We start from the raw sequence: 72,089 nt of genomic DNA on the forward strand, positions 1-72,089 counted from the left end.
AATATTTATATTCATAAAAACAAACCAAATGTATTTCAGGCAAAATGAGGAACTGATTCCTATTTAGTTAAAATTTAAAATTATATCTGATTCATTTTGATTTTAACTAAATTATTTGATTTTTTATAGGTATTGGTTTAATTATCCAAAGTTGTAAGTTAAGAATTTAAATCACATCTGATTCAATTTTTTATAGGTATTGATTAAATTATCCTAGATTTTAAAATATTTATGACTTCAACTTATAATAATATTTATATTCATAAAAACAAACCAAATAAAAAATTTTAATTTATGTTAACAAATATTTAATTTTTTTTAAAATTAGATTCCACCACTGATACTACCAAATCCTTACAATTCAAACAAATCTTAATTTACCCAAATCACTAAAAACTAACCAAGTTAACATTTTAATTTATGTTAAATTAGATTCCATGACTGATACTACCAAAACATATCATTCAGACAAATCTTAATCTGCCAAAATCAATAAAAACAAACCAAGTTAAAAATTTTAATTTATGTTAACAAATATTTTAATTTTTTTAAAATTAGATTCCACAACTGATACTTCCAAAACCTACCATTCAGACAAATCTTAATCTAACCAAATCAATAAAAACATATCAGGTTTTTTAATTTATGTTAACAATTCTCATTTCATTATAATTTTGCCGGTCAAAATGATATATATAATTAGTAAGTGCTACAGAATCGTAATTGCCGAGTAGGAATATTTAAAAAAATATATTATAGTCCTGGCATATGTTTATAACATAGCCGTCCGTGACTATAGGTCTCTAAGCTGTTTTAATTATAAAAATATTCAATTATAAGTATAATTTTTAGCAGGCCTCAGATTTATTTTATTTACATAAGTACTAAATTATTATTACAATTTATATTATATATTTTAGATAGATATTCCTTCACAACAATCATTAGTACAAGAACATTAATGTGGCTTGCTCAACACTAAGTGCGAATATTGTGATTCTCTAAAAAAAAAATTTGAAAAACCCTCCGATGGCAGATTCAAGAATTGCTGTCATAAGGGTAAAGTAAGATACCATCAATTAGATATATTCCTTTTTTACAAGACCATTTATCAATTCCTAACAATGAATTTCATTCAAACTTTATGAAACATATTCATTCTATAATAGTTCTCTTGCGTTTGCATCGATGGTGCGGAGATTTCTAATAGTTTGAACCAGGGCCCATATTGTTTTAGAGTTCATGGGCAAATTTATCACAGGGCATCTCATTTATGTCCTCCCATTGGGATGTCTCCCAAGTTTGCACGATATGTCCTTGAGACTACACAGGCTGTTAATATCAGATTACATATGAAAGAAAATTCAGGATGCAATGAGGATCTCTTGAAAAGATTATTTTAGTAAAACAGAACAACGCATTTTCTATTAGTTTTAAAACTTTGGGAGAAATTGAGAAAGAAGAAAATAATAGAGCCTTTTGAGAAAATCGTCCTATTCAAAAAATCAATATGATCTTTCGTGCAGATCGCTCAAGTGACAAGCGAAGATACAACATCCCTAATATAGTTGAAGTTGCTATTGTTTTTACTAATGATGATGGTGAACCCCATTTAAACGGGATATCAAAGTCTATCCTCGATTTGATGGTAGTGATCTCATAAATATAAATATATTAAGTCCTAATCTTGATCCAATGGTATATTGTTTATTATTTTCTGTGACCCTGTTGGAAACGAGATTTGAAGGGTGAAGGTACAGTTCGTACAAGGGAAAATATCTCACTATTATAATTTAAAATATTTAGATTAGCAAATCGTGAAAATGAATTCAACCCAATCCTTTTTGTTGGGAAATTATCACAACAATATATTGTTGATACTTATTTACGAGTAGAGGCAAATAATTTAAATTTTAATAGACAAAATCATCCAAAATTACGAGTAGATGAATATTCTGGATTAATGGACTACTTAGAAACAACAAATAATATAATTCCCGGTAAAGCAGTAATACTACCATCATCTTTTCAAGGTTCTCAAAGAAATATGCGAGAACGATATCACGATACAATGGTTATTGCGCTCAAATTTGGTAAACCTGATTTGCGCAAAATTGAGGAAAATCTATTTCCTGGGCAAAGTCCTTCATATAGACCAAATTTAATAGCTCGTGTTTTTAAATATAAATTAAATGAATTATTGTTTGATATAAAGAAAAAAATATATATTTGGTAAATCCATGGCTTTTATATATACAATCGAGTTCCAAAAAAGAGGATTGCCTCATGCCCATATTCTTATTATTTTAAACGAGGATAGTAAAATTGAAACATCTCAAGCTATAGTAAATTTGTTTGTGCCAAAATGCCAGATAAAATTCTCGAACCTAAACTTTTTCAGATTGTTACCCATTTTATGATACACGGTCCTTGCGGGATATTTAACCCCAAATTGCCTTGCATAGAAAATGGCATATTTATAAAAAAAATTTCCTAAGGATTTTCAATTAGAAACAAGACCAAATATTGATGGGTATCCATATTATAAAAGGTGAGATAATGGTATTACAATTCTTTCTGGTAAACCTACGGGTAATCGCTATGTTATTTCAATCGATATCTAATGTTAAAATTTAATGCTCATATTAACGTAGAAATTTGTACGTCTATTAAATCAGTAAAATATATCTTAAAGTATATTTATTAGGGCTATGACTGTACTAATGTTGATATTAATATTGCTTCAAATATAAATATTCATGACGAAATTAAATCACATTTAAATGCGCGATATGTGAGTGCATGCGAATCAATGTGGAGATTATTAGAAAATAATATGCATGATCGCTCGCACGCTGTTATTCGCTTAGGAATTCATTAACCTTTACAATAGCCAATATATTTCTCAGCTGAACATGAAAAAGTTGCTTTAGTGAGATCACAAAACAAACATATTACTTTAACGGCATGGTTTGAGTTAAATCAGACAGATCTAAATGCTAGACAATATCTTTAAGGGGAAATTCCTTATCATTATGTGTTTACAAATTACCGATGGAAATAAAGAAAAAAACTGATAAATGTCATTTCGAGAATGTATTCTGTTCATTCTAATTCTGGTGAACGATTTTTCCTTCGATTATCACTACTTCATGTTTGCGGTACGAGTTTTGTTAATTTAAACTATTAATGGAATTTTAATGAGTACTTCTAAGGAAGCAGCTATTAAAATAAATTTGTTATCAGATGATAAAGAGTGGGAATCATGCTTAGAAGAGGGATCAGTATATCAAATTTCGTCACAACTTCGTAGTACTTTTGCCTTTATCTGCCATTTTTGTCTGCCTGAAAATCCTGCTTATCTTTGGAATAAATTCAGATTTACAATGATTGAGTATTATTTGCATAATATTCAGAAGTAATTGCAATTAACATGGCTTTAATGGACATTGAAAACGTTTTTCTTGATCATGGTTTATGTTGTAAAAGTTGTGATTTTCCTTCACCTTCAAAAATTCCCCCAAAACAATATTATGATGTCCATGTTGAAGCTGCCGATTCAATCGAGCGTATATCGAAATTAAAACTATTACAAAAATATTCTTTTGACTTAATTATACAAGCGATTAAATTAAAAAATATTTCAGAAAGATATTTCTTCATGGATAACCCTGGGGGTTCAGGAAAAACCTATCTTTACAATACCTTAATGTGTTATATAAGAACAAATAATCAAATTGTATTGCCTTTTGCAACAACCTAAATATCCTCTATTCTTTTAAAGGGGGGGGGCATCTATATCGGATTTAAATTACCTGTGCCTATCTTTGAAACCTCTACATCCCATATGAATATACATAGTTCGCAACCACTAGATCTAAAAAATGAAAATTGATTATTATTGATGAGGCCATAATGATGACTAAACACGCTTTGCGATCATTTGGAGGAAAAGTTATTTTATTAGGTGGTGATTTTAGACAGACTTTACTAGTAGTGCCAAAAGGCGCCAAAGTCGCTATTATAGAGTCTTATATAAAAAGTTTAGATTTATGAAGTCATTTTAAAATAATACATTTGATTGATAATATGCGTATACCATCAGAGCAAGTTGATTACAATGCTTGGTTACTTAAAATTGGAGAAGGCCTTTCAAGCACTAATTCTGATCTTCCTACAAATAGTGTTGAATCCTACCTTATTTGCTTGAAAATGATTTATTAATAAAATGTGTATATGGTTTTTATCGAAATTGTTGATATAGAAGATCTTCCTACTAAAATAATATTAACCAGCAAAAATAAAATTACATTTATCCTCAACAATGACATCATTAATATAATTTCAGGCTCTATCAAACATTATTTTAGTGCTGATTCCATTGAAAGCGATAATCAGGATGATATAATGAATTTTTCTATAGAGGTTGGTGCAATTGTTATGCTTTTACGTAATTTGACCCCAAACAAAGGACTTAGTAATGGTACCCGCTTAATCATACATTTACATATTAATTTTATCGATGTTGAGGTATTGACAAGCACAGATCTAACTCTAAGTGTCTCTCAGTTGCCATTTACTTTAAAAAGACGCCAGTTTCCTATAATTCCAGCTTTTGTTATTATAATAAATAAAAGTCAAGGACAAACTTTTGAACATGTAGGCTTATTTCTCCCTGAGCCCGTCTTTGCCCATGGGCAATTATATGTAGCTCTTACTAGATGTAAATCTCAAAATAATATGAAAATCATGATTGCCATCAGAATTACAAGGGAATATTTTAAAAAATGATAAAACATTCACACAAAATATCGTATATAATGTAATCTTGAATTGATAATTTGTAAAATTTAAAATAGTCACCAATTGTTGTTATTTACAATCAAATCAACAACATTTGTTATTCAGCATCCATTCAACAACAGTAGATTCTATTTTATAATTTATATTTACACGCTTTATTTCAGGTTATTTACAAAAAGCTACGAGTAAGGAATCAAAAACGACACCACATAGAGCAAAGAAAGCTTCCTCACCCTTAAAGACACGACACCATCTTCATCATCAACAACAGAGTTTCTATTTTGTAATTTATATTTACACGCTTTATTTCAGGTTATTTAGAGCAACGAATCAAAAACGACGCCACATAGAGCAAAGAAAGCTTCTACACCCTCAAAGACACCACAATATTTTCATCATCAACAACAGTAGATTCTATTTTATAATTTATATTTACATGCATTATTTCAGGTTATTTACAGCAAACTACGAGCAAGGAATCAAAACGACACCACATAAAGTAAAGAAAGCTTCCTCACTCTCAAAGACACGACACCATCTTCATCATCAACAACAGTAAATTCTATTTTATAATTAATATTTACACGCTTTATTTTAGGTTATTTAGAGCAGTGAATCAAAAATGACACCACATAGAGCAAAGAAAGCTCACCCTCAAAGACACGACACTATCTTCATCATCAACAACAGTAGATTCTATTTTGTAATTTATATGAGCAAAGCAAAAAAAATTTAAAGGCAATATACGGTGATATACCCAATGCTTAAAAATCTTACCTCCCTCTCAACTTTGAAAAAAAATTTAAATCTCCTTTTTAAGTAAAATTTTAGATATTATAAATTTTATTGTATTATATTTTTTTATAAGGCGATAAATGCATATGTGCTGGAACACGATATTCGTCAGGTCTTGAAGTATAAGCAATTATTATATTTTCTTATAATTCATATCTTTATCTCTTTTTTCTATTTTTTCCTTCTTTTATTCATTTCTTTGCTCTCTTAAAATCCATCTCCTACTTTCACACGGTGGGGAGTAAACAGCAAACTAACAGGAGCTCTGGTGGATAATATTAGTATTTAGGGTGCTAATAAGTAACATTGTTTCCGTGTAAAAATCATCTTAACTATCATAAGATAGAAAATTTTTGATTCATCCATCAATGAAGGCAAAATTTATTATTCATCCATCATTGAGTATAGAAAAAAATTCTGATTTCCCGTCATTCTTGACGGGTTATGGGTTATTATCTAGTTATATATAAAATTAGAAATGTTATAGCAGTAAATTTGTAAAAAAATGGCAGCGGTATTCCCACCTATTACGAATTTTAAATTATAATTGTAATCCTTTAGTATATTTTACAAGTAATATCTTAAATTATCAATACTCTACTATAAACTACCAAAAAATTAAAAACCTGCTACCCATTTACGATAAATGTATCTTTTTTTTAAAATTGATCGTGTGCTATATTTTGACCTTGTTATATCTAACATTAAGCATTTATGTTGATGTGTTATATTATTTTTTAAATATATTTCTTTTTAGGTTAAAGTTTTTTAATTTTATATTATTTTTTAAATATACCTTTTAGAGATGATTTATTTTGATGTGTTATATTATTTTTTAAATATGAGATTTATCTTGATGTATATTATTTTTTAAATATATTTTTTTGAGATTTATTTTGATGTTCTATATTATTTTTAAATATATTTTTGAGATGATTTATTTTGTACTTTATATTATTTTTTAAATATATTACTTTGAAATGATTTATTTTAATGTGTTATATTATTTTTTAAATTTATTTTTTTGAGATATTATTTTATTGTGTTATAATATTTTAAATATATTTTTTAGAGATTATTTATTTTGGATGCGTTATATTGTTGTTTAAATTAATTTTTTAAGATGATTTTTATAAGACGATTTATTTTTTTTTTAAATATATCGCCGGGGTGGCCTAATGGGTAAGATGTAGGCTTGGAAACACGAGCATGAACAAGGACGCGGGTTCAATCCTGGTAAGAACCATAAAAACTTTCAAGTTTTTCTTCGATGACTGATGTGTACAGACATATGGTATGATGAATTTCGGAGCTTAGAGATGACACCCCGGTCACCGACAGGCCTGGACAGCCGGGTGCTAAGGATACCTGTCCAATAAACAAAATGAAGGACACAAATGAAAATATGAATATGAAAGCTAGGGCGTTCCCTCCATGCGACGCGCAGGGTGTAGACCTCCATCCTGTGAAAAGTAAATTAAAGGTTAAAGCAAAGAAAACAAGATTAGCAAGTTTGAATATTGGTGCACTTAAAGGTAAGACGAGAGAATTGGCATCAATGTTGAACAAGAGAAAAGTTGTTATAGCGTGCATACAAGAGACGAAATGGAAAGGACAGAAGACTTTGATGATTGGAGATGGGTATAAATTGTACTATAATGGACTTGTTAGCAATAGGAACGGTGTCGGCATCATCCTCAGTCAAGATCTAACCTCCTCAGTTGTAGAAGTCAACAGGATCTCTGATAGACTAATGAAGATAAAACTCTGCATTGGTCAATCAATACTACACATCCTATCAGTATATGCTCCTCAAACGGGTTGCAAGGAAGAAGAGAAAGATGACTTTAGAGCTATCCTTGATGAAGCCGTAATGGAAATCCCTAAGGATGACCTAGTCATAATTGGTGGTGACTTAAATGCGCATGTGGGGAAAGCAAGAGATAGCTACAAAAGGCATCATGGTGGTTTTGGATACGGAGAAAGAAATGATGAAGGAGAGCACGTACTGAAATTTGCGGAAGCCTTCGACCTTGCCTTAACCAACACAGTGGTACTAGGAAAACACAGATAGATACATGCTAATCTCTCGCAGAAGATTAAAAGATGTAATAGACTGCAAAGTCATCCCAGGAGAAGATATTGCCGCGCAACACAAGCTACTAATCATGGATTTACAAATCTCAAATAAATCCACTCAAAATAAGATAAAACTGGAACCATGCATCAAATGGGGCAAATTAAAAACAATGACAGATGCCTTTGCAATCAATGCAAACATTGAAACAATAAATTGCTCACAAGTCAGTGAAAAAATATGGACAGACCTTTCATCCAGATTAATAGACACTGCAAAATCGACGCTAGGCTTGACAAGAGGAGGCAACAAATCACACAAAGAACTATGGTGGTGGAATGAAGAGGTACAAACCACTATACAGGAGAAAAAAGCCCTTTATAAAATATGGTACAAATCCAAAAATAAATCCAAGAGATTAGCTACAAAGGCGGTGGCTAGGGTCAATCTATGGCATACGATGACATGTACGAAGATCTACATACCAAAGAAGGGCAAAATAAAATATACAGATTAGCCAAACAGCGAGAAAAGAACTCTAGGGATATAAACGGAGCTCCGAAAGTAATCAAAAATAAAGATGGGAAATTGATAATAAAGGAAAAAGAAATAATGAATAGATGGAAAGAATATTTTCAGGAGCTTCTCAACTTTAATTCCCACATATTGCATCTCGACGAACACTCCCCTTGTCAAAACCTTGTGCAACCTATAACAGAACAAGAAATAATCACATGCCTCAAGCATATGAAAAACAACAAAGCTAGGGGTCCAGACGATATTCCAATATAAAGCCTTAAAGCACTAGGAGATGATGGAATACATCTCCTCACAAATCTGTACAATAAAATACTTGGAAATGAAGAGGTCCCCCAAAAATGGAGGCAGAGCTATCTAGTTCCTATCTTCAAAAATAAAGGGGATCCACACAATTGTCAAAATTACAGGGGCATAAAACTAATGTCACACTGTCTAAAACTATACGAAAAAATAATAGAAAAAAGATTAAGAGATATAATAGAAATAGGAGAGACACAGTTTGGCTTTATGCCTGGAAGATCAACAACCGATGCTATCCATGCAATTAGGCAAATGAGTGAAAAATACAGGGAAAAGAACAAAAAGCTACACATGGTCTTTCTCGATCTAGAAAAGGCCTTTGATAGAATCCCAAGAAAACTTATCTGGTGGGCGCTACGCCACAAAAAAGTTCCCGAAAAATATATAAGAATAATAGAGGATATGTATGACATACAACAATGGTCCGTAAGCACAACAGGTACTTCAGCAGGCTTTACAATAGCCGAAGGAGTTCATCAAGGGTCGGCTCTCAGCCCACTTCTCTTCATTACAGTAATAGATTAGCACAGTCACCTCAAACAATCCCGTGGAATATGATATTTGCAGATGATATTGTGATACTTGCCGAATCCAAGGATGAAATGAAAGAAAGGTTAGTGAATTGGATAAATATCCTAGAAACGCACGGATTAAAAGTAAATAGAGAAAAGACGGAGTATATGGTGATAGGAGGAGATGAAACGGAGAGTATTGATATAAATGATTGGCAAGCTGCAAATATTTGGGCTCCACTATACAAACACGGCACAATAGAAAAAGAGATAAAGAATAAGATTAATCAATGGTTAAAGTGGAGATCTTTATCTGGAGTGCTATTTGACAAAAGAATCCCACACAAATTAAAGGGAAAAATTTACAGTTCCATAGTACAACCAACTATTCTATATAGTTCGGAAACATGGCCAACCAAAGAATCAGACGAGAGAAGTCTACAAACTATGGAGATGAGAATGCTGAGGATGATTGCTGGGGTAACAAGAAAGGATAAGGTGCGCAGTACAAGAATACTAAATAGTTTAAAGGTAGTGCCCATTAAGACTAAGTTAATGGTAAACAGACTTAGGTGGTATGGGCACACAATGAGAAGGCCTATGAACTACATAGGAAATAAAGTTGAAAGATTGGAAGTGATGGGCAAACGTAAAAGAGGAAGGCCAAAACTTCAATGGGGCCATAAAGTTAGAGCCAATATAAAGAAGTATAAAATAGATAAAAGAGATTGTACGAATAACATAAAGTGGAGAGAGATGTTGAAGGACCAGAAAAGGTGAAAGCTAAAGAGAAAAAAAAAAAAAAAAAAAAATATTTTTTTAAATATATTTTTTTGAGATGATTTGTTTTAATGCATCGAGATTCTGTTTTGAGAAAAATATCCCTGACCCATCAGCCCTAAATTTGCCCATTAAGGGAGAGATTGATCTATGAATAGACTTTTGATTAGCTATCAACTGATATCCTTTAAAAAATTGAATTCTTAAAGGGATCCCTTTAAATCCCGTGATGATCCCGGATAGTTCTAATGCTTTTGAAAATTACGACATATTATATACATCATAATTGTAATAAAATAATTTGATAAGGAAAAAATATTAATAAAAAAAATTTGATTGCAAAAGAGAAATAAATTAGGTGAAATTTAAAAAGAAAAATATAAGACGTAAAAAAATCATAAAAAATAAAAAGTTGTTAGGATGAAAAAACAAAATTGTTAAAAATAACATTAAAAAAGTGAAGTAAGAAAAATAACAGGGAAAATTAATATATTTTTAAAATGATAAAAAAATAGAATTTTCAAAAAGCGAAGATAAATAAATTGAGGAAAGGTAAGAAAAATAAAGATTAAAAATGACTAAAAGAGATTGCAAAAAGTTAGAAATAAAATAAGAAAAAGTAAAAATTTAAGAAAAATTGACAAGGAAAAGAATTGAAAATATTTTAACAAATAACGATTTTCCTTTTTTGATTGACACTTTTCCTTTTTTGATTAGGACTTTTCTTTTTTTGAATGGAAAATCCAGTATATAAATTTATTTTAATTAATTAATTGGGGAGACCAGAACTAGTCGGCGCAATTTTGATCACATCATAGGTCTTCTTATAATTCCTAATTATTGGTGATGATAACAATTTTGAAAATTGATAATAATAACAACGGAGGACAAGTAAGTTAACTAAATGAAATTACGATTTATGAAAACAACTTACGATAAGGATTACCAGCTAACGTTTTGGACAAACCAACGTACAAACTCAAATAAAGATTTGGATAAACCAGTATAAAATCAAATGCGATACAAGCTAACAACAATGAATCTGACTTATGCAATAACGAGAACAGCCAAAATGATAAACCATTTGGATTACAAGCTCATGATGATAGCTTATATGAAACTATGGGTAAAGCTTCTTAGAAGAGTGAGTATGTTAGATAAATAGAAATATTAAATTGATATTCAATTTACCTTATTTTAACTTATATTTTTATATTATAGTAAAGCATTCAAATCGTACAAGAGATTTTTATATATAAACCATAATTATTTTTAATTAGGAAGATATGTGAGTACATTTTTAAGAAATGAAATAAATAAAATTCTTTATATTAACCCTATTTATTATGAATTTATCAATATGATATATAAAAGTTTTTATAGTATCTCAAGCCACATACCACAAATTATATAATAAATATTTTATAAATAAATTTTAAATCAATTGCATGGTGTGTATTTGAAGCCATATTCTATATCTTCGATTGGAATTTTAATTTGGGCCACGTGATCTATTATTTATTTTTAATTTCGCATTTTATTAAACCCTATTTTTAAAAATGGCTATTTTTTTATAAAATTTTTCTTCTCAATTTTCTACACATCGTAAAAGGATAAATAATATATTTGACAAATTTCAAAACATTAAAATTAGATAAATAAAAGGTAAAAATTAATGTTTATGAAATTATTTTATATATATTTATTATTTTTGATAATTATATTTTGTAATAATCATACGTTGCTTTAAAGACACATTATGCAAATAAGGTATTTTATTTGAGTTTTATATTTTTAGAATTATGAATTGTGGTACCATACCTAATGATAGTGAAGATTCAAATTTAAGTGAATCGTCTGATGAGGAGTTTCTGTCAACCCAAAATAATGATTTAGGTATATTTAAAATGTATGCTCTTATATAATCTATAAATATCTAGATTTCAATGAGAGTGATGAATCGGAAGAGGATGAAAATATAAATAATGAAAAAGGAATCGTGAGAAAAATGATTTGGAAAAATTGCTTAACTAATTTACCATTAGTTATTCCAAAGTGGAAAGGAGAAAACCCAACGGTTGATAAAGTAAAAAAACCAATGGATTATTATAATACATATCTCAATGATTTATTACCTCTAATTGTTTACGAAACAAATTTATATGCAATTCAATGTAATTCCAACAAACCTTTGAATTTATCGATAGATGAATTAGAAAAATTTATAGGAATTATTTTTTACATGTCACTTATTAAACTTCCCAGAGCACGTCTCTACTGGGCCACCAATACAAGACAGGCCAAGGTGGCTGATGTCATGACCCTAAATCGCTGGGAACAAATCAAATCATTCATTCATATAAATGATAATGACAAATTTATTCCACTTGGAAGTGAGGGCCATGACCCACTTCATAAAATTAGACCCTTGATAACTATAACCAATAATATACTAAAATCTTTATCGATAGGGGAAAATATTTGCGTAGATGAGCAAATAATTCCATACAAAGGGATGAGCAGATTAAAGCAATATAACCCCCAAAAGCCCAAAAAATGGGGCTATAAAGTCTTTCTACTATGCGGAGATGATGGCCTTCTCCATAATTTTGAAGTATACTCTGGGAAAATACTACCAGCGGAAGGATTGCCTGATGTTGGAGCAAGTGGCAATGCTGTGCTACGTTTAATTTCTTATATACCACAGCAAATTAATTATAAATTATTTTTTGATAACTGGTTTTGTTCACCAAATTTGCAAGTCGTACTCGCTCAAAGAGGGATATTTTGCGCGGCCACGGTCAGAGGTAATCGACTACCAAATATCAACTTCCCAACAGATAAGGAGTTGAAAAAAAAGGACGAGGATTTTTTGTTTCAAAAAAAACAATAATAAACGGGGTTGAATTAAATTCAGTGAAGTGGCACGACAATCGTGCTGTGACCTTATTGAGCACTTTTGTAGGTGCACATCCTCTTATCGATTGCGAAAGATATGATAGAAAAAAAAGGATAAAATAATGATAAAATGTCCAAACATTGTTAAAGTTTATAATAAATCAATGGGAGGTGTAGATCTTATGGATTCTTTACTTTCATTATATAGAATTCATACCAAATCAAGAAAATGGTACCATCGAATTTTATTTCATGTATTCGACATGTTACTTATAAATTCTTGGTTGCTATACAAACGGGATTATAATAGTATATCAATAGCAGGCAAGGATCGATTAAGTTTGTACAATTTCAAAATTTCGGTGGCGGAAGTCCTTTGCAAATATGGCAAATGCACTTCAAACAATATTCCAAAACGAAAATCAGTTCAAACTGGTTATCGGGAAAAATGTAAAAAAGGACCAGCTCAATATTTACCACTTCAAGAGGTTAGGAAAGACCTCACGGCTCATTGGCCAAAATATAATGATAAGAAGGGTAGATGTAAAATGCCAGGATGCTTATTTATAACAAAAGTATCTTGCAAAAAATGTGGTGTATATTTATGTTTTACGCCCACAAATAATTGTTTTATAGATTTTCATGAAAATTAAAATGTTTAAACCTTTAATATTTGTTATATTTAAATAAAATTTTATATATTTATAGTTTAAAGTACAATAAAAATTATTGTGGAAATAATTGAAATTTGTATCCTTAATTGCATAATGTGTATTTAAATCCACATACCGTTCATCTTCTAAGAAATTTAGAATTTTTTTTAAAAAAGTGAGCCATGAGATTATCAATAGTATCTAGAGAAATAAAAAATCTAGTTTGCCAAAAAAAAATTATTCTAACATAGTACATGCAATACAGGGTTAAAAACTAATAAGAATATTTTCTATTATTTTAATCATGGCTAATAAATATATTGTGTTAAAAAATATATGGTATTAAATTATATTTTTTTTAAAAAAATAAGGTTTGAACGAACGTGAATTCGTTTGATTTTTGTCAATGAACGTTGAACGTGAATGCGTTCGTTTTTAGAAATGTTTACAGCACTAATAAATAATAATTTTGATCTAAGCATTTGATTATATTTATATTTTTTAAATAAATAATATATTATCATGCAAAAAACTTGTCTAGTTTATTATATTTAAAAAAATCTCAATTTTATAGAAACTATCATTAATTTTTCTTCTTTCAACAAATGTTAAGCACAATTATGTTTAATACCGCTATTAAATATAAAAGTATCAAAGCTACATCTATATAAAGCTTTATATTTTAAAAGATGATAATATTTTTTATAATGATAATAATAGTAAAACCTATTTAAGATATTTCGTTTATTTAATCTAGAATCTTCATTCTCTTGTTTAATGAGATTTAAATTACTTCTATATTTATTGAACTAACTGAAAAGAAAAATTAACATCTGTGAAGATCATAAAATCATAAGATTCAAAAATACTTGAATCGGGAAAAGAGAAACATTAATATATCCAAACCAAATTAATTTTTGATAATTTAAAATTAGACATGTAAGATTCAGCAAGTTATTTTTATTACGCTCATATCTGGTTTTTATTTATTGAAAAAACTTATCGATGAACTAGTAGGTATCAATAATACTAATTTTAGCGATTTTTTTAATTTTGCCAAAAAGTCTTTCCTAACTTTCCTAAACTATATCAAACGGGTTGAAGTAGTAAAGAAATATGAAATACGTATTAATTATTTACATAAATTTTCGAGATAATGCGTCCAGATGTTTGGCAAGACGTGATAGCATAGTTAGTTTTTAGTTCATACTTCGATTACTTTTTTAATGGCTGGCAAAATTGGCTAATGAATTTATAAGGCACTAAATACTAACGCACTATAACTTCTATATTCTACCTTCTGGCATATGCTAATTTTTACATTTTTTATTTTTCTACCATTTTTTCCCTCTATAAACCAACTACCAAAGAGAATTGGCCTACTTCACGCTTAAAGCGTGTCGTCATAGTTTTCATTATGTATATAACTCAGTTTCTTTTCGTGGTTCTCATATTTGAGTGAGGAATTGAAAATACTAGTCAGGCAATTAATATTAGCGTACACCAGATATATAGGTTTTATATTTTTCATTTTAGCACGATATCTATTTTGGCAATTTTCTATTTTCTTTAAACTATCTATAAAACGGATTAAATTATACTGAATAAATGCTTTCAGTCACTTTTTATTCTTAATGTTACGAATAATTTTTTCTTTTATACTAGTGAGGTGACTTTATGGGTAAAAGTCAAACGCTAATAAAGTTGAAAACATTGCCATATTTCTGAATTAGAGCTTGTCAGCCAACTTTAACGGAGATTAAATAAAGACTACAGAAAAATACCCAAGCGAATGCCGGGCATAACGGAATTTTTGAAAAATCCTGGCTACGCTACTGTGTACATCTATATTTTATGATATTTTTATTTTGGATTATTGTCATACTTTAGATTATTCCTTGCTTTAAATAAAAGCTTTAAATGGCTGTGTCAATTTCGATTTAAACTATGACTATTTATATTTAATTGCTCAATTCAATTCTTAGTTCGAGTTTCAACAAGGTTACTCTTTCAATCTGGACTATTTCTAAGTCAGGCGCAAGGCTCACCATATTTTAAACATCAATGATGCATGTTCAAAATCTCCATACTCGTAATGAAGTTTGAGGTCATTATTAAAAGCAGATAAATTAATCCTTAGCCTCATGTCTATGGCAGATTTCTCAAAAATACCGAGTAACCTTTTATCCGATTGCCAGACTCGAGAATAGACAGACTCCTCCTAAGATTTGCTGCATCTAGTAGGATTGTCAAATAAAAAACAGGCGTATGTTCATAAGCTTATTAACTTTTCTTTGTCCTTGATGATATCCCATGATGCAGCCATGAGCTTTAGAATTATTTAATTACACTCTTTTTTATATATTCTCGGACCTTAAGTAAACAAGTAATATTTGACATATCTAGTTATTATTTATTATTTAAGTCTATCAATAGATCCCAAATAATCTTCAATATGCATTTTGGTTTCATATAGTACCAAGAACTTTATACTTACATAAATTATATAATTCATAGCAAATACTACAAATAGTGTTATATCTATTCTATTCACCAGTTTTCAATCTAGGAAGACGTATATATTTTAATTCACATGATATATATATCTGTAATGTGTTTCAAAAGTAAGGTATATTGCAATATGTTGAGCGTTGACATATAATGACCATTTTATACCTAATGTAACAATAAATATTTAAGGAATATCATAACTTTATTTTTAATCTACTAATAATAATAATATTTAATAAAATTTTTGACCAATATTATTACAATGCAATTTTTATATTTCCATTATATATTGATTTGATTGACAAAAGACAAAAATAGAAATCAAAATTTCCTTTCCTGTCTTGAAAGACATCTTTATTTTACTTCACATGACATATTTACAACGTGTTCCACAATAGTAAAAATATGAAAAAATATATCAGTATTATAACCACTACAGAATTTCATAATACTAACTATATTTTTGATATACAATAATTATAGAAAAATTGATGAAATTCAATAGTATATTATCTGCATTTTATGGTCTGGGAGGGTCCAAATTCTGAAACCTTCTCTGTAGCAATTTACAAAATACATAATATATATTTACAGCTATTGCTATCGTTTAGCGAAGAATTACGCATCCTTATATTTCGTGCTTACTATAAATGAGGCCTATCTTTATAAGAATGCTTTCTATTATTATTCAATTATTCAGATTTCACTAAAATATTACAATTATTATGTTTCAACATCTTTTACTTTAGAAAAATATGAAATATAATTTATTATTTAATAAATAACAAATTCTTAATGAAAACAAAATACGAACAGAGGATTAATAAAATAATATTTTTTGATCAATCGAATTATGTTATATAATTTAAATTTTGCTATTATTATCTCAAAGTTTTTCTATTATTATCTCAAAACTTTTGCTATCTTATTCAAAATGGAAAATCTCCATAAAACATTTTTTTTATAACCAAAAGAGATTATTAAAACTGTCTTCGTAATCATCTTCCCTCCTTTCATCTCTTCCATCCATATCACGTAAGACTGAATTATCCACTATGTAGTCGATTGTGTCATCTCATTATAAATAAATGTGATTTATGAAAAATGAATATGATAATGTGATTTATGAAAAATGAATATGATAATGTGATTTATGAAAAATGAATATGATAATGTGATTTATGAAAATTGAATATGATTTCTATTTTTTCATCAATGTTAAATATCTCAAGATGAATTCTTCAATATAGATATTGATTACCATTTAAAAAATTGCCTTGCGATTCCCAAATCTCTTAATTAATTATAAAACTATTCTTTATGACCTTATGGTTTTAATTGCATATATTTATTATTAGTCAGATCGATTTTGATCGATACCATTCAATTATATATAGCCTAAAATCAAGTAACTTACCTTTTGAATTTCCATCATAACTATTAGAGTAAGGATATTCCTGTTTAAACTGCATTTTTTGCAAATTTTTACTAGCTTGAATTAGCACAGCTGACGATTTCCAATACCAATAAGGAGGTCCAGGACTGTAGCATTGTTTTTCTGAAATTCGTAGTTCTGCTTGTTTTGCGCCATCAAACATCTTTAATTTCATGTCCTTAGTGACGACATCGTAGTAGTACATCAAGTAAAAATTGCACATTTCATCCTGGTCAGTTGGTCTTTCCATAGGCATATATAGGAAAAATTCGAATGATATAATTAAATTTAATTATAAATACCCGATAAAAATTTCTTCCGATCTGGTATTATTCATAATACATTTGGCTGCCTACAATAAATTAAAAATATTTTTTTACTATAAATCAATTTTAATAAACAGAAAAAGTGTTTAATTTGCAGCGTCTACATAAGAAGGGAGTAGGAGTCATTTGCCTCCAACATTTTTGAGGAGGAGGGAGAGGTAATGCAAAAATCAGAGGGCTGTCGAGGTTAGATTTTTAGGCTAGCCCGGGTTTAAAGAATTTGTTATTTTCAAACCCGGCCCGTTATTTTTATGCAAAATATATTAACCCGACCCGAATTTTTATTTTTATCATTTTTGGCCCAGTTAGATATTTTTAAAATTTTATCTTGAATAATTTTCCTAGTATTTTGAAAATTTTTGAATGGGAATTGGGAAACTTTGGCTTTCAATTATTTTTTAAAATTATGCTTTTGACAAATTTTTCGGAATTGTCATATTTGTGGAAGCATAATAAATTAAGTACTATATGCCAGGAAAAGCAAACTGGTCAGATGCACTAGGGGGACCCTAGCCCCATTCATAATATTAGGATTCTCAAATAATCTAAATTGAGTCTTTTTGAGGTCGTAAGAATTTCTTTTAAATCGGAGGATTTGCTAATGTTATGAAATGAGAATGATTATTTAGATTAATAGTAAAATCTTATGTAATGACCTTATGAAAAATTTTAAATATAGATGAAATAACAAGCTATAATTTTTAGTTTATAAAATGATATATATTTTATGAATTCTCGATTACAAGTATATTTTTAGAAAACATTCTGAAGAGTTGAATAGCAATTTTTACTATTAATTTAAAGAATCTGATAAAAATTTTAAAGTTTTATTTTAGATTTTCCTTGTAATTATCCTCATAAGTGTGTAACCGCGCTATTTGATCCTCGAATAATATCTTAAAATATAAATATATTTATTTCTTTATTTTATATGCGCTAATAGCTAGTTAATGAGCATCCATCTTTGAACGCTTTCAGCGAGTCATAGAAGATCTAACAAATTGGGAAAAATATAAAGCTTTTTATTAACTTTTGCATTACCGTATTATTTCATATCAGATAAGTTAACTAAAAAGATAAAACCGTAGAATTTAATAGTATTTTTAAATTAGTCCATTAACCTATTTTGCCTCTTGTCTATTAAGACAGTAATTAATTGATACCTGAGTGTCTTCTGTTTTTTATAATATTAATCCAAATTTATCTATATCCCTAACTTTATTATACTATTTTCATATGTTCTCCTCAAGAAATATTAAATTAACATTCATTTAGAAATGATAAAGAATATTTAGAACCTACCAGGCTTATCCTTAAAAGATTTGCAGTGCTAATCGTTCGATTTTTCACCTATAGCAAATTGATTGTTCTTATCTGAGCCATAAAGACATATAGAACATTATACATCAAGGCAAAGTAGGGCAGGTCCTCTGGAAAAAGAATCTAAATACAGATACAGATTCTTTATGAAAAAATGAATCTTAGATACACATACTAGTATCTTTTTAAAATATCAAAAAGATATAAGATAAAAGATACCTGTATCTTTTGCTAAATTAGAGTATCTTAAATAAAAGATACTTTTAAATTGTCATTACAAATTAAATTAGAACAGTTTATAAAATACAGTTTTTATTATTCATTTGTGAAGAACATAACATGCTTATATAATAAGAATGAATATTTACAATAATTAATAAAATATTTAATGATGAGTTAATTATAATATAATCAGGCATTAATATTAGTATTAGCCCATTCTAAGCGTAGACAAGGAAAGGAGACTAGTATTTTTAATGGAGTTGAAAAATTAATTTGCAAAAGAGTATTTAAAATAGATTCATTATTTTGTAAGATAATCAAATTATTCAAATAATTTGTCATCAGACCTTTGTCTTTTTGGCGTACTTAACATTGTGCCAAAACTAAATAACCTTTCAATTGGAGCTGATGAAGGTATTACAGTACTATATTATTAAAAAATTTCCTTAATGGAAAGATAATATGTATTCGACTTTCTTTAATATAATTTAAAACCTCCAATTCAATGTTATTTTTACAACATTGGTTTCACCAAAAGAAAAATAATCATAATTCTTTGTTAGATGTTAAATCTATTGGTGTTATATTTTGAACTTTGTATCTATGGTATTACATTTACGGCTTCTTTTATTAATATATTTTGAAAGTATTTTTTTTATCATCCTACTCAATCCATATCAAAATATGGATGTGATATTGCCAAAACTCTTTATATTCAAATCATAGGAAAATATTTTCTTAAAATCTTTTGCCCATACCATCTTTGTCATCTTTTAATAAAGGTCCACAATATTGTAAACTTGATTTTTAAGATAACCTATGTCCTTTTTAACGACATATAAATAATAATTTGTGATGGATCTTTTATCATTTTTTTGTTTATAAAGGTTTTACATTCAGCCTCGACATCATCTTTTTTAACTTTTATTTTAAAAAAAATTTCCATCTAAAATTTTAATATTAAGATTTGATTCAGGGGTTTCCATAATTTAAATTTCACTACCTTCTACTTCACTACCATGAGTGTTAATAATCTTTCAAATTAATATTTCATAAAATTGGTAATAAAATTCTTTCGAGTTACATTTATTTTCGCTTTGGTGTTGTTATTTTTTATCTATCTATTTTAAAATTATTTGTAATTAATCCAGCTAATTTTGGTTGTCAATATATTTAAAATATGGCGGGAAAAAATAAGGAAATTTATACAAAATTCCCGAAGAAAATAAAATACATACTTGTGATATGTAAAATTTTAAACATGAGTATTAAAAAGATCTATATCTGTATCTTTTGTCAAGAAAATGAAAAACAAGATTCTTTTTAAAAAAGGATCTTAGATATAAATACTAGTATCTTATTATAAATGTCATCAAGATGTTGAGTACAAATTACAAAGGGATATTGTATCTTAGATAAAAGTCACGGTACTCCCCAACTCTGCATCAAGGCGAGATTTGATAGGAATTCACCGCTTTATAATATATGAACATCCCGTTAAATTTTGTACTGTTGCTAGAATTGGCTGATACAGGGCCTTATAATTATTCCAAATTGATTTAACAGTACGAAGACTGCTAGAAACCTATCGTGCATCTATTCAATTTTCAGCTACATGCCCAATTCATAGGCTATTTAGTCCAACGTCTTTTGAATTTTGTTAAACTGGCTAAATGAACTATATTTTATGTGAATTGAACATACTCTGATCATGATAATTATGTAGAGATATAAAAATAAATATATATATAAAAAATTATCTATATACTTTTTTCGTTTATCTTGGCCTTGTTTATTAAAATAATTTTTAAACCTTCATCTTTATATAGCACGTATACGGCTAATCACGATAAAAATTCCCCTATTTCTATTGGATACTCTCTTTTTAGGAATCAGTTAAAATAGGGAAGGGTTAGTTTGTAGAATTAAAAATGTACAAGCACGCCCCTCATTGCAGCCATGATTATTGGTTTATCATATTTTATATTAAATAATTAAATTTTAGGGGATAGCCGTATTTTCAACTTTCGATTTCAAAAGATAATATTGAAAAATTTTGCGTACCTATTCAATATATATTTCAGTATGCTAACTTATTGGATATAATGATTTTGACTTTTAAAAAAAGTGATAAAGGGAACTTTCAAAAATTCCGTTTAAGCCAGAAAAATAATTTTATGTCCCAGCTAGCACACCCATTAAACACGCTCATCGACAGTCTTACGGTGTAATATGCCGCTATCCTCAATTTTTTATCGGCGGACATTTTTAATAAACGATATAATTATAAAATAATTATACCACAATGTCATTCTTTTCGATAGTTACGTTATTTTCCACAGGGTAAAACATCTGAATAAATTAATTATGATCAAATATAAATTATGTATTTACTTGTTCTAATTGAGGGGACTTTTCACCTAATCTTATCCAGCCATTTCCGTTTTTGATAACGTAGCCTGACACCATTTTACCTGTAAAATAAAGTTCATTTTATGGTTTATCTTAGTATTTAAACCCTACCTAGCTTATGAGTATGAACGCGGTAGGCAAAGGGATGCAATTTGACACTCTCTTCTATTTTACAAGCCACTTCCATTGACTCTAAAGTATGAAATATTTAAATTCTACAACAAAGATTTTATTATATAGTACCTATAGATTTTGCAAGTATCGATCCACCTGTCATTAAAAGAAGAACTCCAGCTTGTCTTGGTAATCTATATAATTGTATTTGAAATTGAAGTAAAATATTATATTAATTTTAATTATAGGGTTTTTACACAATCGTAATAAAGGAAAAAGTCATAATTTACCCCCCCCCCTCCCCACAAAGTCATAATTTACCCCTCCCCCTTAAGTTGCCTAGACAATTTAATTTTAAAAGGTTCCTTTATTTTCTTTGAATTAACTTTCCATCCAATAATACTATATCTAGATATTCTTTAACATTCATTTATAAAGATGGAATCAAAAATTTTCTATCTTGCTCCTTCGCTTACTGAGATCTCTTTTTACTTAATATATACATAGGCGTATTCAGAATTTTTTGGGGTCAATCAACAATGTATTTTATTAATCAAAGAAAAGTATCTTTACAAAAATTTTTAATTGATTTTAATTATCCAATTTAGGATATGACAGAAGAAATGTGCATTGCCATCAATCACCCACGAGCTGCTATAAAAAGTTGAATTCCAGAAATATTGAAAATAAATTTAAATTCAGATTCATATCAATTTTTTTGAAGATATAACTCGATTCATAAATATATTAGATTATAGATATGAGGTAAATGTTACTTACATATCTATTAAATAAACTGAAAAGAATAAACAAATTGCATTTATATGGTTAAATTATAAACAAAAAAAGATACCTTAATGTATTTAGATGTAAATGATTTATTAATCTAAAAATTCTAAGTTACCGCAGATTTAGGGGTAATTTTTAGTGAAACATTTAAAATGATAATTCATGAAATCTATTTTTCTAACTAATTTTTCTGATAAAAACATTTATATGCTGTATTACGAGTAGGAAGGACCAATAAATGTAAATACGTGGAAAATTAATTATATATTTTTAAATAAAAATGCAAATGCAAATATTTATCCATAAAATAGCTGTAAAAATAAGTATTAAGGTGGTATCCTGGTTCGTTTTACTCTTATTTCTAAATAGCAGTCTATTTCAGCCATCTATATCGCTTCCTCTCAACCGCCTAAGAAGAAAGAGGCTATTTTGTTACAAATAAAAAAAAATACACTTCTAAGTTTAGTTTGTACCGAAAAAAAATATATATAATAAATACTCTTTATTTAATGTACAAACTTAAAACGAACCAAAATAGAGTATCCTAGTTCAAAATCTGTTTACCCTGGGCTAAGTAAGCAGAAATAAGTTTTAAAAATAAGACGAACCAGGACATCCTGGACCCTTTTTTTAAAGGGAAAGAGACGCTTAGAGAAAAAGTAAGTGTTTCAAAGAAACCAGAGTGAAGCCAGGAATTTGCTTTAAAGTGGGGGAGGGGGGATAATTTTTAATTCATTTTGAAGTTATTAATAATATATCTTAATATAATTTTTTGAGGAAAGTTCTCTTATAAATTATTAAATGTATATTATGGCTGAGATACTTTTCTCCTAAAACTTCGGTTTCACCGTTTTTGAAATTAGCTGAAACGGCAAAAAATGGAGCTATTATTATGAATCATATTTTAAAAAAATTTATACAAAAGAATTCTTTGAGCTAAAATGTATATAAATTTATAAATATTTATTTAAATCATCGTAATTTTTAAAATAAATATTTTTAAATCATCGTAATTTTTAAAATAAAAATTATATTTAATAAATTCAAATGCTGTAATATTCGTAAGAAATATTTCAACTAAACCTCCAAGGTATTTACAAATAAATACAGATCATCTCCTTGATTGAGTTAATTTTTAAATGATTTCATCAGTATTTGGAGATGTTGTTAAAACCTTAATTTAAACTTTTTAAATCTTTTATAAGGATTAAGACCAAATAAATATTACCTGGTCCTAGAAATTGCACTAAAACATCAAAGAAAGTTTGGCCCTCCTTATTTTCTCTTAATAAGAAAATGAGATAATGAAGCAAGTATTTTATCCGTATGTTTTTTTTATTTTTAAAAAATTAAATAATTAATAATTCTTATATTGTAGAGTTAGAAGTAATATATTCTTCAATTTATTCTTTTTCATTCCGTAAGATAGATTATTGAATTTCTAAAATTTAATTAATAAGCCAAATAATAGGCATAGATTTAAAATGATATTCTCATTAATTAAAAAATAATGACCTATCATTTTAATAAATTATATATATAATATACCTTTTTTCCAATTTTAAATGTGATTATTTAAAAAAATTTTATTTCATAAATTTTGTTATAATCTTTGATTCAGTGTCTGCAATATCATTTTATTGTGCAATACGTGATACTAATTATATTTTCAATTAGGGGAGAGTGGGGTTATTCTAACCGATTTTTACAAAATTGGCTATATCTCCTGGTCTTATTTAGATACTATAAAAAATAATATATGGTTAGATACCTAAAATTATACTCTATAAAGGTGTCTTAAAAAAAATCTTAAGAATTAAATCATTTTTTTTAAATCCTATTTTTTGTAAAAGTGAAAATTTTGTTCAACAAGCCCCAATTAAACGGGGTGAGGCAAACCACTTCAAGTTCAAGGGGCTTCTAAACCATTGGTTTTTTAGAAAAAATTTGAATGCATTTTTATTTATTAATAATGATACGAATAGAGTAATTTTATTGTTTTATTGTTCAAAATTTCATAAATCTTAATTAAAGCTAATTATATATAAAATTTGAAACTTAATTTTGGTTAATTTAAAAAATATTTTGGACATAAAAAAATATGAATTTTAAAGAGAGATTAATATTTCTTAGTATAAATCCTAAATACCAATCATAAACACCTATGAAATTGCCTTTTCAAGATTTTGAAATTTTTTTCATTATTGACTGCCAAAATTGACGTGTATGGTTTAGCAAACCCCGCTAGCTCTAAATTGACAAATCATGATTAAAATAATATCTAGATATGAATACTCATAAAACTTACCCAAATTATAGAAGAGTGTTTAAAATTGGCACTAAAATTTAATTTACATATATGATTATATATTTTAATAAAAATTATAATTCTGTCATGTAAAAATCTTTTGAAAATTTCATCAAAATTTTATTTTTTATATAAAATTTTTAATAATTAATTATTTTAAAATATATTTTGTCTATAGATGTAAACTAATGAAAACTATTTAGGATAAAATTTAAACCTTCTGGTGTATTTAATTTTAAAATAAGATTAAGTGGTTTGCCAAGCCCCGGAGTTTACCTAACCCCAGTCTCCCCTATATTATTACTTTTTAATGTGATATGCCTCTGCTGCAACAATAAATATATTTTTTATAATGTTTGTATTATTGCAGATAAAATTATATGATATTTACATAATTATTAGAATTTTAGAAAATGGCTAATAAAAATATTTTTTAAGTTTAAAAATTGATAAAAATCGACGTTCATCAAAATATTTATGGGCAAAAAATGTGGTCAAAGTATTTGTATTTAAATAGATTTGTGGGCATTTAGTATTTATATTTAAAATATATTTTTTAAACTTTTATTTATATTCAAATACTTTTTTTTAAAGTTTGTATTTATGCTCAAAACATTTTTTTAAAGCCCACCATGCCTAAAAGCCTGAAGATTCGGTAACAGTTGACAGAAGGATTTGGCACTCTTTTCGTAAATTCTAGAGAATTAAAATCGACTAAATTTAGGGTTTTAACAACACAAAAAAATGGGGATGGGATATAGAAAATTATTTTATAATATTCTTCTACTGCTCATACAATATTTGGAGATAGGCATGAGTACAAGTCAAGGTATGCGAATAACAAATTTATAAAGATCTGCTTTGACTTACAACTCATTAATCACATTTATGAAATTCATCATCAGCATTTAACCTAATTTCCTTGAGCTCCAATATAAAACTTTATGCTATTTTCATGATGAAAACTAAATCATATTTTTTTTGAAATGGCATAAAATACTTAGTAAAATTAAATCATTTTGAGATACATTTTAATGCAAAGAAAAGATTATAGAGTCTAAGGTCTTTCTCTTTTTTTCAGCCCATTCTACCATTTCACCAAGAGTAATTATAATATAAAATACGTGATTATGTGATAGTGAAAGACTCATTTTTCCTCGGTTCTTATTGATTTTTTGTCTAATAGATTTTAAAATTTTAGAAATAATGGAAAGAGATTCCCTAAAACACGGAAAATTAGGAGAATTAAGATAGAAGAATTTAGGAGAAATCTATATTGTTAGAACAATTGATTTCTTGGAGTAAGAGGTCAGAATTTTAATTAAGAAATGAGGTAATACATGACACATCCTTAACCCATCTTTTGCTGTCATGTCAAGACGTTAAAAACATCATGCCATCTGGATATTTGGCATTCTCATTTAAAACCCTATGGGATTCAAATTATTGATAAATCTTGCAAAAATTAAAGTTTTGCCGATTAACCTATCAAGCATATCAAGATTGTCTCTGCTTGCTACATGCAACAAAAGTGTCAATAGAAGGAATAAGACAACCTAGGAAATTATCAATAACGATTTAGAACTCGTCTGTCATCTACCCGAAATCGCGTCAGCCATTATGCACTCATTAATTATTTATGTGTTTCTAAGTAGTTGAAAATTAGTTAGATCAGGAAGAAAATGAGTTTTTCGAAACATTATGAAGTTATTTAAATGACTAGAAATGTAGGGGAGACCGGGGATAGTGTGTTCCCGGGGTAGGTATTTCCTTCTCAAATAATTTAAAAATTAATAAAGTTTAAGATTTGAAATTTAAGCCAAATATGTATTATAATAAGGTGCTTAAGTAGGTCCAAAATTGTTTCAGACAAAATTGCTCATGAAAAATTTTAAATGCAAATTTAAGTTTCAACATACCCAAAGTAACTTTTTTAAATTTTACATTTTCACGAATAACTTTTTTTATAAAAGTTGTTCAGACTTAATATAAATTCTAAATGATAAAAAAATCTCCATTTTATTATATATAAAAATATTGACAATCATTATATTAATTTAATATTCTAAATTTAATTTTTAAATGATCCTGTGGACCTGGGGAAGGTATTAGCGGGGTGCGTCTTTTCCTTTTACATACATTCATTAAAAAATTGGTTCTGATTTTGTAAAATGGTTCGAACATATATAAGAAAAACTAACAAAGAAAATAATGATAATCAAAAGGCAAGTATTCTTAAAATGCTGAAAGTTAAGATACCCTTGACAGTTATAACCATGAATACGAATTTAAGTTATGGGAGGTATATTTATATATTTAAATAGTATATATTTAAGAAACTAAGCATTAAGAGGTATAATAAATTGTTCAAAAGGAATGAAGATTTTCAAGAGCTATATCTTCACAGATCAGTATTTTCTCCTATTCAAGAAGCTAAATTAACAGATTATTTAATTAAAGGATCAAGATTATTTTCAGGATTATGCCCTAAACAAGTATTTTAATCCTTTGTTATATCATATATCTCTGTAAAATGAATTTTTTTATAATCTTTAAATTTATGCCATGGTATTTCTTTAGTTAAATAATAATAAACTTAAGAAAATTTTTTTAAATTATTTACATTATATGTTAATGAAACATCTTTATTATACTTTAAAGTAAGAATTTAACTTGTACATTAGAATGATATTTATTTAAGTGTGTATGATATATATGTAAATAAAATGATGCTGCCATTTATGTATAAAATGATGCTGCCATGTATATATATTAATTTTAAAATGATGCTGCCATGTATTAATATTAATTTTAAAATGATTTATTAATTTTAGCATTATATATATTATATCATGCATTAAATCATATCTTACCTATATATTAAAGATTTAATTATGTGTGTATGATATATATTTAAAATAAAATGATGCTGCCATGTATATTAATTTTAAAATGATTTATTCATTGATTTAGCATTAAATTATATCATGCATTAAAACATATTTTGGTTCTTACCTATACATTATAGGTTTAATTATGTATGATATATTTTATTATATTAATTATAAAATAAATTCAGAATAAAATTTAAGAATTAGGATTTTAATTAGATTGCCTTAATATATAAATAATTTAATGTCTTATGTTTAAATTTAGGTTAGAGTTTTAGCTTATCAAATGGCCAAGAGGTATAATTTACAAGTACCAAAATCATGGGAAATAACTCAATCAGCTGGTGAAGACTGGTTTGGAGCATTTATTAAAAGAAATCCAACTATTTCTTTGAGAACACCAGAGGCTACAAGTATAGCCACATTGGATAGAACTGTTTTTGGACCTCTAAAAAATATTACAACAGTGCCTTGGATGCTTGGATGAGAATGCATCCAGGGAAAAGTTTTACTATATATGATATCCCTAGAGTAGTAAAGGATGTCCTTCCAAAAGCCACCTCAGCTTCAAATATCCAAAAGGGTTTTGAATCCTCAGGTATATGGCCCCTAAATCCTTTAATTTTTAATGATGAAAATTCTAATCCTTTATATTATAATAATAATAACGATCCTTAATGAGAATTATCTGAAATTATTTTGCAACCATCTGTCAGTGATAGTCCTGTTCCATCATCTTCTCACGTGGAAAAAGATTTTGCTCCAGAAATTATTAGTCCCCATCCAACAATATTTAAAAAAACAACAAGTAATCAAATGACTTCAGCCATTTTAACCTCTTCACCTTACAGAAAAATAGCCAGATCTAGGGCTAATAATCTGGAAAAAAAATCAAACCAATAATAAAAAAAGTTTAAATATGAATGCTGGCAAAAAAGAATTTTGTTTAGTGTGCCACAAAAACTATCAAACTCACCACCATAATGAAGATTGTTTCCAATGCCGTAATTGTCATTTATGGGCACATGGATCATGTTGTGATTTTAATCCATTTTTTATATGTAATAAATGTGTTGTATGTTAATATTATATGTTTGTTATGATTTTTGTATGAAAAAAAATGAATAAAATGCTTAGAAAATGATAGTCTAAAACATGCCCCACAAAAGGATAATATGTCCCCCGTCTCTTTTTCATGACTCAAAAATTTTCATTTTTTTTAAATTTAAATTTAAAAAAATATATAATATTTTTTTATTAGATATTAATTTCTACCGTAGATAATTATATAAAGAATAAAATAACATCAAAATTATTTTGATAAATTATTTCTCCTCCTTTTCACAGCCTCTCAATTTTTTATAAACAATATAACCCCGGTCTCCCCTACTGGTCAGAACCTTAGAGAACTAAAGTGAGAGAAAAATATTTTATCACATTATTCATTCTATTTAAATTTATATGTTGAAATCAAATAGTTATGAAAATAAATGGAGATCTATTATATTTAGGTTAGTAAAGGTCATAACTACAAAATTGATTAATTCTCACTCTCCTTCATCATCTTAATAAAATTAGCAATATATTTTATTTTGCTAATTATGCCATCAATTTGGTTTTCAAGAGGACGTTGAGAGCCATACATATTCCTTCTTCATTCGAACCCTCTGGTCCTAGCCCTGACAATTGAACTATACTCGGTGGTATCATAATCCTTTCCTTTGGTGCCAAGCTATAACTCTTATTGCTTGAGATTATACTTGCTTAGACCGTTTTGTCAGATTCGTATTTACCAACTTAATTACGAGAACGGAAAACTTAAAAAACTAATAAATACAGAAAACTAAACAATCTACGGTTACTTCAAACAGTTATGATTAATTTGAACTTCAAGTCCTAAATTCAAAACAATAAAAAAAAGCTACATATAGTCACAAGTGATCCAAAGGGTTATGGCTGATTATATTTATTGAAATGCCGATTGTCTATATTTCTATACATGGTTCATTAAATCATACCAACTTAACTAAAATAGGTTTTATTTTTTGAAACATTGTTTCAAAATATATCTTATAGAGACAGTAATTCTTAAGATGCAAAAAAATTATTTATCGAGGATAAAAATTTTACAAATGTTGTCCATGATAACTTTTAATTTTAATTCTATCGAAGCATAATGATAAAACCAAATATGAAAAATTTCTTTATTTTTTTGTATTATATATGAAATGCTAAACAAATAACAGTGTGAGGTTTAAACCATCTAACCTCCCCCTTAGAAAAGCCTATGCCAATATATATTTTGTTTAAATCAGATCTACCGACTGACGATTTTATGGTATATTTTTATTAACAATTAACTGTTTTCTGTCTTTTAGATGAAAGCTCCATCGTATTGGAAAACAAAATTATTATTACGAAAAAATGTATCTATTGGATTGATAGAAGTAAAGGTTGTGATATTTTGAATTTATAAAATATGACCTTATAGATTAATTTTTTTTTGGAAATTTTATTCCCTGAAGACAATATGGACTATATTGCCAACAGTACTAAAATTAAAATTTAATTCATCGCTAAATCTGATATTATAACACTGTTCCGTTCTCAAATCAATATGATTATTGATCCAGTTTAATATTTTTCTTTTTGAAAAGTGATCAAACACGGCTTCCTTCTAGTGTAGCTAATGTATTAAAACAATGAAAATTTAAAAATCATAATATTTCCACTTTTATTCTAAAAATCAAATACTCACAAAAACGCAAAATCTCAATATTTCTTACATTCTTTCTTATCTGAAAGTCGTCAATTTTTAACGTCCAAGATTTTTAATTGCTATATTACTATTATTCTATTGTTCTGCAATTTAATCCCTGATATCTAAATCAATTCGCCTAAATATTCCTTTAATATAATGCTGGACAATAAGGAAATTAATTACTCATTAGAACTTTAATTATATTGAATTTAATTATGAATAATTATATGTAAACAATGTTGAGTGTAATATCAAGCTATAATTTTTTTTTTTTTTCAATTGAAGGCGATCAAGCATTTTTGAAGATAGAAGTGCAGTGATCAATCACTTTTGAAGCCTTTGTAAAATTTTAAAATAGTTATCTGGACCTTAAAATATTAAGTACTTTTGAGTTAGAAATTAATGAATGGTGAAAATATAAGGGTGACTGAACAATAATGATGTCGGGTCATATTTTAAGTTGAGTAAAAAAAATTGTCAGTTATTTTAAACCCATTTTTTAATAAAGCGTCACCCCTTTGTTGATTTAAGCCTAGTTCACTCGTTTCTCTTTATTATAAATATAATTTTTTGACAATAAACTTCCGGTTTTTTATTAAATTTTCATTTTCTGCTAATAAACTCTAATTTGATCTAATGTCTTAAATATATATATGATTTTGTGTTTTATTTTTTTTGTTAATATATTTCATATATTTTTAGTATCTATACAAAATAAGTTTTTTTTTTGGTTTCCCTTTATATTTGTAAATTTGTAAAAAAATATATAATTAATTATTCTGTTTTTCCATTTATAATCTACACAGATAATTGTTTTGATATTATTATTTTTTTGTTTTAATAATTAGTACATCCCCATCCAGGTTACCACGCGATATATTAATACAATCATATGAAGTGAATTATTATTTTTATATTGTTTATACAATTGCTTTTGCATAAATAGACGATGAATATAGACCATTATTTTCTTTTCTCATTGATGAAATATTGTTTTTCTTCTCAAAATTGTAAATCGAATGATAAATTTATCTTACGTAATTAACAAAACCCAAACGATTCACTATCTTGAGCCTACCTTATAAAATCCACCCTTTCAAGGTGGTGCGATCTTGTTCCATCCCCTAAAATTAATTTAATTGAAATACGCACTCATATACTGTGTTGGAAATCCATTCTTTCTTTTTAAAATTAAAGTTATATAGAATGGAGTACTCATACTGCGATGCAGAGAAATCAGATCCTTCTTTTACAAATTAATTTAGAATAAAATCCGCACTCATACTAAGGTGTGAGCCGTCACGTTCATAAAAAAATGACACATCGTTGCATAATAAAGAATTATGGTTCAATTAAAAATATTAGCTAAAGTACACAATCCACTCTTTCTTTTTATTTAAACAAACCGCTGCTGATCCTGGAATTTGACTATTGTCGTTTTTATAACCCATGGGGGAAGTTTTAGTGGTTTCTGTAGATTTTTACACATTGATCAAAATAACAGCGAAACCAGTCTCTCAGCCTACCCCTGAAAATCCGATAATCGAACTTTGTCTACCCCCCCCCCCCCCACATTCCGACGTTGGCACGGCCTTAAATCTAACAGATTTAAGTATTTATTTCTTAAAAAAATTAATAACAAAAGTTTATTATTCTATCTATGTTAGGTTTGGAGGATAAACCTTATTATTATGATATAGTAAAGTTTACATTAATGACTAAATTTTATATTCTATATTTTTTAAATATACATTTGATTGGTCATGGTTAGTTGAATTCCGGAATTATCTTTGTTCGGATCTATAAGCGAAATAAATATTAAAATTTTTTAATAAAATTACTTTTGTGGAGATAATGGATTTGCATGACTAAAAATTGAATGGAAGTTCCTTGGCCAATCTTAAATCCAGTTCCTTTAATTTACAAATCATTATAGTTAAATGATTAATCAAATTTATTTTATAGGGTACCGGAAGGCAACTCTAATGCCGTCGCATTATGAGCCCATGCATATAATATAATGAGTTTGGATTTACAGATTCGAAATTTTGGGTAATTACTATAATTCGCAGACTTTGCCATTTCCCCACAAGACCTAAATATAGAAAACATATTGAAAGTTAATTACAAATTTCTTACCAAACATCATTTGGATTTTCGAAATTTTTCCCCGGTTCTTCACACCCATATAATAATATATGATGAGCATTATGATTTTGATCTAAAGGTCCAAATTTTACTATTAGAAATTAAAAATGCGTTTAAAATCCCAATATTTTATTTTTACTTATATAAAACGATTTTGAAAGGTCAATTTGGTCACCATAACATAAATATAAATTATCCTATTGAAAAAAAATTAAATTTCCTAATTATTGTATTAAAAAAGGTATATGAATATTCAAAACCACTTACTTCCTCAGGTATAATATTAGGCATTTTTAAATCATATGTCCATGTTCTAAACCCCTGATCTTCCGAATCGACTAGAATGTTTGAAGTTGAGCAGTCAAGATTAACGTATAGTCTTAGAAATTGGAACCACCATATTATTATTGATACTTTGTTTATTTTATTTTCCAACATAAGTGAGATTTTAAATAGCTTTAATTCTTCTACCTTTTATTATCTGAATTAAAAATATTTTTTAATTTTGCAAAATGTATTAAATACATTAAATTAATTTTGAAATAATATGAAATGTGGATACAAATATTTTGAAAAGGAAGGAACGGAACATATTTTATAACGAAACCTTTTATCGAAAATCGATAATTAAAAAAGAAATAAATAGTCGATATTCTTTTTACAAATTTTTATTTGCATTTTTAATTCTGACCTGTTTATATTGAGGATAAAAGATTTGGACCAAAATCTTTGCACAATATATAATGATTCTTTAAAAAAAATATAATACCTACTAAATGTTTATTTCTACTAAAATAAATATAATATAATTATGTAATTTATTGCGAATGTGATAAGGGAAAAAATTCAAGCAAAGAACTGCCGAATAAAAAGAATAAAACTGCAGAAATAAATCTCAAGAAAAAAAATTAGGGGAAATATAGACTAAGGATTTAAAAAAACTGGAATAAACCTCAAGGGAAAATACGAATAAAAAACTATGAGGAAGATAATTTATAGAAATAAATTTCTTCGGAATATAAATCTGTTTACAATTAATTATAAAATGAAACTATAGTTAATATGTAAGGTTCACGTTTCTGCAATAATGCAAAATTCCTAATATATGAATCCGGGCTCTCATAATATTCGTGTTCGATAAACGATTGTTTATGGTAAATAAAGCATTGGCAAATTGCTAATTGTTTCAATTTGTATTTCAATTTGTAGAAATTTTTACAAAAAATAATCGAGGGAAATAATATTTTAACAAATTAAAAAAAATTTCTCGATATTTCGAAGTTGTTGCAAAAATATTGGTTATTGTGTCTAATATATTAATAGCGTTGGTGATTGTGTGCTCAAAGCTTATATCCAAATTACACAATCTTAGCTCTAACCTCTAAGATTATTTTTGATCTATCTTTAACTTTAAACTGCATTCAGAGGTTGCGGATAACGATATTACAAGGTATCCCATCCAAAAAAGATAAAGTCCCAACCAAGAGGAATGGTAGATCATAAAAGGAAAAAGTCCGATAAAAAATGAAAAGTGTAATACATAAAAGGGTCGATCAAAAAAGGAAAAGCGTCTAACAAAAAAGGAAAAGGTCTATTCAAAAAAAAGGATGTGTATCAAAGGAAAAGTTAGGAAAAAATCCGATGAAAATAGGAAAAATGTCAATAGGAAAACTCCCATTCAAAAAATGAAAATCGTTATTTTTTTAAAATGTTTTATTTTTTTGTTAATTTTTCTAAAATTAATTTGTGTATAAATTGTGTAACAATCCTTTAGACCATCAAATTGCGTGAAGCCAGGCAATAGCTGATTCTTACAACTTATTAAACTAATTTTAAGACGCCGATCACTACTACTAGAACTGTCTGATAAGGGTCTTCAGTTAAGGGCCGATTATAGAACCTAAAAACAGCCACCCTATAGCCAAAGGAAAACTGATATAAAATTGACTAAATTAAATCATAAGGTGGATACCATGATAAAATCAATGACTAAATTTGAATGGAAGACAAAGAGAGAGACGTCAAAACGCCCATGACAGCGCCAGGCCAAGATTCCAAAATGGAAGCCCTCTTCACAAATTTAGGAGCAAGCCTTAAAGTACCATAGCTGGTCAATTTGGGTGGAATCCACCAAATTTCTGCTCTCAGAGAATGAATTATGTTCCCTAAATGGTATGGCAGAATCGAACAAAGCTAAATTGATAAAGATAGCCAAACATTTCTTAAACGCCATATACTTAACCGAAAAAATACAACGGTTTAAACTTAAAGGAAGAAACGTAAACGAATTCCCTTCACTCAAAAGAGAAATGAAGCAAGAGAGTTCGATCGAATTCCTTCATAACGTAGCAACGAAAACCCAAGTATAGGCGGAATCCGTAGCCTGGGGCTGAGATCAAATCAAATGGGAAGCCCAATCCACAATGTACAAATTAGTTGGAGTGCCACCACCATTGATGCAAGATCCCTTTCGGGCCGGCCCTGCTTCTGCCTCTGGGACGAAAAAATAGGAGTACAACAACCTCTCTAGATCTCCTACTAAAGACGATGACCATCGTCAAACCTCCACTAGCGCAGTCACCAAATCAGGTTTCCCCAATCGAGGAAGGAAATCTCCAAACAATTAATGAATTCCTACAAACCCTTCCTCCATTTGCTATCAATCTGGCGCTACCTGTATCACGGCCGTAGGACATTACGAGATTCGTCAATGGGTCAAAGATGTGAGACACTAGATGTTCTCGCCGGCGAAAAGCCATAAGCCAGGACGACGCTTGAGGAAGACAACGCCTCCACCGCAAGTGAAGACACTATAGCGGACCTATCAGTTACGGAACAAGTCTGTGCCGAAGGTGGGCAGCAACTTCATCGGTCGATTCCATCGACTTCTAAGGTTAATGGGCATTCGAGCATAGAAGTTAACTTGCAGGCCCCATTAGGATTATCCGCATCGATCTTGAATCCCCATCCAGAGCAATCCCCCTTTACCCGGAGAATAGCAACGATAGGTTTCTGTCATAAATTTTCAACAATCAGGCAATCAACAACCATGGTGGATTATTCAGGAACCGATTCGTTAGATTAGGATAAGTACATGCTATAAATCAGCCAGCTAGAGATTTCTGCTCTCCGCTGTTCCTTATACCGAAGCAGGATGGAAGTCCTAGGATAATATCATGATACCCATTCTGATTGCGCATAATCCCCATGATAGCCCCGCTATTAGCGATCCCCCTGCACAGATTCTTCGGGTTCGCAACTTCGACGGCCAAGTTTAGATATAAAACCCTGCCGATGGGCCCCGCCTTCTCGCCTTACACACTCCTAAACATATTATTGATGCGCAAAGTCAATCAAGTACGCAAATTAATCAGTATATCTAGACCATATCATCATTTTCCATATCAGCGACCAAATATTCCAGGATACAATATCATTTCTGGATATGGTAGCTGCATGGGGATTGGTCGTAAACGAGACTAAGTCTCTCGTTATCCCAAAAGATAAACTATTTAGGAATCAACATAGATTTTGCCAGAAAGACTGCAGCTGTGGACAAAGAAAACAAAACGATATTGTGATTTTGCCAGCTCATAATATATAAGCACACCCTGCAGTCAATAAGCAGTAAAAGGAATATCGCATTGGAATTGCCAGGTATCTTGATATTACACATACTCAATACCAGGATAATCAAAGATGTTCGCGCCGTATTACTTCACCATGTTAGAGGAGGAAACACCCCGATTGACTACCTCAAAGCGTACCCCTGGGCTATAATAACAATAGCGGCATTAATGATGACATTTCTTTTTGTATATCAAATCAACGCGATCATCCATGTAGATGCGCCCATTGGCTTGGCGGAAGTATTACAGAAAGGATACTCCTTCACGCAAGGCCAGCATGACTTGGGAACGCCCAAGCTAGCCAAGCCTCACATCAACCAAAAGGAGTTACTCATGATATGGGTAGGCTGTAAATATGGACTAAATAAATACAAATCGATTTCATCCTTGGTCACAGATAGTCAGGTCACTTACCGATCATAAAAAAGGGTGGATCCCGTTCCCTGTCTTGTGAACATTTGGTCACCAGGATCATGCTAGCGAATTTGTTCATTTGGTCAGTAATCTCACTCGGATTCCCTCCGAGGAAAACCACGCTGATGGGACTAGATTATGGATCGGTAATAAAGCTGCCCACAACATACTTCACGGCATCGATACCGACGGCTTATCTAGAATAGAGGAGGCCCTTCCATGGATACACACGTTAACCCCCATTTATCACATAGATAAAGTGGAGGACCTGGACACGGACACGATCTGTGAGATGGAACTAATTTGATTCAGACATGTTCGATAGAACGTTAAATCTTACATCGGAAGCTGCAACAAGGAGGATAGGATGACCAACGAGGAACCCGAAACGTCATGGAACATCCAATCAGCAACAAACAGGGCCCCGAGGAACAATAATCTCCCCCACATTCACACACACTAATAATTCATTATTTTATTATATGTTTATATAATTTACTAAACCCCCCCCCCTCCCTTAGATCAAATATCATATCTTTATATCATAAATAAAAAGTAGAATACTACAGAATTGATCCTATAAGGGCCTGGGAAACTTTGGGATGTCCTACAGCAGAAATAGGTCCTACACATTGTTAAAACAATTACCTATTAAAATTTATTTGTTTATATAAATTGTGTAACATTCCTTCGGACCATCGCAAAATTTTCCTAATACAAATCCGTATTTTAACAGGGCAGCATAGACCGATAGTGGCACTCCCCCCTGCGGATCCCCGTCATATATTACCCTAGTAAAGATGATAATCCTGACAGGGCCCTTATTATTACATAATACGTGATAGCATATATTGTATATTGATGACATTATTTGACATACCAGGGTTGGGCAGTATCGCGGATATTTGTATCTAAGATACAAGATACTTTTGTATCTTGTATCTTTTTTAAAATTTTGGAAAGTATCTTGTATCCAGTATCTAAGATACATATTATTTAAAAGTATTTGTATCTTAACCAACTTTATATTCAAAAAGATACAGATACTTTAAAAAAATTTTATATTGGTTAATTTAAATAGTATTAAAATTTAAAATGATATTGTTTTAAGATTTAAATGAAAAGTTTAATCAAAATATAGATATTATAAGATAATTTTTGATATATGACGTTGGTCGTCATATAGCAATTTGCTAACAATTAGAACTACCATATTTGAATCGTTTTATATCTGTCTATTTTAAAATTATGGAAGAAGAAAATAGAATAATATGTTTATCTTCGTCTTCAGATGATTCTTCAACCGAAAAATATAAAAATAAATTTAAACTAAGCATACTTAATGGCAAATTTTTTGAAGTACTTCAAGATGATCATAATAAAGAAATTCGTCGTGACTTTGGTATTGACTAAAAAGTTATAGCAACTCTTACAGATAACAGCTCTAACTTTAAGAAAGCTTTTAAGGAGTTTGGATATTCTATGGAAGCTGTAGAGAATGACTTTGACATCAATGATGATGAATGTATAGAATTCGAAATCATTGAAAGTATTATTTAATACTTCTTTAAAATTTATGATATTGTAAATTTAGTAAAAAATTTTATTCAAATAAAATTATTTATTTGTTTATTTAAGGGTCTAAAGAAGCCTCAATAACATTGCCTCAACTCATTCGTTGTTTGTGCCATACGATAAATCTAATTGCCACAACAGATGTCGAGAGAGCTATTAAGGATTCTCCTAACATTTCTAAAATTCATCATCCTGCAATAGCTAAATGTACTAAGCTATGGAATGCAAATAATAGGCCTAAAACTGCAGAACTTATCAAAGCAATTTTAGGAAAACAATTAGTTACACCTTGTTGCACTAGATGAAATAGTTTGTATGATAGTCTTCATAGTTTATTAAAATTTAAAGGCGAACTTCCTAAATTATGTCAAAAATTAGAATTTCCTAAATTAAGAGATATTGAAATTCTATATTTAAAAGAATATTGCAATATAATGCGATTGACAAAATACAGAGTGAAATCAGCTGCTATTATGGAGAATCAGCTCCAATTTTGAATGTCGTTAAAAAAAAATTACTAATTTAACCATTCTACAATTTTGCAAACCATTAGCTATTGCCATAGAAAATTATTTAAATAAAAGATTTAAAAATATATATGATTTTGATAAAAATTTTAATAGTGCATTTTTGGCAACTATTTCTCATCCCTATTTTAAAAATCGTTGGATTGATGGTGAAAAAGAAAAAAAATACCTTCAGGATTTGTTATTAAATGAAGTTTTATTGTTTTTAAAAATAATATTGAAATTAATACTTCAACAAAATCTTCAATTGATGAAGATGATGATTACTTTTGTCTTAAAAGTACCACATCCAATTATAATAATTCAATAAATGATATTGAAATAGAGGTCCTAAGTTATATGAAAGATGACAGGCGGAGTATAAATATGTTAAATAGTTATAAATATATAAAAGATATTTATTAAATATAACACAATATTACCCTCCTCAGCCCCCGTTGAAAGATTATTTAGCTTTGCTAATATGGTTAATAGACCAAATCGTCAAAGATTGGACGATAAATCATTTGAAAAATTAATAATATTAAAAAATAATGCTGATTTATGATGCTGATTTATTATTATTTACTAATTATATAATTATTAAATGGAATATCGCATTATCTTTTATAATAAATTTGTTATTTTCTACAATTTATTTTAAATATTTTTTTATAAATTTATATTATAAATAAGAAAATAAAGCTTTATACATTTTGATTTTGACTATTTAAAGTTTTTTAAAAAAGTACCTTGTATCTTAGATACTTTTTTTTAAAAAAAATACAAGTATCTTGTATCTTATATCTTATTGAAATTTTTCTAAAGTATCTAGTATCTTGTATCTTTAATACAAAATTTTATAAAGTATCTGTATCTGTATCCGAATACAATTTTCTGAAAATTTGCCCAACCCTGACCAGTTGCATTATAAATATGTATATAATATTTTTATTTTTGACCTTTCTGGTGGTAAGCTCCTTCAATATATCTCTCCACTTTATGTTATTCATGCTACCTCATTTATCTAATTTGTACTTCTTCGTATTGGTTCTAACTTTATGACCCATTGAAGTTTCGGCCTCCCTCTATTACGTTTGCCCATCACTTCCGAATTCTCAACCTTATTTCCTATATAGTTCATAGGCCTTCTCATTGAGTGCCCATACCACCTAATTGTGTTCACCATTATCTTAGTCTTAATAAGCGCTACCTTTAACATTTATTGATATTCCAGCATTCACACTCAGCATTCTCATCTCCATTGTTTGTAGATTTCTCTCGTCTGATTCTTTGGTTGGCCATGTTTCCGAACTATATAGAATAGTTGGTTGTACAATGGAACTGTAAATTTTTCCCTTTAATTTGTGTGGGATTCTTTTGTCAAAGAGTACTCCAGAAAAGATCTCCACTTTAACCACATTTGATTAATTTTACTCTCTATCTCTTTCTCTATTGTGCCGTTTGTTTGTATAGTGGAGCCCAAATATTTGCAGCTTTCAATTGCCGATATCTGCCATTTGTTAATATCAATGCTCTCTGTTTTATCTCCTTCTATCACCATATACTCCGTCTTTCCTCTATTTACTTTTAGTCCGTGCTTTTCTATAATATTTATCAGCTCAATAATCTTTCTTTCATTTCATCCTTGGATTCGGCAAGTATCACAATATCATCTGCAAATATCATATTCCATGGGACTGTTTGAGGTATAGACTGTGATAATACATCTATTACTGTTATGAAGAGAAGTGGGCTGATAGTCCACCCTTGATGAACTCCCTCGGCTATTGTGAAGCCTGTTGAAGTACCAGTTGTGCTACGGACCATATGGCCCATATACATATCCTGTATTATTCTTATATATTTTTCGGGAACCTTTTTGTGGCGTAGCGTCCACCAGATACGTTTTCTTGGGATACTATTGAAGGCCTTTTCTAGCTCGAGAAAGACCATGTATAGCTTTTTGTTTTTTTCCTTGTATTTTTCACTCATTTGCCTAATTGCGTGGATAACATCAGTTGTTGATCTTCCAGGCATAAAGCCAAACTGAGTCTCTCCTATTTCGATTATGTCTTTTAACCTTTTTTCTATTATTTTTTCGTAGAGTTTAAGACAGTGTGACATTAGTTTTATGTCCCTGTAATTTTGACCATTGTGTGGATCCCCTTTATTTTTTGAAGATAGGAACTAGATAGCTCTGCCTCCATTTTTAAGGGATCTCTTCGTTTCCCATTATTTTATTGGACATTGTGAGTAAATGTATTCCATCATCTCATAGTGCTTTAAGGCTTTCTATTGGAATATCATCAGGACCCCTAACTTTTTTGTTTTTCATATGCTTGAGGCATGTGATTATTTATTATTCCCTTATTGGTTGAATGAGGTTCTTACATTTTTGAAGTAGTATCCATTTTCTATAGTAACAAAATCTCTATTATTATAGAAAAAAGTTTCAAAAAAAGCAAAAAGTTGTGTTATTTTAAATTTGCGCATTATAAAACGTAAATGAATTTAAACGAATACAATTGAAATGCACTAGTGGCGTTTGCAACGCAACGTTTGAAACGTTCTATTTATGCGTACTATAAGCGTCGAGATTTCACCAATAGATGTTCAATCCTATGTTTCATCTATGAGCAAATCTTTAGGCTTGCATAATATTTTTCTGGATAAAATGTTGAGTTAGACATTTTTAAATATATACTTTTCTCTATAATATTTTTTTTTTATAACTAAGTTGTGTAAAATATTTTTTAAATATTTATTAAGATATCTTATTTTTAATGTAGTTATTATAATCAACTAAATTTTTAAAAGATATTCAATTCCAATCTAAATAATTGTAAGACCAATTTTTTATAAAATTATTGTTGATTAGTGTTGTTAAAGTTACTTTTGAAACATAACTAGTTACAGTTACTAGTTATTGATATAAATATAACTATTTACAGTTACTAGTTACATTTTTATAAATGCAACTAGTTATTAGTTACAGTTACATTATGAGTTACTTTCTGATTCTTATAAATTATAAAATGGTCTATTAATTCAAAATAGATTTTAGGTTATGTATTAAGAATTAATGATTTTTTCACTCAAATATTTGCAAATATGATATTTATATATACAGTTGTTACAAATATTTATTTTAAACTTATTGCAAATATATTTTTTTAATTTCAAATAGAACTGTCTAATATTGGAGTTTTTTTGTCAAGAAAATTGTGATGACAAGAATATTAGGGGAAGGGTATTAGATAATTTATTTTTTATTTAATTATATATGCATGCATCCTATTGTATAATTTGGAAAACATTTTAGATCATAGAATTTACCACTATTTTGGAAGGCAAATAATCCTGAACAAGAAGACCATAACAAAAATAACCTAGAAAATTACCCAATTTTCAAATAAATTAAATTAGCCTATAGGATGTAGGTTATTTGATTAATCTTTTGTTGAAGGAAATGATATTTGATATCTGCATTATAATATTTTGTTTTTCTTTCATAGTCTTTGCCTTTTCTTATTAGTAAGTAGATGACTAATTTAGCAATTTATACAAAAATTATTTAACTCCAAAATAATCTAAATCTTTTTATTTCCTCATACTAAGTTTTATGCTCTAATTTAGTAAAATTTAAAAAAAATACATTTATATCTTATGAAATAGAGTATAAATATTGCCAGCAACTTGAGGGCAAAAAATATGGAAAATATTGTGCTAAATTTGCAAGGAAATATAATATTAAAAAAAGGTTTATTAATTGAATTTGGTTACAAAATTATAAAACCCAGCAATAATTTGAGAAAAAAAAATCTATTTGAACATATCCTTTCCGTACACAATCAGACATTAAAACAAAATTTTAATTTAAAATTAATTTAGCACAAAGCAGTCTCAGACACCTTTGGATCATTTGGACCCCAAGCCCTAAAATTATTCAAAATAATAGGGCAAAGGTTACGTTTAATCACAGGTGATCCAAAAGAAGGCTTCTAACTATGGCAAAGAATATCAATAAATTTGTCGATCCAACTGTATATCTATACATTGGTCATTAAGCCCCGCCGACCAAACATAAATTATTTTATTTTTTTAATCTTCTTTTAATTATATATTTTTATAAAGTTATAGTATATTATTTATAATTTTAATATTCTTTTAATAAATGATTAACTCACATATTAAAAATAAAATTAATTATTTGAATATATTATTTAGATTTATACATACATATTTTTAGATGTAACTAGTTACTTTTTTGGCAGTTACATTTCAAAAAATATAACTAGTTACAGTTACTAGTTACAATTTTTAAAATATGGCTAGTTACAGTTATTTTTTAGCAAAAATATAACTATTTAAGGTAACTAGTTACTTTTAACTAGTTCCTTTAACAACACTATTGTTAACATCAAAACTCTATATAAGATATTTTAACTATATTACATAATTATTTAACAAATTTATTTTAACATTTAAAAATGCATATTATTTTTAATTAATTTATATTTAATATATTTATGTTATTAAGCATAATCATATTTAATTATATAAATTATTGAAATTTTATCTAGAATATGTGGTTGATTAGTATAAATTTCGCAATTATTTAAAGAGACCCATTCTAAAGACAACAATATGGCCAACTTTAATAAATTTATACTATATAGTTCGGGCACTACCTTAAATAGTTGGTCAGGAGTTGCCTTCCTAATTAGTAAGAGAGTGCATAAATTTGTAGACAAATTTGTCCCCATTTCCGAAAGGTGTTGCCTGTTGTATTTAAATACCTATTTTAAGCGAACGATCCTAATTAACGTTTATGCCCCCCCCCAACAGAGGTGAGAGGCTCTCCTTTTTAGACCATCTTGAAAACATTGTATGCTCTCTTCCTAAGAGCCGCAACTGGATAATTTTGGGAGACTTGAATATCAGGATTGGGAAGGAGGAGTTTTACATACATGATGGAGTAATTGGGAATGCGGCCATTCCCCAACCAAATCGCGAAGATAGTAGAAAGCTCTTGGAGTTGTGCAGGAGTTTTTCCCTCAAAATCGAGAATACTTTCTTCTTTCATAATGAAAGTAATACTTTAACTTATAGGAGGAACAATATTACTTCTCAAATCGACTTTTTCATTTCCAACATTCATGGTTGGTTTACTGATGTAAAAGCATTGCGGAATATAAATATTTCAGATCACAAGTTAATCAAAGCGAACCTCCTCATAAAGAATTTATGGGGAAACTCCCAACGCCTCCCCACATCTAATCAGCCCAGATTTTCTCCCTGGACAAATAATGCTACATCTAATCTGCCCAGATTTTCTCCCTGGACAACTAATGCTAAAAATTTACTACGACCTGAAGTAAAGCTGCTATTAGGCCAAAACTTAAGAGACAGGATGACAGCACGTGAAATTACATCGGAGTCTGTTTCTACGGAGGCATGTTGGTCCTCCTTTAAGAGTATTCTTTTTGGAGCCTGTAATGACCTTCCTAACATCAATGGTTCTCCCTCGAGTCATGAATGGTTATCTGATGATACAGTTCTTTTGATAGCTGAACTTAGGTCGCTTGATAGACGTGATGGTGCCCTTTGGACGACAATCCATAGACTCCTTAGGAGGGACAGAAGGATCTACATAGCAAAGAAAGCTTTCGAGATTGACAGAGACATTAGAGAAAACAGAACTTTTGATGCCTATAAAAAGCTCAAGCTTTTCTGTAGTGAAAGAGTATTCAAGCCTCTCCCATCAATCAGACTGGACAATAATAAATTGATTACCGACCCGGACGAACAGATGGCTCTATGGTTGGACCATTACATGGAAACCTTTGATTCAAGGAGACGAGTCGTATTTCCATCCTCTAGCCGTAGCGCAGTATCATCTGATGCTAACTTTTCTGTGGTGGAAATAACTAAGGCCATTAAAAAACTTAGGAACAATAAATCCCCAGGTCCAGATAACATCTTAGGAGAACATCTGAAAGCTGCCCCCTTAGAAGTTTCTCAGCTCTTGCTGGGGTTGTTCAATATGATTTGGGTTACGGGGAAGATGCCAGCCAGCGTCTACATGGCAGAAAATTTGATGGAGGCAACCCCCATCCCAAATCTACCCCTACCCCCCTAAAAAAATTTCGCGGCCTTCGGCCGCGATATTTGCCTTAATCAAGAAAATCTTATATTAAGTCACTATTTATACCCTTACAAACATTCAGACCTGCTTTGGAAAAAAAAATTTACAAACTGATAACTATTGTTACTATCCGTTTTCAATTAACTTATATTTAAGTAGGTAGTGCAATCTTTTCATAATTTGATTGATAATCAATTTATTTTCATAAAAATTAATATAATAGTATTAAATGAGATAACATATTTACATTACTATAAAAAAATATCAAAAATTTAGTAAAAAAATATAAGATGAGTAATTTTAAAGAGGTATAGCTTGATTCTATAATTACTAATACCTTTATATTAAGTAAAAAAAACAAAATGAGTAATTTTAAAGAGGTATAGCTTGATTCTATAAATACTAATGCCTTTATATTAATTAAAAACATTCATATAGATATAACTATTATATAAAAAAAATTTTTATGTAAATATAACTTTTATATAAAATATTAGAATAAAGAATATAGTATATTTTGCACAAGAATTATAAAAACATTTATGTAAATATAACTATTATATAAAATATAAAATGAATAGAGTATATTTTGCACTGGAAATATAAATTTTTTTATGTAAATATAACTTTTATATAAAATATGAGAAAAAAATGAATATAGTTGCACTGGAATTATAAAAACATCTATGTAAATATAAGTTTTATATAAAATATTAAAATAAAATGAATATAATATATTTTGCACTGGAATTATAAAAACATTTATGTAAATATAACTATTATAAAATATTTAAATAAAATGAATATAGTATTATATTATGCACCGGACTAGAATGATATAAAAAACTATTAAATTAAATTTACATTATTAAAAAGGCGTATATAATTAGCTGTGAAAAAGATATAACTTATTTTATTAATAATTTAGTTAATCTTTTAGACGTAGATGCAAATCGCGTTATAATGTCGTCTATTTTAAATCTTTCAAAAACATCAATTTCGCTGGATATTAGAAGTAAATTTTCTAAAAAGGGGTCAGAAATTTTATTCCGCATTCTAGTTTTATTTATTTTGACTTTGCTCATCACTCTTTCGGCTGAACAAGAAGTAGTTGGTAGAGTCAATAAATATTTATATAATAAATATAAATTAGAATAAGAATTTAATTTATTTAAAAGACGATATGGTAGTATAAATGAATATTTTATCCATTTTTTTGTATTAATTATGTTATCGTTATTGATATCTTCCTCGGTTTCATCGTTTACAATACCTTTAATTATATATAATTTTAAATAAAATATCAATAAATTACTTTCATCAATATATAACCCATCATTCTTTTTTATTTTCAAAAGATCCTTGCAATAAATGATTGCTTGTGAATCCAAATATAAAGATCGAAAATCATTATATTCACGAGCAATATCTTGAGCATTTAATTGGTAAGTATGACAAATTTGAGATATTTGCCACCCTTCTATTCTATCATTGGCTATAATTCCAGCTGGTGTAAAAAGAGATATTTGAGATAAAAAATTTAAACAATCATAATTAAATCTTTCATTTAAATCATTAATGATTGTATCAAGCACAGGGAAAAATATTTCCCTTTTATATCTATAATGCTAAATAATAATTTTAAATCTTTTTTTATTCAACTTGTTTTTTTTTTGTTTAACATAATTATTGAATGCTGTTTGATCAAATTTGAATATTGATTTTATATTATGCAATTCCGTTGTAACATTATTCTTTTTCAAATAACTGTTAGATAAGGAATGCAATTTTAAAAAAATATTATCCCCATTAGCTACATTTTAAAATTATTTATAGAAATCGTAACTAATTTTAACCTCTTAGTCTTTGTAATTTATTTTTTGTGTGTTGTATTAATTTAGTTACCATAGCCAAATCATTACCAACTGCCTGCATTTCAATACAAGCCTCATGTGTGCATTTCAATATTTCTTTCAAAATAAATAGACTTAATATGAAATCTTCATCCTTAATTCTTGTTAATAATCCATCGGCAATAGAAGAGGTGCTTGGGTCATTAGAATCTTTTAATTCATTTAATGATGCTATAATATGTTCATAAACATCTAAAAAAATTTCTACAGCTTTATAAGATGATGACCAATTTCTAAAAAAAGATAAGTTACATTAAAAATATTATATTTACCTTGTTGTATTTTTTATTCTTTTAAGAGATTTTTTAGACTTTGTCATTTGATATTTAACAAACACTCCTTGACGTCTTACCCCATTCATGAAATTATATAACTCATCCAATATTCCCATTACCTTTTTCATTTCTATTTTGCATCCACAAACATGAGCAACTACTAAATTGAGCCTATGTGCATGGCACCAAATATATATGGCTTTTGGAGCCTCTTTCAATATTAAAGCCTGCATTCCTTTGTATACTCCTCTCATATTCCCTGCACCATCCATACTTTGCCCAACCATATAATCAAGAGGAAGACCAAGATCTTTGAACTTAGAAAAAACATGTTTCTTTATATTTTCCCCGGTGGTTTCTGATGTTGTAAAAACATGGATGATCCTTTCTACAGGATGTGGATGCGGATCATCTTCTATATATCTTACAAGTAAAGCAATGCATTCTTTTTTAGACACATCATATGTTCCATCTAATATGATGCTATAGGCACAATTCTCTTTAATTTTTTGAATAATACATTTTATTATTTTTATCTTAATGACTTCAATAATTTTTTTCACATGGCCATATGACAATAAATTTATATAAGGTCTTGAAATTTTATCTGATTTTTTTCTCCTCAATTTTTCGTTGTTATCAATGTATGCCCGTAAAGTTGGAACCGTTTTTGCCATTAATTTTATGAGGCACATAAAATTACCTTCATTCGAATTAGTGCCCCAAAAGGCTATGTTACATTTTATAAGGTATATAATGGCATCAATAATATTATGAACTATATTACGATTTTCCATTATTATATCAAGCCTATTTGATAGAAAATGATCTTGAATACGCTTATTTGCAAGCCAAGTCATGTTGGTGTATTCACAATCCTTATGAATAGAAGATGACTCATGTCTCTCTAAGTCACGCTTAAAATTTTTCCAATTATTTACTCCAAGTTGAGTCCAAAAAGTATTGGATTTAGGGCCACCAAACATAAGACAATAAAGACAAAAGACTTTGTCTAAAGTGGTGCTATAGGATAACCAATTTCTTGGTTTGAGGGAACCATCAATATTAACCTTTTTATAATAGGATATATTCATGCTCCTATTTAAAAGTAGAAATAATGGATGCGTAAAAATTAATAAAAATTAAATTTTTTAAAAACCTTTTGTGAGTAACAGGATATTGAAATATATTTGAACATGGCTGACATGGGCCTATGGAAATTATGAAATTAATCAAGATATTTGTCATTCTAAAGAATATGAAATGAAAAGGGTCATTAGGCTCCTTTTTTTTATATAATTGAATAATATTTGGGCCTTTAATGTTTGAAATATTTTGGCTTGCATTGGGATTGATAATTGGATGAAAAAAAGATATAATTGGGGAATTTTCAATAACTTTGTGTGTTTGCTAATTATTATTAAAGAGTGTATAGTTTTATTTAAATTAAATACCTCATCATTCAAAATCAGCAGATCACTGGAACTGGGCATTGTATGAGAAGATAATATAATTTGGGAATCTTCAGTAAAAGATTTGTGCTAATTATTAAATAAAGAATAATTAAAATTTGTTTATTCATGAAAATATCTGAATATCCTCATTTATTCCCTTCAAAATTATAAAAGAAATCTTATTTAAATTAAGTACCTCATTATTCAAAATCAGCAGATCACTGGAACTGGGCATTGTATGAGAAGATAATATAATTTGGGAATCTTCAATAAAAGATTCATGCTAATTATTAAATAAAGAGTGGTTAAAATTTGTTTACTTATGAAAATCTTAATTTTAATAAAAATTTTATTCTTAATTAAGATATAGAAAAGTGGAAAATATTTCATAATTTATTCACTTCAGAATTATCAAACAAATCTTATTTAAATTAAGTACCTCATCATTCAAAATCACCAGATCACTGGAACTGGGCATTGTATGAGATAATATAATTTGGGAATCTTCAGTAAAAGATTTGTGCTACTTATTAAATAAAGAATAATTAAAATTTGTTTATTCATGAAAATATCTGAATATCCTCATTTATTCCCTTCAAAATTATAAAAGAAATCTTATTTAAATTAAGTACCTCATTATTCAAAATCAGCAGATCACTGGAACTGGGCATTGTATGAGAAGATAATATAATTTGGGAATCTTCAATAAAAGATTCATGCTAATTATTAAATAAAGAGTGGTTAAAATTTGTTTACTTATGAAAATCTTAATTTTAATAAAAATTTTATTCTTAATTAAGATATAGAAAAGTGGAAAATATTTCATAATTTATTCACTTCAGAATTATCAAACAAATCTTATTTAAATTAAGTACCTCATCATTCAAAATCACCAGATCACTGGAACTGGGCATTGTATGAGATAATATAATTTGGGAATCTTCAGTAAAAGATTTGAGCTAATTATTAAATAAAGATTAATTAAAATTTGTTCATGAAAATATCTGAATATCCTCATTTATTCCCTTCAAAATTATAAAACAAATCTTATTTAAATTAAGTACCTCATTATTCAAAATCAGCAGATCACTGGAACTGGGCATTGTATGAGATAATATAATTTGGGAATCTTCAATAAAAGATTTGTGCTAATTATTAAATAAAGAGTAGTGAAAATTTTAGGCAAATGACTTATTTTATTCTTAATTATAATATATAAATTTTTTTTTAACAAAAGTTGAAATATTTAAATATTCTTATAATTTATTTCCTTCAAAATTGATAAAGGGCATAATAAAAATGTACCTATATATTAAAAATCTTATCTTTAATAAAAATTAAAAGTATTATGCTCAAATTATAGATGAAGAATTGGTTTCTACTAATTCACAAAATTTAAGGTTATTTTTACTTATATTTATTGTCATGAATTAAAATAATATATATAAAAAATTACTTTTTGGAAGTAAGATGTTATTGATTTTTTTTGTAACTTGGTTTCAACCCCATTTGTGATATTGAATGGAATATCTTTATTTAAGGATACCCAATTATTATCCTTTTTGATAGCTATCTTTGTAAATTTGATATCAGATAACTTGACATGAGGATGTTTATGTTTATAATGGTTATTTATTTTGTCACTTCTTATTTTAGAAGTTTTACAATTAATATAGTCACATTTGACTTTATATATTGTTTTGTTACTTGGCATCTAGAATAAAAATGAAATAAATATTTAGATAATATTTTTTTACTCACTGATGGCCATCAAGAATGATGGAGAATCATAATTTTATCCTTTATTTGACGGTGGATGGCTGAATCTTAAAATTCTCCTATCTTATGAGGTGTGATTCAGAAATTAAATTTATATTTGTTTAAATGAGGGTGTAATTTTAAAATTTTCCAGTGGTTTTACAAAATATATTAAAGAAATATATATTTAGATATTTTAATATATGTGCACAATAAATTTTTATTCATTTGTATTATATTTTTAATCTAAAAAATATATTAAAATCTTTTAAAATAAATTCTTATTCATTTGTATTTGTAATTTATAATCAAAAAAATATATTCTAGACCCTTATTGTTTTTAAATTAAAATTCATAAATATACACTCTATTAACATATTTTATAAAAATAATGAAAAATTTACTGATTCAATCATCATCATATAAAGGAAATTTATTATGCACCCATCATTGAATAAAGAAGAAAATTCTGATTACCAGTCATTCATAATGGACTATCAGCTATTAACTTATATTTTTGATAATGTTTTCTTAAAAGATTCCTATTATATTATATGTAAGCTTAATGCATGGTCACAAAAAATATAATATTTTTTGTTATTTATGCCAAAACAATCATGGATCAATATTTCCTCCATTATACACTTCACAATTGATTTCTTTATTTCTTAGTGTCCAACAATTTTTAGAAATGTATGATGCTTTGAAATCATAGTTTCTTTAAATTAACAATCCTAATAAATTTTGCAAATAATTGAAAACAGGCATATTTGTGATTTGCCCATTCATTTATCTTCAAATAAAGTCTGAGAAATGATATATTTTAATCATTGAAATTAGAGACCTTCACTGGCATTGATTTCTTCATCCAGCCTAGGTCATAAGTAAAAATAATTTTCAGGCCCAGTTCATGTTTAATGGAAATCCAAACCCAAACCACATCATAGGTTTCAAAGATTATTCCCAAGCCATATCCAAAAATTTAATTTATTGTTAACAAAAATAAACAATATTTCAGTATATGGAATCACTTTGTCAATTCATTTAATTGAAATCTTTTCTTAAATCAATAATCAAATGAGAGGAATAGATTATCTGTTCATTCTCCCAAGATTTCTATAAATATTTAGAAAAAAGGCCAAATATATTATGGAAAATTTGATGTTATATAAAATTTATCTAATAATGAAATAAAAAATTTATCAATTCTTTTAACAAATTTTTTATCACACAATGGTTTTCACCTCTCACTTATAATTTTGTATATAATTTACACTTACCTCAAAGAATCATTTATCATAAATAGAAATCAATTATGGGTCCAACCTGATTGCCTCACAAAAATGTGGTAATATTTACCCCATTGAAAATGATTATTTAAAAAATTATTAGCAAAAATAATTGCCATGGTTCAAAACCCAGATAACTTATTAAGTATACATATTAAGATTAAATAAAAATAGCTTCATTCTTTATTATATTTATTTATCTATCATCAAATTAAGGAAAATGCAATTATATGCTTAAAAAATTACCTTTTTAAAATCCAAAAATGTTTCTTTATATTGTTAATTGAGTAGGATTATCTTATCATAAAAGGGATTCTTTATTCAAAAGGTCCTTATTATAAAAAAATATATATTGATAATTTAAAATTGATACTGTGAAAATCTAAATCCCATTATGTAAATGAATTTTCTAAAAATTTAAAAAAATAAATATAGTGTATAATATTTATAAATTGACAGATATCTTTTCTTTAATTGACATTTTTCAGAAAATCAACGATAATCATATCGATTATTGGATTTAAAAATATCATAATACAAGTCAAAAATTACCCTCCAAAAATCAATACCTACCCCCCAAAAACAAATGCCTACCCCCCAAAAATCAATATCTACCCCCCAAAATTAATACCTACCCCCCAAAATGCCAATATTTTTTGGAGGCATTTGTCTCCTACCCCCCCGGCCATGTAGACACTGATGCCAGCTGACTGGAATATGACAATTTTTTATAACTACCCCAAAACCCCAAATTCTGTTAAATTTAAGGATTACAGAGCTATTGCTCTCACATCCATCGTGTCTAAGGTTTTCGTGATTCTTCTAAAAACCGCATTCTTTCGACCACGCCTAATCTTCTGTCCAAGTACATCTGTGCCTATCGCCCAAACAAGAATATCAATGAACCTATATTGGCATTAAAGATATTAATACAGAAGTGTGACAAATATAAATTACCATTCTACTTTATCTTCGTCGACTTTAAGCGCGCTTTTGACAGTGTTATTCATGATTCGTGGGCAATCCTAGAAGGATGTGGCATTGACGGAAACATCATTAGGATTCTAAAGACACATTACAGTAATCTCTTCGCCTCGTTTAAAATTAATAAAGTTTCTCCCCCCTTTAGAACTAAAAAAGGAGTAAAACAAGGGTGTGTCGTCTCCCCGCTGTTGTTCAATATAGTTATGAATAAAATAATTATTGATTCGCTGGGAGCTGCAAATCTTCTGGAACTTGGACTTAATGAGCCATGGTTTTTGGAAAATAGGGTGATTTGTTATGCAGATGACTTAGTTATAATCACCAAGAGCTTGGAGGAGGCCCACAATTTAGTCTTGATACTTAATTCCTTCAGTTTAAAGGTTGGATTGGATATAAACTTCGATAAGACGGTAATTATGCCATCATCTCATGCGCCGCCCCCATTGGTTGATTGGATGGTTGGGGAAAGTTGGTCAAGGTGGTGTCCTATAAATATCTTGGGGTAAACATGGATAATAGGGGTAGCTGTCACGAAGAACTAAAAATTAGAATTCATAACGCAAGGGCTGCTTTTTACAAATATTTCAAACTGTGGAAATCCAGGGAGATATCGGTTTACACTAGGCTACGTATTTTCAATTCCACCATCATCCCAATTCTCCTTTACGGCGGTGATATATCGGAGACTACGAAAACAGAGATCAGGAGATTACAGGTGTTCGTCAACAAATATCTTAGGATAATAAATTATTTTTTACCCCAACATTATCTCTAATGTTAACCTTTGGCGGAGGTCACGTCACACTCTAGTGCAAGTGACTTTGAAAAAGAAACGTCTTACCTTTTTGCACACATTCTGCGGAATCACACAAATAATAGCCTGGTCCTGGAAGCGATAAATTGGTTATACTCATTCAACGGCAAAGTCTATGGGAAATATAAAATTTTATGGTTTTATAGGGCAGTGAAGGATATCATGGATTTAAACCTCAACACGAATCAGTTTTTAAGGTTGAATAAAGATAAGAAATCAATAAATAAACTGTTGAAGATCAAATCAAATTATTTGAATCTCTCATAAACTCCTCTCTGATACAGGTTATTTTTACTTTTGTTTTATCTTCTTTATTTTAATTTTGCTCCCTTTTCTCTCTCCTTATTCTGTATCGAACTTTTCCTTTCATCTATTATTTGCTAACAATTATCTCATCTTAAAGTTAGGTCCCCCTTTGCCTTTAAAATCTATTATGTATATACTTTTGCTCCCTTTTCTCTCTCCTTATTCTGTATCGAACTTTTCCTTTCATCTATTATTATCTATCAATTTTCTCATCTTAAAGTTAGGTCCCCCTTTGCCTTTAAAATCTATTATGTATATAAGCATCTTATGGGTGTGGGCTGTGCTTATTTTGTCCTTTCCTCATCAGCCCATAGACGTTTAAGTAATAGTCCTTGGACTATTACGCGTACAAGTACGTGCGGCTTGCCCACAAACGTGTGAAGGGCTCCTCATTTTTATCCCCTTTTTAATTTGTCCAGTCAGATGGATTATGAGGAAAACCTAACGTAGCTCTGTTGTGTCCACAACTAGAGGGCGAAAACGTTCTATATCACGTATATGTAAAGTTTTTATATAAATTCCAAACAATTTGATCTTGGCGATTTCGTGTGGGAACCCCGAAACTCAATATCATATAATGGCTGACGATTTTCAAAAAATTCCAAATAGATTCTTAACAATTCCTACTCATACTAAAGGTGATTGAAGATCAATGACTTTAAAAATATTTTCTTTATAGAACTGACGGATTTGATGTACAATTACAAAATTTTTAAACTTAACTATTCAGACTCTAATGGCAAAATTTATGGCTTAAAGATTTTTCCTTTCATTAACAAAATAAGGAGTGGATTAGCATCAAAAGAATATATTGAAACAGATGACTCAAGTTCAAGTTTTTCAGATGAAGATAGTGTAAATAAATATTTTGCACCATTATTAATGCACACCTTAATGTAAATTTGGTCTTGGGAATTTTAAAATATATTTATATTAATTTTTTTTTTAATTTTTAAGTTGAATAAAAAAATAGATTCTGCACAAATAAACAAGCTTGAGTCCAAAGATAAAAGTATAATAAATTTTTTAACATAAAAATGAAATATTTTAAAAGATTTGAATTTCAACCAAAAGAAAAACTTAATTTTTAAAACAAAATATTATTATCATATAAATTGCAATTTGGAAATAGTGAGTATTTTTCTTTAAATTTTTTTATTTTATCTATAATATAGAAAGATAAAAAGGCTGTCAAACTTAATTTATCTGAAAATGATAGATTTCAAAAAAATAATATTCCTAAAAGTGATATAAATAAATTTTCTTCTAGTTTATGTCTAGAACAAAGCAATGAGGGTTATTTCAAGAAGATTTCATACAGAACAAAAAGAATGTCAAATATCCATAATTATAAATCTACTGATTCATCAATAGAACTTTATCTGAATAAAAATCAAGAAGTCTATAAATGTTGTACATACAACAAAAAATTATTTTTTAAATTTAAATTGTTTAAGTGTTCACAATTATATAGATTGCATTATCCAAATACAGGTTAGGTTATATGAGTTATAAATATATTATATATAGGGAAGCAAATATTTATGCCAATATTAAAATGATATATTTATATTTATAAATGTGTATAACTTGGGAATTGTGAATATTTTTAATGAATGTTAATAAAAAATATTTTAAGGAGGAGTCAGTATTGACAGGTATTACCCAATAATTATTTCTTTTTAGGAAATTTTTTTTTCTTTTTAGCTTTCACCTTTTCTTGGTGATAAGCTCCTTCAATATCTCTTACCACTTTATGTTATTCATGCTCTCTCTTTTATCTAATTTATACTTCTTCATATTGGCTTAAACTTTGTGACCCCATTGAAGTTTTGACCTTCCTCTTATATGTTTGCCCATCACTTCCAAATTCTCAACCTTTATTCATATATAGTTAATAGGCCTTCTTATTGTGTGCCCATACCTACATCTGTTCACCATTATCTTAGCATAACTTCCTAGTATTCTTGTACTTTGCACCTTATATTTTCTTGATACCCTAGCAATCATCATCAACATTGTCATCTCAATAGTTTGTAGACTTCTCTCATCTGATTCTTTGGATGGCCATGTATCTGAATGGAACTGTAAATTTTTTCCTTCAATTTGTGTGGGATTCTTTTAATTTTTCCCCATTTTGTATGGGATTCTTTTGTCAAAGAGCACTTCAGATAAAGATCTTCACTTTAACCACCCCTGAATAATTTTACTCTTTCTCTATTGTGCCATTTGTTTGTATAGTAGAGCCCAAATATTTGCAGCTTTCAATTGCCGATATCACCATATATTCGGTCTATTCTCTGTTTATTTTTAGTCCATGCTTTTCAAGGATATTTATCCAATTCAATAATATTTCTTTCATCTCATCCTTGGATTCTGCAAGTATTACAATATCATCTGAAAATATCATATTCCACAGGACTGTTTGCTGTAAAGACTGTGACAATACATCTATTACTGTTATGAAGAGAAGTGGGATGAGAGCTGACCCTTGATGAACTCCCTTGGCTATTGTGAAGCCTTTTGAAATACCAGTTGTGCTATGCACCATATTCATATACTTATTATTCTTATATATTTTTTGGGAACCTTTTTTGTGGTGTAGTGCCCACCAGATAAGTTTTCTTGGGATTCTATCGAAGGCCCTTTCTAGATCGAGAAAGACCACATGTAGCTTTTTGTTCTTTTCTTTGTATTTTTCGCTCATTTGTCTAATTGCATAGATTGCTTCAGTGGTTGTTCCAGGCATAAAGCCAAACTGAGTCCCTCCTATTTCCACTATGTCTCTTAACCTTTTTATTTATAATTTATTTGTAGAGTTTATGACATTGTGACCCTGTAATTTTGACAATTGTGTGGGTCCCCTTTATTTTTGAAAATAGGAGCTAGATAGCTCTACCTCCATTTTTGAGGAATCTCTTCATTTCCAAGTATTTTATTATACAGATTTGTGAGGAAATGTATTACATCATCTAGATTGGAATATTATCAGGACCCCCAACTTTGTTGTTTTTCATATGCTTGAGGCATGTGTATTTCTTGTTCCGTTATTGGTTGAATGAGGTTTTTGGCATGGGGAGTGTTCATCTAGATGTAATATGTGGGGATTAAAGTTGAGAAGCTCCTGAAAATATTCTTTCCATCTATTCATTATTTCTTTTTCTCTAATTATTATCGATTTCCCATTTTTATTTTTGATTACTTTTGGAGCTCCGTTTATATCCCTAGCATTCTTTTCTCGTAATCTGTATATTTTATTTTGCCCATCTTTGATATATAGTTCTTCATACATATCATCATATGCCATAGCTTTGGCCCTAGCCGCCACCTTTGTAGCTATTCTCTTGGATTTTTTGTATTTTGTCTTGTCATCTGGGTTCTTAGATTTCTACCATATTTTATAAAGGGCTCTTTTTTCCTGTATAGTGGCCTGTACCTCTTCTTTCCACCACCATAGTTCTTTGTAGTGTTGTTAAAAAGCTCGTTTGATTTTTCAAAACGGCTAACTCAATATTTTAGGCAGAAAAAAAATTGCCTAAGCCTCGAGATTTTGGTAATATATGTCTAAACCTTGTTCCTTCCATGGGCAAAATCTTCAGGCTTGCGTAATATTTTTCTGGATCTAATATTGAATTAGCCGTTTTGTAGGATTTGTTACCCCCCCCCCCTTGTCATACCTAGTGTAGATTTAGCAGTGTCTATTAATCTGGATGAAAGATCTGTCCAGATTTTTTCACTGACTTGTGAGAAATCTATTGTTTTAATTTTTGCATTGATTGCAAAGGCATCTGTCATTGATTTTAATCTACCCCATTTGATGCATGTTTCTAGTTTTATCTTGTTTTGAGTGGATTTATTTGTGAGGTGTAAATCCATGACTAGTAACATGTGTTGCGCGACAATATCTTCTCCTGGGATGACTGTTGTCTATTACATCTTTAAATTTTCTTCGAGAGATAAGCATGTAATCTATCTGGGTTTTCCTTGTACCACCACTTTCATATGTTATTAAATGACTGTCCTTTTTCTTATAGTAGGTGTTAGTTAAGGCAAAGTCGACGGCTTACGCATATTTCAGTACATGCTCTCCATCGTCCTTTCTTTCTCCATATCCAAAACCACCATGATACCTTTTGTAGCTGTCTCTTGCTTTTCCCACATGCGCATTTAAGTCTCCACCTATTATGACTAGGTCATCCTTAGGGATCTCCATTACAGCTTCATCAGGGATAGTTTTAAAGTTATCTTTCTCTTCTTCTTTATAACCCGTTTGAGGAGCATATACTGAATGAATGTGTAGTATGGATTGACCAATGCAGTTTTATTTTCATTAGTCTATCAGAGATCCTGTTAACTTCGACCACTTAGGAGGTTAGATATTAACCGAGGATGATGCTGACACTGTTCCTATTACTAACAATTCCATTATAATACAATTTATACCCATCTCCAATCATTAGAGTCTTCTGACCTTTGAGAATTGGCACCCAAGTTGAACAAGAGAAAAGTTGATATAGCATGCATACGAGAGATGAAATGGAAAGGTCAGAAGACTAATGATTGGAGATGGGTATAAATTGTACTATAATGGAATTATTAGTAATAGAATGGTGTCGACATCATCCTCAGTCAAGATTCAAGATCTGTGTACCAATTTTCAAGCTTGCTTAAATATGGTAATAAGTATGTATTCATATATACATCTTTTGATCAATACATTAATCTGTTAAGAACAAAAAATGATTGCCGTTACCCTTTTTCTTTGCTTTGTCCTTTATTTTATTTTTCACAGGATAAAGGTCTACGCCCTGCTCTTCGCTTGGAGGGAAGGCCCTAGCTTTCATATTTTCGTTTGTATCCTTCATTTGTTTATTGGACAAGTATCCTCAGCACCCGCCTGTCCCCCTTTTTTAAAGACTTCATTTTATACCCAGGATATTAGGTCTCTTACCTAGTCTGCCAGACCATCTATCCCAGTATCCTCTGGAATTTTTTTTTCTTGTTCCCTAGTATTTTCTTCCTTCCTTTAATTGAATTTTGTGTCTTCTCTCGTCCTCTTAATTCCATTCTCTGTGCGTATTGTATATGTTACGGTTTTTTTCAATCACTCACCCCCCCCCCTTCATTTCACATTCATATACGTTCGTGTTCATACTTAATTATCTTGCTTAAATTACCGCTTCTGTCCAGCTGATTATCGAAACAGCTGGACAGTTAGGCCGTAACTGATCCCAACTTACTCTTATTTTGCGTTTGTTCATTATCTCATCTGGTCTTGTTCCAGTGGCTGGATGTCTAGTCGTTCTCTTAAATTTAAATCCGTTATTTAGCGGATGCCGTTTTTGTTCACTCTTCATAATTTTGTCGCCTTTTTTTCTAGTATCCATCAACACTTGAAACCAACTTCTTCTGTCTTTGCCACATTGGCCTGTTCTTCCTTCTTGGTTGCTCAACCATCTTTTCCTTTGTCTTCTCTTTGTCCTTAAAGAGGATCAAATATTGTTTAGCCAATTTTAGTTTGGTCTATTTGCTTTCTACTGGTCCGCTATTCCTTCAAGCTCAGTCACTTTTAGTTGAACGTCCAAACATGGTCTCATCATCTTGAGAAGTGGTAGCTCCTTTTAGCCAGGGATGTGAACCCTTCGACAAAAAAAATGATCCGGGTTCGGGTACAGTAATAAAATTTTAAAAAAGTCCTGGTTCAAGGAACATTTAAAAAAATGACTCAAAATAAGACTTTTTATTCATTTATTATTATACCTCAATATATACACATTCATAATTTACAAATAAAAAATTTTAAAATGAAATAATTTATATTTTAAATGTTTTATTCAATCGCACAATCTTAATATCTTGTAAAATATCATCCATTTCTACGTAAATTAGACAATATATATTTTAAAGATGAAAATCCACGTTCTACCCTTACTTATGTTGAGTGACCATACAGCGATGACGATTCTATACAAGATATATAATTCAGGAAATATTGAAGAATTTTCTTCCATTTTATAATATATGTATCCTTATTTACACTTATAACTTCTGAAAACTTTTCTATTAAAGATGTAATATGCATTTTTTGATCCTCCTTTCTATCTAATGATAATTTGATTTTTTTTTCTCTATCTAAAAGTAAAATTTCAACATCATCAATGTTGCTATCATTATTATCACTACAACCAGTAGATATTATTGTCGTAACTTCCAATATATTGTAAATAATGGAGTTTTGCGTATGCCATAAATCCTTAAGATGGACTTTAGCCACTTGTTTTTGCTCAATACTCTAAAACTTGATAGGGTCTAAATATATAGAAGCGTATACAACACTATTTTGCAAATTGTTGCTCTCGAATTTTCATGTTTTCTAATATTTCGTATAAAAAAGGACTAGTAAATCTTTCTAAATCTAATCGGCATCTAATCCATATGCCTTAAAAATCAGATAAACATAATTGTTCTAATTGTAATCTTAATGTTGGTATTCTTAAAGGAACTATTACACTAGTAAGGTCCTTTATTTGGCACCAATCATCTTCCGATAAAATGTCTTCATATACTCCTATAATAAAATCATTACAGAAATCTTTCAAACCTAATAATCGTATACAAATTGAGGATCAACATGTTGTGCAATCTAATATTGCCATTGACTTTTCATTGATTTTAATAATCCTCAATTGTAGGAATTCTTAAAAATTTTGCACAATGATAGTTTTAAAGTAATTATTTTTTTTAGGCAATCATTAAATAATGCAATATATATTTATGGGGAAATCTATTAATAAATTTATATAATAAAATACTATTACCTTTACTAGAATTTATGATATTAATCTCTAACTAAAATGGAAGTCCAGGAAGAAAGTTGAAAGAAAAACGCGAAGATAAAATAAATGATTCCACGAAAAAAAGTTAATAAAATAAAAAAAAAATTATGACACCTAGAACCCTTCGACCCTCCACATTTAAAAAGGATCCGGGTTCGGGTACAGTCAAAATACGTCCAACCCTTGCGAGATGGGTACTGTATGAAGTTGCTTGATTTTGTCAGTGTGATGCGCGATTTATTTTATAATCACACCTCATAAGATAGTAAAATTTCTGATCCATTCATCAACAAAGATGAAATAGCGCAAGTAATATGAAATAGTTAATTATCATATAAATGATAAGTTATGTCGCCATATCCATTCAAAAATAATAATAAATTTTCTAAAAAATTAATTTTTATCGGAGAAATACATTTATTATTATTCCGATGGGCTCGCAGCCCAATATAAAAACAGAAAAAATTTCATAAATTTTTGTTATAATCAGGTAGATCAGCAGAATGACATTTCTTTGCTACTGCCTATGGGAAAAGTGCTTACAATGGAATAGGGGAACTTTTAAACGCTTGGCTGCATGGACTTTACAACAACCATATGAAAATCAAATAAAATCTTGCGATTTCTTCAAATTCGCTGAGGAAAATTATTCATTTTTCTTATACATCCCATGTAATACCAAGAGGAGCATGAACTTTTAAATGATCATTGCAGTTTATCCTACTAGCTCATCAAACAATTACATAAAAATATTTTGTTCAACCACACCACAAAATATTCAAAATCGAATAGGCAAAATATCAACCAAAGATGTTTTTATGCTAATGAATGGTTAGATTGCATAGATGAAGTAAAGGTAATATTTTTACACGCTAATGGACCTTCTAAGTTTAATACCTGTATTCTTATTCTTCCGAAAAATGATATTTTAATTGTCATCAACCTTTTGACCATTACAGGAAGAACTTATAATTTAACTCGTGAATAATCCAAAAAGGCCATATACAATTTAAGGAAATCAATATAACTCTTCTATAAAATAAGTGATTTAACTCTCAATTAATTCAATAAATTATCGAATATTTTTTAATGTCAAGTTTTATCTATTAAAAATTATTGCAGTGGAAATTTTAAATTTATGCCAAAATGCGATTTTATTCAATAAATATTATATTATGGAATGTAAAAAAATGTAGTTTGATCTATAAAAATTAAGTATTGAGCTATTTAAATTTACTAACGCCATCTAGGGATAATTTATTTTAAGCATTTTCTATACTTAATTTTGTTTTACAACTGAAAATTTTTATATGAATAGTTCTTGATACTAGTTACAAAATATTTCAAATTTGGGGAACAAATTTATACTAACATTTTAGAAAATCAATTACAAGTTTTTAACCGCTAAAAAAAATATTCAAATTAAAAATTAGCATGAATTTATAGGGGGGTTATCTATTAAATTTTTACATAAAATAGGGCGAAATGCTGTAAAAATTACTACCCTTATTATAGACCTATTACAGTACAAAAATATTACTAATTATCGACCTAATCTATATATTACATACAATAGACATTATTTTTAAATAAAACTTTCTACCATCCTTTTAAATGTAATTTAAAAGGGTTAGACATTTTCAGCAAACTCATTCATGTCAAACAATATACTATAATAATGCATTCATTGTTAATGAGGGGATAATTGAATTCATGTTTTAAAATATAACTTTATTCACAATATTCTGATAGTTGGTAGTAGATCTAAAATAATTTAGGTTGTTCTTTTTAAAATTTATAAAAATTTCGCCCAAAACGACGAAATTTTTTTGGGGTTAGGCATAGGGTTTTGAGGAGTTTTGCATCCAGTGAAAATCTTGTCTAGATGCAGGGTTCTATTAGTGTTAAGGGATAATATTTTGGATTCGTCAATTACAACCTTTATTAACATATATACCAAGTTTTAATAAAATCTGAGATGGTTGTGTTGTAAAATGATTGATTTGATATGGAATGACCCATCTTTCTTTTTTTAATCAAATAATTAATTAGATAAACAAAATACAATCAATACATGACAGGTTCATCTTATAAATTAGTATAATTTATTAAAACAACACATATATATCAATTATATGGACAAGACATCAAAAGTGTTCCTACCTTCAACACGTTTTAAGGCTAAGGCTGCAGACTTTCGTTGCAGTGATTTTGAGTCGATCCAATGAGCTGTTACAAGAAAGTTGTTTTAGTAAAATCCATCTCTTTTAGAAAAGAAAAATATTAAATATAGGATGGAAATGGAAATTGTATATCATCCAATTCAGTATCTTATACATATGATAACTGCTGTGTTTTGCTCTCTCACATACATACCTTTTTTTATATTTCACATTTTAACATTCATACCAAACATGTTTTTTTTATGTTTCTCATTAATTGTTATGATATTATTTATATTTGATATTACAATAGGGACATCCCATCTAGGTTACCTCGCGATACAATAAGACAATCTATATTTATATAAATATATAACACTATTATTTTTGTATAAATATGATGATATAAACGAAATTGATTTAATGATTTTTTTGATCTCATTCACAACGAAAGATTCTTTTTCTTAAAAAAATTTGTAAATTGAATTAATTCTGTTAATGTAGTTAATAAAAAAATTCTTTCTTAAAAATTTGTAATTGAGTGATAAATTGATGTTATATATAAATCTAAAAAAGGAACCAAAACTATTCAGGATATTGATGTTTAGGGCAAATCCTCACCGTGACCGTAGATCGGCCCCGTACCGTCCCCTACAATAAATCAAAGCCGCGCTAATACTGTGGTGCGGATAAATCTGTTTCTTTTTTTAAAATTAATTTATCATTAAATCAGCACTTTGCGGTGCGGAGAAATCTGTTCTTTCTTTTTCAAATTAATTTAAGATCAAATTCTACTTATACTGCCGTGCGGAAAATTTATTCCTTCATTTTTAAGATAAATTCACACTACCATTGCGGTGCGCAAATACGTTCCTTCTTTTTCAAATTAATTTAGGATAAAAGCTGTACTAATTCTGCGGTGCGGAGAAATGAGTTCCTTCTTCTTCAAATTTATATCTATGTCCTAGTTTGTAACTTATTTATTATTTTTTATTGATTGACATTTTTGTCTTAATTTGAAATTATTTATTTTATTTATAATTAATGATTGAAATTTTGATATCATTTTTTTTTGTAAAATGAAAATTATAATTAATTAATTTTTTCTGCGATCAATTTTTCTTCAAGATTTTTTGTTTAACGATAATTAATTTTTTGCAAATAAATTTTATAATAAAAAATATTTCTTATGCTTTATTAATTTAATATTTTGTTGATTAATTTAGAGACTTGATTAAGTTAAGTTATAAGTTGAGTATTGTTCCCTTTTAAGTATTTTTTTACGCTCTAAATTTTGATTAGTTCACCTCTTTTATTTTGTCAATACTGTGGTGCGGAGGATGTTGTCATAAAATATATAACAACTAAGAAACCTTTGAGTTGAAACCAACCCCCGTCGATTATGGGGTATGACTATTGTTGAGTTCACACTATTGTAGTATAATTACCAAAAATTGGGTCCTACACTGGACCGTTGAACTCATTCAATCCCCCCCCCATCGATGTTCGGTAAGCCCATTGTCGGGCAGAATTTTACATAACATCAATTTAAGGTCTTCCATGTTTTAAGATTGAAAAATAAAATATAAATAACAACTTCGGCTCAACATTTACTATCAAAATTTAAATTTATTCTATTCATTCAACAAACATTTAATATTAAGATTATTTTTTAAACTAATTAAAGGAGCGGAGGAGCGGGTTGTTGCAAAAATGTGCCCCTCTTTTACAACTCTGATTAAAATATCAAATTTAATCATATGCATTCATTTTTGAACATATTTTGTATATTTACTATTATATTTTATCAAATAAAGTCAATATTATCATTAAAACGTATAATTAAATTTGACCGTCAATTAACCGAATTTTATTTGGTTTGGCTGGCCAAATCTCCAACCTTAGTCGTTATTCTCTTTACATGAATTCATTTTTTTGATTAATCATTAACAAATACATTATGAAAAAGAAACCATATATATTATATAATATAAGCAATAATTTTTATAGATGTGTCAATACATAAATTTTTCTTCACTCCATTTGCTGCATATTTCGTACGTGCCCAAACCATCTATTTCTTCTCATCACTCCAATCGCTTCAATACCATTCTTTTCTCCCAATTATTGCTTATTTTCCTCCCCCCCCCCATAGTTACAACACACATCGATCTAACCATTCTCATGTCCATTCTTTCCAATTTATCCCCGACGCCTCCGGGGGTTGGTCCCAGTCTACCTTAATAATCTATCCAAATGGTCCATCCTTCATATGTCCGAAGGACACATCCATCTAGTGTTGTTAAATTTATTGTTCGGAAATTTTACGACTCACTTTTGTGCTCCATCTGCTCTCAGCACGAACCCGGAGTTCAGATGAATAATGTTATTCAAAATAGTTCAAATAAAATTATTTACCATAAGTAAAGAGGCAGCAAAGAGCAATGGTGTTTTCTGGGGTTTGATAGTAAAGCCCATGTGAAATTTTTATAAATTCATTTCAGGATTAAAAAAAAAATTATTATTAAATATAATAATGTGGTGATGTGATTCAGTGTAAACTTATTCACTGCTCTGCTGCCATATATGATCATTCTATTAACTCCACTAAACGAAAACTAAGAAAAAATAAATCTCATTTACTAATCTTAAATTTTATTATAAGGCGTCACTAGCCTTTACAATCTCAGGGGGCTCAACTAAAAAAAAATTTATTGCGGGCCTTCGCAGGGGTTTTATATTAATATATTATACTTTTTAATTGAAATTTGCAAACTTCGAACAATTATTTCGAATTTCAACTTTTATCATTTATTATTAGAGAACTGCAAAGTAATTTTTTCGCAACCCGAGCCCGAATTAAAAAAAATTTTTTGCCCGACCCGAGCCCGAGCACACATATTTTAGTCCAACCCGAGCCCGACCCGAATAAAATTTTGCAATTTAAGTTTTAATATTATAATAACCAAAAAAAAATTTATGTGTATTTATTCAGTTCAGCCACCTTAAATAAAAGTTTATTTGACGGCCATAATCTATTCAAGATATATATTAAGTTGCATTTTAAAATTTGTAAAAAATATTATAAAATGATTAATATACAAGCGAATTTAAAAATTATAACGATTATATAATACAATAAGCATCATTTATGCGAATATAGATATGATATAAAAGTTAATAAATATATAAAAAATATAATGAACATATTATATTATATTGACCTCATCAATATCATTATCAAAATTATCACAAAGTGAATAATTATGATATATAAATAAAGAGGCGTCCAGTTAATCTGGCTTTAAACGAGTCCTTCTATCCTCAAAGGCCCTACCTGGAAAACGCCCTTTCACTGCTAGCCGACGAAGCAGGGATAGCCAGGAATTTAAGAGCTAAAATACTTAAATTTGGAAACTCATAATGGTTTGTTTTCCACCATTTTAAAATATTATCGTCATCAATACATAATTTCGGATCTAGGTATTTTTTAGCTCGTCAACTTCGGCGCTAGCATCAGAATACGCATTGTCAGCCTCCCATAGAGAGAAGTCCAAAAACGTATCTACCACCTCTGTAGTTTCTTAAGAAAAAAATATTCATTAATAATGTTAAGATATATATTTATTTTATTATTTTTTAATAAATAATTTTATTATTTTTTAATAAATAATTTTATTAATAATTTAACTATATTTTCATAAATTTGTTACCAGCACATCGACCCTTTTTCATATATGAGTTTAATATAGAAAATAATTTATTGCGGATACCATCAGCAGTATCTACTGAATTTCTAGAAATTGTCGTAGGATTTGGAATGATGCTTTTAACATCAATATTTCCATATATTGAACCAATTTTGGCAAAATATTGGCAACAATCAACAAAGCCTTCCCCATGAATTGTATCAAATGATCTCAAATCACGTCCACAAAACATAGTAAGCACCTTTGTGCACTCTTTTTTCAATTTTGTACAACTTTTGAGTTTTTTCGGATCAGTACCAAAAAGACTATCAATTGTTAATTGTGTCTTTTTACTCTCTGCTGTTGTACTTGTATTTGTATATACACATTTATGTCTTTTAAATTGATTTGTTCTTAAAATAATTTAATAAGTTCATATACCTGTTGTTATTGAATTATATACATAAATAAATTTGCATATAATAGAAATGACATAATTAAGCTTTTCTTTATTTTCATCATATATAAATGAAAATTTCTTCCTTACTTCATACTCCTTTGTCTTAATCTTTTCACCAATTCTTTTTAATTTTGCATCCATTAAGATAATTTTTTTAATATGGCTGTGTTAAAAAAAATATTTAAAATGACTTTAATAATTTAGATTGAAATAAACAGAGTTGGGCAGTACTGCTAATACTTGTATCTAAGATACATTATACAAGATCCCTTTATATCTTGTACTCAGTATATTTTGACATTTTTAATAAGATACTAATATCTGTATCTAAGATCCTTAATTCTGAAAAGAATCTTGTATCTTTTTCATTTTCTTGACAAAAGATACAGATACAGATTCTTTTTAATATTCATGTTTTAAATTTTACATATCACAGTATACATCTTATTTTCTTTGAGAATCTTGTATTAATTTCCTAATTTTTTTCTGCCATATTTTAAAATATTGACAACCAAAATTATCTGGAAAATTTATAACTAATATTAAGGTAGATAGATAAAAAAATAATAATACCAAAACGAAATAAGTAAAGATTATATTTTATATATAAATGTAACTTACCAATTTTATATAATATTTTTTAATTTCTAGGATGGGATGATTAACATTTATGGCAGTGAAATTTAAATTATAGAAATAAGTTCCCCTGAATCAAATCACAATCTTAAATTTTATATGGAAATTTTTTAAAACAAATGTTATAAAAGACAATGTATAGGCTAGATAAATAATAAATAATGAATAAAACTTATCTTTAGTACACAAAATATGTCTTATCTTGTAATTCACGGGAAACACACAATTTAGTGATAAAATAGTTTGGTATCCGGTTGTTAGGTTTATAAAATAATAATTAATAATGACATGACATGTTAATATGATTGACATTTTAATCCTAAAATGTGATAAATATTAAATAATATGATTTTATAATTAATATTATAAATTATACTGACTATTTAAGATATTAATATTATTATTTATTGTCGGGTCGGGTTTTCGGGTCGGACAGCTTTTACAACCCGAGCCCGAACCCGAGAAATTTTTTTTTTGATGTCCGAACCCGACCCGAGTCGGTCGGGTCGGGCTACGGACAGCCCGTGCAGTTCTCTATTTATTATGCATACAGATATTAAAAGTAAAACAACACAAGACATTTCTAAATATAATATTTTTTAATAAAAAATATTTATCCATATTATTACAGTATTAAATATTTTCGATTGCAAATATAAAAAAATTTTTTTGTCTAAAGAATTATAAGTGATAAAAAAGGTTTACCTCAATTGATAATGGTTTATAATAGCCACACAGCAGAGTTGTACATTTGCTCAAAATAAAAAGATCTTCAAAGATCTAGATTTTTGAAGATCGTAAAATTTGAAGATCTTTTATTTTTTAAAAATTTTGTGTAACGATTTTCAAAGATCTTCATGATATTTATTTTTTTACCCCTTTATTAAAATCCCAGATGTTTTTCAATTTTATTAATATAATATTTCTTTTATGTTTTATACCTCTCCTCCTGCCTTGATGAAAATTGAAAAACATCTGGGCTTTTAATAAAGGGGTAAAAAAATAAATATCATGAAGATTTTTGAAGATCGTTGATCGCAGCGATCTTCAAAGATCACAAAATTTTTAAAAAATAAAAGATCTTCAAATTTTACGTTCTTCAAAGATCTTGCTCAAATTTTTGAGCTAGATCTCGCTCAAAAATCTTCAAAGAAGATCTTTTGTACAACTCTGCCACACAGGGCGATATAATTCTTAGCAATTTACATTGACAAAAGATTATTAAACTAATATAACGCTGGGTTCAATGATACATTGGTTGTGTTACCATGTTAGACAATGTATTCTTGAATTGACTATAAAGGAAAAATTTATAGGCCTAACCAAATTTCATAAGACTATATGGGTTAATGATTGATACTGCCAAGTCAAGTATATAAATTTTCTAAATACCAACCTAATTTGCTAAATTCTGACCTGAATTTAATAAAATATAATAAGACCCTTATTATTAAAATATTATAACGGTATCACGTGGTTGAGCCCGGCCTCCTATATATCGAGAATAATAATAAAAACATGATCTTTGTTGGAATTCGAACCCATAACCATCAGATTAGAAAGGGACGCTCTTGCCGACTAGACCACAGTAAATAACGATTTTTCAAATATATATTATAAATAAATTTGGTAGTACCTATCCAAATGAAAAATCAACAAAATACAAATTTGATTGATACTACCTTGAGGCAGTATCTACAATAATCGACTATATGGTGTTTAAACCTAGATGACATTATGAAGTTAGATAAATAAAGAAAATTATTGTAAGATATTAAATTTCTAAAAATTTATCTTCCATTTTTATATATAAAAACCACTAGACAGTTATTGCTCATTTAAATTATGCAATTATATGCTCCCAGCAGTAGGAGTAATCTTAAATTAAATTGCCACACAAATAATAGATACTGGTTAATTTGCAGTCATAGCCATGGCACTCACTATGTAAACTCTTATCACAATTTATTATGTTATATAAATTGATAAAACAAAATAACACTAAAAATTTTTATAAGAAATAATTTCGTAAAGATATTGAAGCTTTGAGTTATTTGCAAGCAAGGTGCCATATTAGTAATGAAACATTTAATAATTATAAAATAAGGACCAGAATGATATGATGAAAGCAATTAAGATTTTATATATTATTGTCGCAAGTAGTTTGTAATAATATCAAAAATTTACTCGTATTAAAAATTTAACTTAAAACCAGTGCTTAGCTAGGAATTTTTCTTAGAGGGGGTCCATACATATAAAATGCAAAATCATAACCATATCTTCGGTAATATATAATAAATATATTTTTTAAATGCATCAATAATATGTTATTATAATTTAGTCGATTATTCTCAATGACTTTATAATAATACTATCCAGAATAATTTCAATAGTAATATAATATCCTTCCACAAACATCTAAACCAGAAAAATATAAATATTAATGGTATTTATTTGATATAAAGTCACTTTTAAGTCTTTTGAACGTAAAATCTAAAAAAAAATTTTGCTCTGGGAGGGGTCCAAACCCGAAAACCACGCCAGTAGCTACGCCACTGCTTAAAACTGTTTTTCAAAGAAGTAAAAAATAGCTCTCCTAAAAACATGTAAAAAATGAGAAGAAAAGATATCTAAGATTACATCCATTATAGGATGAATAATAAAATGTTTGATTTAATAATATTTTTAAATAAATAGATGGCGTTAAAAAATTGAATGCAAATTGTTACTTATATTTATTATCAAAAGCATTTATTAGTAAAATTTTAAAATATTAACTGTAATACATTTTATAACTGTCAAATACATTTGTAAAAGTGGCATTTTGCCTAATATTTTATAACCAATTTTATATAATAGAAGATTATCAACTATATGTTTAATAACTTTTTATAAAGAAATCTCTATACTTATTTGGACCTTGAAAATATTTTAGGAAAGAGTCATGGTAATTAAATTTAAAAATCAATTTATATTATCGTTTTATATTTTCGCTAAAATTGACAAATTATATTTTTTGTTAAGAACATTTTTTTATTTTTACGGATTTATAAAGAATATTTTTTTTGTTAAATATATGCTTATAAATATATTTTTGTTTGATGAATAAAAATAAATCATACACCTTATTGACCTCAAAAAAAAAACTAAATATAAATTCAGCACCAAAATTTAATACATTCAGCAAGCTTCAACTGTTAATACTAAATTAATATTTAGACATATTGAGTGATATTGATAACCAATTTTAACACAGAATTTGATTGTAAGCTGATATTCAATATAATTTATATGTATTAATCTAATAAAAAAAATTACACTTAAAATTCAGATAGTCATTAATTTTTAAATATTAGCTTGTCAGCAGAAAGCAACAAATCAAGATTGTTAGAGATAGTTTCCATAACTCGTTGTGATGTTTGGCTTCTATTATATTTGTTTATATTTATTTGCAGTAATAGTTCATCTATTATATTGTTGTTAGATTTTATTATTTTAATTTTTTGTAGTTGTAGCGATATTTTTATCGATTATTTTTTTTTTGTTGACATATATTTATTTTTTATTTGATTATTATTGGTTTAAAGAAAATAGATATTAAAAAAGTAAAAGAAAAAATAATAAAATAATCATTAGCCGTTTTTTCATTTTTTTTAAAAAAAAATATTAGAGTGAAACAATGAAAATTTAAAATAAAAATATTTGAATCTGATTTAAAACCCCAAATTATACCATAATTCAGTAAAGAGTATCAACAATTCACTCATAACTAGATATTTGATTCAATTGGTGAAAAACTGTGAGATCGTTATCGTGAAGGCTCGATTTTAGATAAGCGATGGAGTTTTCGTTAAGTGGAATATCTCAGCCTTTCTGTGAATATGAGTAGGATCGTGGAGTGTTTGGGACAACAGAATTGTCCCAAATGGTCTGGGCTTTAGCTAATTAGGGGTCTGGAAAGTGAGAAAGATGGTGAATGTGTGAGTCAGATGGAAGACGGGAGGCGATAACACCGTTAATGGAAAGAGTTAGAGGTGCGTAAGCCGATGCCCTTAAGTTTGCATAGAAGTGATACTTGTAACCATGAATTAAGCGGAGATTAAGGATCTATTCGGGAAGAGATTTGATGGAGGTTTCCAAATTATTTTAGTGAGTTGGGGAATTTGAAGATTGAGGTAGATCCAGCGTCTACATGAGCGGGAGGGGTAGGAACAGTTTGCATCCTATTTTTTTGAGGGGGTAAGGGTAGGCGGCTTTAATGGGGGTAAGATAAATTTTTTGGGGGATTATCTATTGAATTTTGAGATGAAATAGGACAAAATTTATTGCTGTAAAAATTAATACTTTTATAATAAAACTATTATAATACAATTCATCGGTTAAATCTATATATTGCAAACAATTATAGATATTGTTTTCCAAATAAAACTTTCTGCTATCCTTTTAAATTACATTTAAAAGGTAGATATTTCAGCAAGCTCATAAAATGATAATAATAAATTCATTGTAAATAATGGAGGATTTAATTTTATTTATTATCTAAAAAATAAATCCTTTAGAAATTTTTTTAGGGGGGTAGGCAAAAGTTTTTGAAGAGGGTGCATCCAGTGAAAATCCTGTCATGTAGACACTGGGTATATCAA

The 72,089-nt window shown here is 28.5% G+C and overlaps 4 protein-coding genes and 2 long non-coding RNA genes across 15 annotated transcripts; 4 read left to right on the top strand and 2 right to left on the bottom strand.

The window, feature by feature from the left end:
* Positions 1–1,040: 1,040 nt before the first annotated feature.
* LOC135924803 (uncharacterized) lies at positions 1,041–4,763 on the top strand. Its single transcript, XR_010571414.1, has 3 exons — positions 1,041–1,064; positions 4,349–4,483; positions 4,531–4,763. It is a non-coding gene; the product is annotated as an uncharacterized LOC135924803 (long non-coding RNA).
* A 97-nt stretch (positions 4,764–4,860) lies between these two features.
* Positions 4,861–10,827, top strand: LOC135924802 (uncharacterized). Of its 2 annotated transcripts, none has more exons than XR_010571412.1 (7): positions 4,861–4,924; positions 4,968–5,075; positions 5,116–5,210; positions 5,254–5,358; positions 5,402–5,622; positions 5,672–5,718; positions 10,594–10,827. It is a non-coding gene; the product is annotated as an uncharacterized LOC135924802 (long non-coding RNA). The 2 variants fall into 2 exon arrangements; XR_010571413.1 differs by having other exon boundaries at positions 5,402–5,492.
* A 5,442-nt stretch (positions 10,828–16,269) lies between these two features.
* On the bottom strand, positions 16,270–33,132 carry LOC135923596 (probable peptidylglycine alpha-hydroxylating monooxygenase 1). 2 transcript variants are annotated; one of them, XM_065458434.1, is made up of 14 exons: positions 32,863–33,132; positions 32,735–32,792; positions 32,587–32,686; positions 32,418–32,542; positions 32,289–32,360; positions 32,199–32,247; positions 21,828–21,892; positions 21,696–21,776; positions 21,567–21,646; positions 21,474–21,524; positions 17,607–17,656; positions 17,287–17,546; positions 16,857–16,943; positions 16,270–16,425 (listed from the first exon to the last, which is right to left on the bottom strand). In XM_065458434.1, the coding sequence occupies exons 1-14, from the start codon at positions 33,031–33,033 to the stop codon at positions 16,379–16,381; spliced, it is 1,296 nt and encodes a 431-aa protein (XP_065314506.1). In that variant the 5' UTR covers positions 33,034–33,132; the 3' UTR covers positions 16,270–16,378. The 2 variants fall into 2 exon arrangements, with proteins under 2 accessions (XP_065314506.1, XP_065314507.1); XM_065458435.1 differs by having other exon boundaries at positions 16,274–16,425; positions 32,735–32,815; positions 32,863–32,993.
* Positions 33,133–43,553: 10,421 nt separating this feature from the next.
* On the top strand, positions 43,554–44,864 carry LOC135924235 (uncharacterized). Its single transcript, XM_065459287.1, has one exon. It carries the CDS (start codon positions 43,554–43,556, stop codon positions 44,862–44,864), a length of 1,311 nt encoding a protein of 436 aa, XP_065315359.1.
* A 241-nt stretch (positions 44,865–45,105) lies between these two features.
* On the bottom strand, positions 45,106–52,042 carry LOC135925534 (zinc finger MYM-type protein 1-like). 4 transcript variants are annotated; one of them, XM_065460919.1, is made up of 16 exons: positions 51,933–52,042; positions 51,806–51,890; positions 50,270–50,354; positions 49,969–50,226; positions 49,577–49,660; positions 49,388–49,471; positions 49,145–49,231; positions 48,952–49,035; positions 48,709–48,795; positions 48,513–48,599; positions 48,218–48,468; positions 47,056–48,156; positions 46,727–47,016; positions 46,533–46,683; positions 46,186–46,490; positions 45,106–46,143 (listed from the first exon to the last, which is right to left on the bottom strand). In XM_065460919.1, exons 4-16 carry the CDS (start codon positions 50,224–50,226, stop codon positions 45,779–45,781), a joined length of 3,234 nt encoding a protein of 1,077 aa, XP_065316991.1. In that variant the 5' UTR covers positions 50,270–50,354; positions 51,806–51,890; positions 51,933–52,042; the 3' UTR covers positions 45,106–45,778. The 4 variants fall into 4 exon arrangements, with proteins under 4 accessions (XP_065316991.1, XP_065316990.1, XP_065316992.1 ...); XM_065460918.1 differs by having other exon boundaries at positions 50,270–51,386; XM_065460920.1 differs by lacking the exon at positions 50,270–50,354.
* A 1,921-nt stretch (positions 52,043–53,963) lies between these two features.
* LOC135924258 (uncharacterized) lies at positions 53,964–55,295 on the top strand. 5 transcript variants are annotated; one of them, XM_065459312.1, is made up of 6 exons: positions 53,964–54,301; positions 54,343–54,358; positions 54,449–54,518; positions 54,621–54,675; positions 54,718–54,794; positions 54,839–55,295. In XM_065459312.1, exons 1-6 carry the CDS (start codon positions 54,241–54,243, stop codon positions 55,160–55,162), a joined length of 603 nt encoding a protein of 200 aa, XP_065315384.1. In that variant the 5' UTR covers positions 53,964–54,240; the 3' UTR covers positions 55,163–55,295. The 5 variants fall into 5 exon arrangements, 4 of the variants coding, with proteins under 4 accessions (XP_065315384.1, XP_065315382.1, XP_065315381.1 ...); XM_065459310.1 differs by having other exon boundaries at positions 53,973–54,301; positions 54,343–54,518; positions 54,839–54,908; positions 54,945–55,288; XM_065459313.1 differs by having other exon boundaries at positions 53,976–54,301; positions 54,343–54,518; positions 54,839–54,908; positions 54,952–55,287.
* The last annotated feature ends 16,794 nt before the right edge of the window (positions 55,296–72,089 follow it).

The sequence above is a fragment of the Gordionus sp. m RMFG-2023 genome, chromosome 2, assembly GCF_954871325.1.
Source record: "Gordionus sp. m RMFG-2023 chromosome 2, tfGorSpeb1-WG-v2, whole genome shotgun sequence".
NCBI lineage: Eukaryota > Metazoa > Nematomorpha > Gordioida > Chordodea > Parachordodidae > Gordionus > Gordionus sp. m RMFG-2023.

Coding starts and splice junctions, on each gene's coding strand:
- LOC135924235 (XM_065459287.1), top strand. CDS start 43,554: ATGCCCCCCCCCAACAGAGGTGAGAGGCTCTCCTTTTTAGACCATCTT.
- LOC135925534 (XM_065460920.1), bottom strand. CDS start 50,226: ATGCCAAGTAACAAAACAATATATAAAGTCAAATGTGACTATATTAAT. Junction 49,472..49,576: donor TGCTGATTTTGAATAATGAG/GTACTTAATTTA, acceptor TTTAATAATTAG/CTCAAATCTTTTACTGAAGA. Junction 46,684..46,726: donor TAAATTACAAAGACTAAGAG/GTTAAAATTAGT, acceptor TTTAAAATGTAG/CTAATGGGGATAATATTTTT.
- LOC135924258 (XM_065459309.1), top strand. CDS start 54,241: ATGGCTGACGATTTTCAAAAAATTCCAAATAGATTCTTAACAATTCCT. Junction 54,519..54,620: donor GTTTTTCAGATGAAGATAGT/GTAAATAAATAT, acceptor TTAATTTTTAAG/TTGAATAAAAAAATAGATTC. Junction 54,676..54,717: donor GCTTGAGTCCAAAGATAAAA/GTATAATAAATT, acceptor ATATTTTAAAAG/ATTTGAATTTCAACCAAAAG.
- LOC135923596 (XM_065458434.1), bottom strand. CDS start 33,033: ATGTTGGAAAATAAAATAAACAAAGTATCAATAATAATATGGTGGTTC. Junction 21,893..32,198: donor CTAACCATGACCAATCAAAT/GTATATTTAAAA, acceptor ACAATTATATAG/ATTACCAAGACAAGCTGGAG. Junction 17,657..21,473: donor TCGAAAAGAATGACATTGTG/GTATAATTATTT, acceptor AATTTATTGTAG/GCAGCCAAATGTATTATGAA.